Raw genomic sequence first — 72,089 nt, forward strand, 5'->3', positions numbered from 1 at the left:
TAAACTCTGTACTTAATGTCCCCTATCCTGGTATAGATGGTCCTCTCCCCCCCCATCCTGATACACATGGCTCCTTCCTTCCTACCCTGGTATGCATGGCCGCCTCATCCCTATCCTGGCAGGAATGATCGCCCTCATCCCTATACTAGAATGCATGGCCACATCCCTATCCTGGTAAGCACGGCCCCCATCTCATTGTGGTATGCAGGGCCCCATTTCATCCTGGTATGAAGGGCCCCATCCCTATTCTGGTATGATTGGCCCCCATCCTGACCCTGGTATGCATGGCCTAATCCTTATAATTGCCCCCCACCCCCCATCCTGGCATGCATGGCCCCATCTGAAAACATTAAACAAAAAAATATTACACTTACATACCCACCACCCCCTCGCAGCGTCCTGCTCCGGTGGCTTATGCTTGTAAACAGCACATGGCAGGGACGTCACAAGCAGAGCACAGATGGAGGAGTACTCACTGTGACTGTCACAGTTCAGTATATAGGGCAGGGGTGTCAAACTGCATTCCTCGAGGGCTGCAAACAGGTCATGTTTTCAGGATTTCCTTGTACTGCACAGGTGATAATTTAATCACCTACACAAATAATGAGTTGGTGATTAAATTATCACCTGTGCAGTACAAGGAAATCCTGAAAACATGACCTGATTGCATCCCTGGAGGAATGCAGTTTGACACCCCTGATATAGGGTGAGGTGACTTATACACACTCACTCAAACCAGCCACATATCGGCAGACCCCAGACCTGAAACTATATACTTTGTAAGTTTATACGCCACTCCAGTGTCAGGAATAGATAGTATGTGACAATACAGTATATACCGCTCAGGGAACACTTAACTTCCAGAGATAATCTCCATATTAATACTAAATAATGGCACAGATCTTCCAGACATTATGATTGCACACATCCCTAGTCTTTATAACGATATTAGGCCAGCACGATGGCTCAGTGGTTAGAAGTACAGCCTAGCAGCGCCAGGACATCTGAAAGGAGTTTGTATGGGTTTTCTCCCACATTCCAAAGACATACGGATAGGGAATTTAGATTGTGAGCTCCATCAGAGACAGCGATGATAATGTGTGCAAACTGTAAAGCGCTGCGGAATATGTTAGCGCTATATAAAAATAAAGATTATTATTATTCCCTGACAGACTGCAGCATGGCCATTAGTTAGAAGCTGCTATTATTGATCTTTGGAGCAGGTAAGTTTCCCTGAGTGGTACATATTGGGTTGTCTGAAAACGGAGGTTAGTCTAGGACAATTTGTCTGCACTACTAATTAACAGCTGTTACAATACCAAACTAGAGCTGTCCCTATAGGAGGAAAACACAAGAATTATACTGTATTGTCACATACTATCTATTCCTGACACTGGAGTGGCTTATAAACTTACAAAGCATATAGTTTGAGGTCTGGGATCTGCCAATATGTGGCTGGTTTTCTGTTTTGGATAACATGATACATGATTTTAGTTTTGTTTTGTCTAGTCTCACTTGAATACACAGTAGGTCAATATTAAATAGTCTCCTGATGAGTGAGGATGATGAAACCAGTAGACATGAGAGGCTTAGAGAGTGAGTGTGTATACGTCACCTCGCCCTATATACTGAACTGTGGGGTACATATTTTGTCTATTAGTCACCTACTGGCTAACCTTCAGGGGGTAAATTACGGGTACAGTTTTACATTTGGAGTTAATAAAGTTCAGTTTTATCCTTGTGTCAAACATAAGAAATGACAAGAGGCAACAAATTTAAGAACATTCAGTTTTGGTTAACACTATTCCAACATTATGAACATAAAAAAGGCTTCTCTCCTATGTGACGTCTCTGATGTTTATTGGCAGTTGATTTCCAAGTAAAATATTTCCCACATTAAGAAAATGAAAAATGCTTCTCCTCTGTGTGACTGCTCTGATGTCTAACAAGAAGCGCTTTCCGGTTAAAACATTTCCCACATTCTGAACATGAAAAAGGCTTCTCCCCTGTGTGAGTTCTATGGTGCCTAACCAAATCTGATTTCAGAATAAAACATTTCCCACATTCTGAACAGGAAAAAGGCTTCTCCCCTGTGTGAGTTCTCTGGTGAGTAACAAGATGCCATTTGTGATTAAAACATTTCCCACATTCTGAACAGGAAAAAGGCTTCTCCCTTGTGTGAGTTCTATGGTGCCTAACCAAATCTGATTTCTGGATAAAACATTTTCCACATTCTGAACAGGAAAAAGGCTTCTCCACTGTGTGAGTTCTCTGGTGATTAACAAGATACCATTTCTGATTAAAACATTTCCCACATTCTGAGCAGGAAAAAGGCTTCTCTCCTGTGTGGATTCTTTGATGGCTATCAAGATTTATTTTCCATTTAAAACATTTTCCACATTCTGAACATGAATATGGCTTCTCTGCTGCGTGAGTTCTCTCATGTGTAACAAGACATGAATTCTGAGTAAAACATTTCCCACATTCTGAACATGAAAAAGGCTTCTCTCCTGTGTGAATTCTTTGGTGTTCATGAAGATTCCCTTTCTGGTTAAAACATTTCCCACATTCTGAACAAGAAAAAGGCTTCTCCCCTGTGTGAGTTCTTTGGTGTGTAACAAAATGTGGTTTCTGGTTAAAACATTTCCCACATTCTAAACAGGAAAAAGGCCTCTCCCCCGTGTGAATTCTATGGTGATTAACCAAATATGATTTCTTGCTAAAACATTTCCCACATTCTGAACATGAAAATGACTTCTTTGCTTTAGTAACAGTTTGTTTTTTAATGCCTCTTTTGTGACTTGGATTTTCCTTAGTAGTCAGTAATGAATCAGGAGAAGGGACCTGTTCCATAGGATCAGATGATAGATCTTTGCTGTGAATGGATGATGATATATCTGGAGTAATAGCATTCACTTCAGTTGTATCTTGTAGGATCTCAACAAGATCATCAGATTTAAAAATTGAAGATCTCAACTGTCCCTCTGATCTCCTGGTACAGTCATCTGCTAAGATAAACATTTTTTTTTAAAATAAAATATCCTTGTTTTATATTATTGAACATTTCTACTTAGCTTGCCATTTTTATGGACAGTTTATGTAAAAAATCTTTAATTATTTACCAAGACAATGACAGGTCATAGTCTAAGGCTGGGTTCACATTGCGTTCCTGGCGTCCGTTAGACGGACTACGTTACACCGCGCCATAACGCGGTGTAACGTAGTCTGCTAGCTCCACCATTGAATGCAATGTCGGACGCATCGCTAGCGCACGCCCACAATGCGCGTGCGCTAGCCATGTGCTGTCATTGAGTGACGGACCCCGAGACGCGGGCTGCAGATAGAGCTAGCAGATGCTCTATCTGCGCTAGCGTGCTGCCATGACGACACTTGCGTTAACAGCAGCCCGTTAAACATATATGTTAACGGGCTTCTATTAACGCAATGTGAACCCAGCCTAATAGAAAACCTTGTTGGATGAACCAGTAGTGCGTGGTGTTCAACTGTTTGTTCATTCTGCCTCCCAAATATCGAATAAAAAGAAACCAATCAATGTTATGTAGACAAAAATAATGCCAATTCTCATCTCACAAAAGACAAGTCCCCACTCAGGTTCATCATCTGTCAATGGAAAAACAGAGATTCCCACACTATCTGTGGCTCAAAGGCTGTTGAAAAGCAACAGAGTTTCTATAAACCAATCCAGCAAAATCTGCTCTCACTTCTGAGTCTTGCAGTGTGCTCAAACAACATTTAGGATCCCTGTATTTACCAATATTAAAGTGAGAAGAATCCGATGTGTGTCTCCTGGAGAACAATCCAGCACGATGTGCTGGGTAATAAAATGGCAAATGTGTAATTTTCACTCTCCAACATCCACTTTGTGCTAATTTCCAGAAAGTGGCTGTGGAGTCAAAATATTCATTCCACCTACATATGTGGTCTAAATTGTTGGTACCGCTCGTTTAATGACAGAAAAACCCACAATGGTCACAGAAATAACTTGAATCTGACAAAAGTAATAATAAATAAGAGATCTATGAAAATGAACAATTTAAAGTCAGACGTTGCTTTTCAACAATGCTTTCACAGAATAAAAAAAAACTCAGGAAATAGGCCTGTATAGAAATTATGGTACCCTTAATTAACCGTTTAGTGACCGCCAACAGTAGATAAACGTCACCGCTAGCAGGGCTTTGTGCAGCATCGATGCTTGTCTACGGTTTTGTGCTCATCGGGACCTCCACGTACCTTACTTATAACAAGGAAATTCTGGCGCACAACACTTCCTGTGACCCCTGCTTTCATCAAGACCTGATTGGTTCAGGTCCTCATGACGTCAGCATCACACCAGCCAATGAGACAAATTACTAGGAAAGTTTGTTGTAGCAACGAACTTTCCCAGGTGATCTGCCTCATAAAAACGCTGTTTCTCCTCAGATCTCCTGTCAGTGAGAGATTAGAGGAGAAACAGTGTTAGAAGTGCTGCTGGCAACAGCTGTGTCAGTCAGGGATCTTGTTATAAAGTAACAAAAACATAAGGCAGGTTAGGGTTGGTGCTAGAGTTAGAGTTACTGCTAGGCTAAAGATAGGGTTACTGTTAGGCTAAAGTTAGAGTTAGGGTTTATTCTGAAGTTAGGGTTAGGTTAAAGAATTAGGCTTTTCTCAATTGTCTCCCCAATAATTTGGTCACCTCAGTCACGTCACGTCAGTTTTCTATTTCCGGAAAAAAAAATCAGTAAAATGGCCCGTCAGTATTATAGTGCAGAGGAGGCTTATGCACTTTTATGTTCTGACAGTGAAGAAAGTGCAGTGTCAGAAGGCGATGTGGATTTCGAGGGCTTTAGTAGCAGCGACAGTGATAGCTCAGAAATGAGCAGTGATTCTGGTCCATCCTCACACACAAGGACCAGTACAACAAAAAGGACAGATAGCGCTTCTGGACAAATGTCTCCAACTCAGGGAACAATGCCCAGTACTAGTGCTGTCCCTAGTGCTCGTGAATTGGCGCACACCAATGTCCTAGGGGCTTTGCCTCTTGATGTAGCATTTCCCAGATGGGAGACTTTGGATTCGGCTACTCCATTCATCCCTAATTTTAATGCCATTCCTGGTATAAATGTGGAGGTGGAAAATTTTGGACCAGTTAATTTTGTTAATTTGTTTCTGACAGAGAGCTTGCTAGAGCATATTGTCCTACAAACAAATTTATATGCGTCCCAATTCATCAGCCAGAATCCATGATCCTATCATGCTAGGTCAAATTTATGGACACCAACTAATGTCCTAGAAATGAAAACATTTTTAGGGGAAAAAAAGAGCATTCGGTCCTATTGGTCCAAACGCCCTTTTCAAGCCACCCCTATGTTTTTTGCCGCTCTTCCTAGGACCTGTTATAAAATGCTCATGATATTTTGGCATTTTAACGACAATAGTCAATGCCTGCCTAGAAATGCCCCAGAACATGACAGACTATTTAAAATCAGACCCATCATTGAAGACTTGACAGAAAAGTACTCAAAGCTCTACACCCCAACAGAAAACATTTCCATTGATAAATCCCTTGTAAAATTCAAAGGAAGACTGCACCTCAAGCAATTTATTCATCTAAGAGGGCAAGGTTCGGAATAAAGCTCTATAAAATGTGCAACAGTTCAATTTATGAGGGGAAAGATAGCCAAATAAACCCACCAGGATGCTCTTTTACAAATTTTTATAAAAAGGCTACAATCTGTATGTTGACAACTAATACACCAGGCATACCCCCATTTATATGTCTGGTTGAACATAACATGGGGGCTTGTGGGACCATTCGCAAAAACTGTCAGGGGTTTCCACAATCATTGGTCACTTCACCACTAGAAGAATTCTTTCAGGGAAGTATTGTGTAAAATGCAGTCACTTTTGGGGGCTTATGCTGTTCTGGGACCTCAGGGGCTCTGACAATGTGACATGTTACCCACAAACAATTCCAGCAAAATCTGCTCTCCAATAGGGCGCTCCTTCCCTTCCGAGCTCTGCCATGCACCCAAACAGTGGCTTACCACCACATATGGGATGTCAGCATACTCAGGACAAATTGCACAACAACTTTTGGGGTCCAATTTCTCCTGTTACCCTTTTTTAAAAAAAATTTAGGGCGAAAAGTTCATTTGTTATGGAAAAAATATGATTTTTTATTTTCATCGCTCTACGTAATTAACTTCTGTGAAGCACTTGGGGGTTCAATGTGCCCACCACACATCTAGATAAGTTCCTTGGGGGGGGTCTAGTTTCTAAAATGGTGTCACTTGTGGGGGATTTCCACTGTTTAGGCACATCAGGGGCTCTGCAAGCGTGACATGGCAACCCCTAATTATTCCAGCATATTTTACTTTCAAAAAGTCAAATGACGCGCCTTCTGTTCCGAGCTCTGCCATGCACCCAAGCAGTAGATTTTCCCACATATGTGGTATCGACATGCTCAGGAGAAATTGCACAACAAAATGTATTGTTCAGTTTCTCCTGTTACCCTTGCGAAAGTAAAAAAAAATTAGTTCAAAAGGAAAATTTTTGTGAGAGAAAAGTAAATGTTTATTTTTTCCTTCCATATTCCATTCATTCCTGTGAAACACCTGAAGGGTTAATAAACTTCTTGAATGTAGTTTTGAGCACCCAGAGGGGTGCAGTTTTTAGAATGGTGTCACTTTCGGGTATTTTCTGTTATATTGACCCCCCAAACTCACTTCAATTGTGAGGTGGTCCCTAAAAAAATGGTTTTGTAAATTTGGTTGTAAAAATGAGAAATCACTGGTCAACTTTTAACCCTTATAGCTTCCTAACAAAAAAAAATGTTTCCAAAATTGTGCTGATGTAAAGTAGATGTAAAGTAGAAATGTGGGAATTGTTATTTATGAACTATTTTGTGATATGACTCTCTGATTTAGGATCATAAAACTAAAAAATTTGAAAAATGCTACATTTTCGTCAAATTTCCATTTTTTTAACAAATAAACGCAAGTTATATCAGAGAAATTTTACCACTATCACAAAGTACAATATGTCACAAAAAACAATCTCAATCACCAGGATTCATTGAAGCGTTTTAGAGTTATGACCTCATAAAGTGACACTGGTCAGAACTGAAAAAAATTGTCCGGTCACGAGGGCAAAAACAGGTTCTGGCGCAAAAGGGTTAATATTTTGTTGCACAACCTTTTGAGGCAATCACTGCAATCAAACGATTCCTGTGACTGTCAATGAGACTTCTGCACCTCTCAACTGGTAGTTTGGCCACTCCTCAAGAGCAATCTGCTCCAGGTGTCTCGTGTTTGAAGGTTGCCTTTTCCAGACGGCATGTTTCAGCTCTTTCCAAAGATGCTTAATAGATTTCATTGTACCCTACACATATTCTAGACACGCTGTACCAGATGCAGCAAAGCAGCCCCAGAACATAACAGAGCCTCCTCCATGTTTCACAGTAGGGACAGTGTTCTTTTCTTGATATGCTTCATTTTTCCGTCTGTGAACATAGAGCTGATGTGCCTTGCCAAAAAGTTCCATTTTTGTCTCTTCTGTCCATAGGACATTCTCCCTGAAGCTTTGTGGCTTGTCAACATGCAGTTTGGCAAATTCCAATCTGGCTTTTTTAAGATTTTTTTTCAACAATGGTGTCCTCCTTGCTCGTCTCCCATGAAGTCCACTTTGGCTCATACAACGACGGATGGTAAGATCTGACACTGATGTTCCTTCAGCTTGAAGTTCACCTTTAACCCCTTTCTGACCTCGGATGGGATAGTACGTCCGAGGTCAGATCACCTGCTTTGATGCGGGCTCCGGTGGTGATACCACATCAACATGTCAGCCGCCATTATTAACTAGTTAAATGCCACTGTCAAATGCTGACAGCGGCATTTAACCGGCGCTTACGGCCATCGGGCCGGAAATGAGCGCATCTCTGACCCCTGTCACGTGATTGGCGGTCAGCAATGTGTGGGCATGACAACCAGAAGTCTATTGAAGACCTCTATAGTTGATGTCGGCTTGCTGTGAACGCCACCCTGTGGTCGGCGCTCATAGCAAGCTTGTAATTCAGTTCCTTAGGAGCGATCTGAGCATCGCTCCTATGTAGCAGAGCCGATCAAGTTGTGTCAGTTTCTAGCCTCCCATGGAGGCTATTGAAGCATAGCAAAAGTTAAAAAAAAAAAATGTTTTAAAAAATTTGAGAAAAAAAAAAGTTTAAATCACTCCCATCGCCTCATTCAAAATAAAACAATAAAAAAATTCAAACCTACACATATTTGGTATCGTTGCATTCAGAGTCGCCCAATCTATGAATAAAAAAAGGATTAACCTGATAGCTAAGAAGCGTGAACAAAATTAGAAACGCCAGAGTTACGTTTTTTGGTCGCCGCAACATTGCATTAAAGTGCAATAACGGGTGATCAAAAGAATGTGTCTGCAGATAAATGGAAGAATTAAAAATGGCAGCTCGGCACGCAAAAAATAAGTCCTCACCCAACGCGAGATCACGGAAAATGGAGACACTACAGGTATCGGAAATTAGTGCAATTTTTTTTTTTTAGCAAAGTTTGGAATTTCTTTTACCACTTAGATAAAAGATAACCTAGACATGTTTGGTGTCTATGAACTCGTAATGTAAAGAAGCTGCGGAGACACCATCACGTGTTTCTCGATGCAAGCAGTGAATAGCCAGGCCTTTCCCCGGGAAGGAACAACCACGGGAAGGGCAGCATCCTATGAAGGAAAGCCACCTATGCCAAGCATGGTATCCATCCACAGACAGCTGTTTCGGGGTTTTTGCCCCTCATCAGTGTGGAGTAGGAATCTGGCTATTAGGAGCAGTGCCTAGTAAAAAGGCTATAAAGGCAACCATGGGAAGGGCAGCATCCTATGAAGGAAAGCCACCTAAAACCCCGAAACAGCTGTCTGTGGATGGATACCATGCTTGGCATAGGTGGCTTTCCTTCATAGGATGCTGCCCTTCCCGTGGTTGTTCCTTCCCGGGGAAAGGCCTGGCTATTCACTGCTTGCGTCGAGAAACACGTGATGGTGTCTCCGCAGCTTCTTTACATGCATCTGTAAAAAATAGTGAGGAAAGAATGGTTGTAGATGACGAGGAAAAAGCTAACATATTAAACACCTTCTTCTCCACGGTATTCACGGTGGAAAATGAAATGCTAGGTGAAATCCCAAGAAACAATGTAAACCCTATATTAAGGGTCACCAATCTAACCCAAGAAGAGGTGCGAAACCGGCTAAATAAGATTAAAATAGATAAATCTCCGGGTCCGGATGGCATACACCCACGAGTACTAAGAGAACTAAGTAATGTAATAGATAAACCATTATTTCTTATTTTTAGGGACTCTATAGCGACAGGGTCTGTTCCGCAGGATTGGCGCATAGCAAATGTGGTGCCAATATTCAAAAAGGGCTCTAAAAGTGAACCTGGAAATTATAGGCCAGTAAGTCTAACCTCTATTGTTGGTAAAATATTTGAAGGGTTTCTGAGGGATGTTATTCTGGATTATCTCAATGAGAATGACTGTTTAACTCCATATCAGCATGGGTTTATGAAAAATCGCTCCTGTCAAACCAATCTAATCAGTTTTTATGAAGAGCTAAGCTATAGGCTGGACCACGGTGAGTCATTGGACGTGGTATATCTCGATTTTTCCAAAGCGTTTGATACCGTGCCGCACAAGAGGTTGGTACACAAAATGAGAATGCTTGGTCTGGGGGAAAATGTGTGTAAATGGGTTAGTAACTGGCTTAGTGATAGAAAGCAGAGGGTGGTTATAAATGGTATAGTCTCTAACTGGGTCGCTGTGAACAGTGGGGTACCGCAGGGGTCAGTATTGGGACCTGTTCTCTTCAACATATTCATTAATGATCTGGTAGAAGGTTTACACAGTAAAATATCGATATTTGCAGATGATACAAAACTATGTAAAGCAGTTAATACAAGAGAAGATAGTATTCTGCTACAGATGGATCTGGATAAGTTGGAAACTTGGGCTGAAAGGTGGCAGATGAGGTTTAACAATGATAAATGTAAGGTTATACACATGGGAAGAAGGAATCAATATCACCATTACACACTGAATGGGAAACCACTGGGTAAATCTGACAGGGAGAAGGACTTGGGGATCCTAGTTAATGATAAACTTACCTGGAGCAGCCAGTGCCAGGCAGCAGCTGCCAAGGCAAACAGGATCATGGGGTGCATTAAAAGAGGTATGGATACACATGATGAGAGCATTATACTGCCTCTGTACAAATCCCTAGTTAGACCGCACATGGAGTACTGTGTCCAGTTTTGGGCACCGGTGCTCAGGAAGGATATAATGGAACTAGAGAGAGTACAAAGGAGGGCAACAAAATTAATAAAGGGGATGGGAGAACTACAATACCCAGAAAGATTAGCGAAATTAGGATTATTTAGTCTAGAAAAAAGACGACTGAGGGGCGATCTAATAACCATGTATAAGTATATAAGGGGACAATACAAATATCTCACTGAGGATCTGTTTATACCAAGGAAGGTGACGGGCACAAGGGGGCATTCTTTGCGTCTGGAGGAGAGAAGGTTTTTCCACCAACATAGAAGAGGATTCTTTACTGTTAGGGCAGTGAGAATCTGGAATTGTTTGCCTGAGGAGGTGGTGATGGCGAACTCAGTCGAGGGGTTCAAGAGAGGCCTGGATGTCTTCCTGGAGCAGAACAATATTGTATCATACAATTAGGTTCTGTAGAAGGACGTAGATCTGGGGATTTATTATGATGGAATATGGGCTGAACTGGATGGACAAATGTCTTTTTTCGGCCTTACTAACTATGTTACTATGCATATTTCCCATAAGGGATGGGGGCAGTGTTCTGGAATCACTGCGTTGAGAAACACGTGATGGTGTCTCCGCGGTGTTGGATGTTTTGGTCTCCCCGAGGCCAATCATCTGTGCCTTTATAGCCTTTTTACTAGGCACTGCTCCTAATAGCCAGATTCCTACTCCACACTGATGAGGGGCAAACACCCCGAAACAGCTGTCTGTGGATGGATACCATGCTTGGCATAGGTGGCTTTCCTTCATAGGATGCTGCCCTTCCCGTGGTTGTTCCTTCCCGGGGAAAGGCCTGGCTATTCACTGCTTGCATCGAGAAACACGTGATGGTGTCTCCGCAGCTTCTTTACATGCATCTGCATATTTCCCATAAGGGATGGGGGCAGTGTTCTGGAATCACTGCGTTGAGAAACACGTGATGGTGTCTCCGCGGTGTTGGATGTTTTGGTCTCCCCGAGGCCAATCATCTGTGCCTTTATAGCCTTTTTACTAGGCACTGCTCCTAATAGCCAGATTCCTACTCCACACTGATGAGGGGCAAAAACCCCGAAACAGCTGTCTGTGGATGGATACCATGCTTGGCATAGGTGGCTTTCCTTCATAGGATGCTGCCCTTCCCGTGGTTGTTCCTTCCCGGGGAAAGGCCTGGCTATTCACTGCTTGCGTCGAGAAACACGTGATGGTGTCTCCGCAGCTTCTTTACATGCATCTGCATATTTCCCATAAGGGATGGGGACAGTGTTCTGGAATCACTGCGTTGAAAAACACGTGATGGTGTCTCCGCGGTGTTGGATGTTTTGGTCTCCCCGAGGCCAATCATCTGTGCCTTTATAGCCTTTTTACTAGGCACTGCTCCTAATATCCAGATTCCTACTCCACACTGATGAGGGGCAAAAACCCCGAAACAGCTGTCTGTGGATGGATACCATGCTTGGCATAGGTGGCTTTCCTTCATAGGATGCTGCCCTTCCCGTGGTTGTTCCTTCCTGGGGAAAGGCCTGGCTATTCACTGCTTGCGTCGAGAAAAACGTGATGGTGTCTCCGCAGCTTCTTTACATGCATCTGCATATTTCCCATAAGGGATGGGGGAGTGTTCTGGAATCACTGCGTTGAGAAACACGTGATGGTGTCTCCGCGGTGTTGGATGTTTTGGTCTCCCCGAGGCCAATCATCTGTGCCTTTATGAACTCGTAATGACCTGGAGAATCATAATGGCAGGTTAGTTTTAACATTTATTAAATCTAGCAAAAAAGCCAAACAAAAAACAAGTGTGGGATTGCACTGTTTTTTTTTGCAATTTCACTACACTTGGAATTATTTTTTTTTCCGGTTTTTTAGTACATGACATGCTAAAACCAATGATGTAGTTAAAAAGTACAACTTGTCCCGCAAAAAATAAGCCCTCACATGGCCAAATTGATGGAAAAATAAAACAGTTATGGCTCCGGGAAGAAGTGGAGCGAAAACTGAAAATGCAAAACCGAAAAAAGCTGGGGTCATGAAGGGGTTAATCTGTTTTGAAGTTTTTCTGGGCTCTTTTGTTACTATTCGTATTATCGGTCTCTTTGCTTTGCCATCAATTTCCTCCTACGGCCACGTCCAGAGAGGTTGGTTACAGTCCCATGGATCTTACATTTCTGAATAATATGTGCAACAGTAGTCACAGGAACATCAAGCTGCTTGGAGATGGTCTCATAACTATTACCTTTAACATGTTTGTCTATAATTTTCTTTCTAATCTCCTGAGACAACTCTTTCCTTCACTTCCTCTGGTCCATGTTGAGTGTGATACACACCATGTCACCACACAGCACAGTGAGTATCTGTAGCCCTATATACAGGCCACTCACTGATTCCAGGATTGTAGACCTCTGTGATGCTAGTTACTGGACACACCGCGATTTAACATGTCCCCTTTTTCACATTATTTTCAGGGGTACAATCATTTCTGTCCAGCCCTATTTCATGAGTTTTATTTTCCTTTAATTCTGTGGAAGCATGGCTGATAAGCAATGCCTGACTTTCATTTGTTCATTTTCATAGATTTTTGATTTCTTATTACTTTTGTCAGATTCAAGTTATTTCTGGGACCATTGTGGGTTTTTCTGTCATTAAACGAGGGGGACCAACAATTTTGACCACATATGTATAGATCATAACCCTCAGTGAATAAATTTATAAAATGGAATCACTTTATGGGGATTTCGACTATTTTGGTTTTCTGTCATTTAGTTATATTAGGGCTTCTGCACATGGGATCAGCGACCTGTCATAAGCCAATACAGATGAATATGTAATCAGAGCACCACATAAGCGCCGCCCAAAGCCCCGCCCCAGAGCACCACATAAAGCCCCGCCCCAGATCACAAGAATCTCATTAACTGAAAACTACAAATACAGATTAAACAACAGTAAACCAGAGTTGCATTCATTTATGGTGGACCATTGGAGCTACTATGAATCCTGACCAGAAGATTAGAGGAAATAATATTGCTCCCCATTTCAGGAGAGATTGTGCAGTAATCTGAATTTCTTAGGATCAAAAACAATGTAATTTATGAGGTGGAGTGAATCTCTGACCTCTCTGCATTTAGTGGTCACTACTCACCTGGGTAGCCATATGTGGGAATCTCCTCTTTACACCGCTCATCCCCCCTCACATATGTCTCTTTAGTATTAATATGGGTCAGATCTTCACCCTGAAACAAATATTATAAAAGTCACCGACAGATGGAGAAGTCCCATCTATGATCAGCTCTAATCCTTCCATCTCCACCGTTCTCATTACACAAGTATAAAACATATAATACTTGTGGATAAAACAAGACTGAGCACAAGACCTTCACCGGCGTCTACACATCATAGGGGAGATCTCCTGACACCTTCTCTCCATCTACCTGATGATCCTGAGGAGCATTGGGATCTTTTTGGTTACAGTCCTGTGGAAGAAGAGGACGGGGACATCTCTCTGGTGTTGTCCTCTTACTGGATAGATCTGGAGGAAACACATACAGGGAGTGAATTCATTCTTTACATACAGATAATTATAGGCCGTGTGTATTTAGTCCTGTCTATTACCTGGAGATGTGAGGGGCTGGGGAACCTCCATTATGACGTTCTTGTACAGATCTCTGTGTCCTTCTAAATACTCCCACTCCTCCATGGAGAAATAGACAGCGACATCTTGACACCTTATAGGAACCTGACACATACAATGATACCGTCATCCCCCGATCCCTTCATAGTGTTACTGTATAATGTCCCAGCATTCCCAGCAGTATCACCTCTCCAGTCAGCAGCTCAATCATCTTGTAGGTGAGTTCTAGGATCTTCTGGTCATTGATGTCCTCATGGATCAGGGGGTGAGGTGGAGGCCCCGTGATTGGGCTCAGTGGTCTTCCCCATCCCTCAGAAACAGGGTCCTGACAGCGATCACTAGAGGTCTTCTTCACCACTGTGTAATCCTGGCAATGGAGAGACACATTAAAAAATCTCACTACAGACATTTCCAGAGTCCTCACCTCTCCAGTTCTGTCCATCTGTTATTCCCATAGATAAGAATGATGTAATGTGACTGCAGCGCCCCAGAGACCTGGTCGTTGCAGTATGACGCTCTGCCACTAAGGGGAGTGATGGTACGTCTGATGGCACTAAAGGAGTTCTCCTGACCAGGTATCACCAGAACACATTACACTTCACACTCCGGCCACTAGGGGGAGAAAAAGGCTTTATTTATTGGGCCACTCCTCACACTGGTAAAACTAGGGGTTGGGGAGGAAGTTAGTCAGAAGCTGACTGGGTTGGATTCAGGCAACATCCCGTGGCAGGGGGTGTTGCAGGGAGAAGACAGGGGGGTCCTTGTCAAGCGTGGGAACCTGGCAGGTGCCTAGCGAACAGAGCAGAACGTAACGGAACCGCACCTGCACTATCTTGCGGCAGTATCCTAAGAAAGAGACACGAAGGGAAGGATATTGTGGAACAGTGTAAACGACATCAAGCAAAAAGGAATACCAGTAGGAGTCGTGCCGTGAGACCGAGGCAACATCCTACTGAGGCGCCTAGCCGGTGGCCAGAACACCGCGAGAGTAACTGACTCTAGGCCTTACTTCGAACTCCGCAGGACAGTTAATTATAGGTTGGCTGTCTACCTTAAATTTCCTAAGAAGACATAGGGGGCAACAGTGGGAGAGGGGCGTCTCTAGGGTCCCGGAAGACCTCCAGGCCTTCCCGTCATACGGGTGCGTCCTAGCCATAACATATCTGGGGGACGAGAAACTAGTAACATCTGGAACTAAAGAGAGAGAGAGAGCTGTAGAGAACGAACGAACGAGAACAGCAGTTGTGAGAACTATTCCGAATTCTCAGCAGGGTAGGACTACAACACACAGGCGCTATTGGTAGGCAACGATTTCCATCTGCGAGTGAAACTCTGGATGTGCCCATCGGACCAGCCGGTCTCAGATAGCCCTGTTAAACGTGCTCTGGATTGAGGATCCTGAAGTCTTCAGTAAAGAGGTAAAGAGACTGCAACCCTGTGTCCTCGTTATTGACTGCACCTCACACCATCACCATCCACCTTACTGGGAAGCCCTGTGGACATACTTCACCTGTGGGAAAGTATACCATCCAGCTGCCATTCCATCACCCCAGCGGACCCCACAGCAGCGTCGGTCACCCTGACCGAACACCACAGGTGGCGTCACGAACCCCTGACAGACTGCACCACCTTTATTGGACGCCCCTTAGCAGGGTCGCGGACCGGGTCTAGCCACCGTGACAGCCTCAGAACCGAACCAGAGAGGCCCGGTACCGAGAACTCGTGGCCCTGTGTCTGGGGGCGCTCCAACTTGGCGTCACGAACAGGATCGTACTTAAGCCTGAGAAGCAGGTCATGTGTGCCTTGGAACTGTGATTGAAACGTGTTGGACTGTGATTTATTGCAAGGACTGTGAATTGCTATCTGTTGCATGATTCCCGCCAAAACCACCGCCATTGCTGCGCCACGAGGAGTGCAGGAGAAGAAGGAGGGCGTGTCATGGGAGGAGATCGAGAAAACAGCACGAACAGCAACATCCACCCACTCCAACTACGGCTGCAGGACGACAAGCTCAGGAATGGAGGAGCTCAAACCCAAGAAAATGGAGGAGCAGCGTGTGAGTGCCATTGCAGACCCCAGGAGGGGATAACGACCAGCGGGTGCCCGAGCGATGAAGGAGCGACCCAGGCCTGTCCCTGTCCGCCGGATGTAGATGGGAACTCAAATCTGCCGCGGCTGGAGGGCTCGGATTTCTTGGAGCCGCGGGCGGAGGAGCCGAGTCAGCCTATCCCGAGCGTGGAGCCAGCCGATATGAAGCGATGGAGATCGGAGCCGTCACTGAGGGCCGCACCGGGAGAACTGCGGTCCGAACTGCAGCCGACTCCAGCGTCCCCATCAATGGAACCGATCAGCCTCGGTGGAACCACATCAGACGGAGGTATGGAAAACGCCCCTGCCCTCCTGATCGATCCGGCTCCCGTGACCGCTCCCCGTCCTGACAGCGACCGACTCCCTGCTCCTGAGCTGGTGATTATAGCCCCTGGCACCATGGAGAAGTTGGTGCCTCAGCTACCGACGACTATGGGGATACCGCTGGATGTAAGCTCAGAGGGGGTGATCTTCCAATGGGACACCCCAAGGATGGGGCCAGACGGGACTAGACAGGAGGGCCTCAGCATCGCTGCGCTCACTTGGGAACAATATAAACAATGTCTAATTTTACACTGGAAAGACCGAAAAGAGACAGAACAAAGTGACCCAGCGAAAGTACAAGGACCAAAGACAGAACGCAGTAAAGGGAGTCCGGTAAAGCGGGGAACTGTGCTAGCCTTTCACCAAAAGCGGGGTTGGGGCTCTATACAGGAACCGGGGCTACCGACAGAAATCTTCTTTACTAGCTACAATGTGTAGGCCCCGCGCCGCGATAGAGGTGACGGGCAGCGGCTACACAGAGGGGACCAGGTGACGAACACCCGCCATCGGAGTGCGCAAGGGTGGTGCGCTCGAAACGTCTACCGATGCGAGCCGGTAATGGCGCCACCTGCTGTCCTGACTACGACTAACCCTGATTTGACGAACTCCACCCCTGTCACCACAGTGAGCATTATTGCCGCTACTGAACTTGCAACCAAAGCTGACATTCGAATCCAGACACCGGGTGACCTGGCCGCACCTGAGAGACGAACCCACGACACTGACACTGCATCAGGCGAGAACACGGAATCAGGGCTTCCACAGCTGGGAAGTGTTCGTTAGCGATGGATGCCTTGCAACCTATTATAGAACTAATCCTCGAAAACCCAAATATGTAAATAGTTAGCTGTTTCCTGCTTTTGCTGCTGCTTTAAACCCGACCAGGGTTATTTCTTAAAGGGGTCCCTTTGTTTACCCGGGATCCCTATTGTTTATAGTTCTTTTTCTACTTTTGCACAGAGTTATCATTGTTCCAAAGACTGCCGGATCATGGACGGTGAATGATTCAAAACTGTTTTTGTATATAGTTTGCACCTTCTTAAAGGTGCTCCCTACTGGTTTTACAAGCGAAAGAAGACTTTGCGAAGATAATGCTTCTGGACATGACACAGAAGGTCTTGCTTTCAGTGGACTTGCAGACAGAGAGAGAATCTGCACTACCTCCTAGTGACGTGGGTCCCTCTTAAAGGGAATGTTTACATGATTGCTTTAATAAAAGTTGAAACGTTAATAATGTTGAAATTTAGAAAGTTTGATAATGTTGATAGAGACTGAGGACAGGAAAGCTTGAAGTGAACCCGTAGGGGTTAGAGAGAGAGTCCTCCTGAGAACCGTAGAATGATGGTCAGTACAATGACAGTAGGCCCAGCCAAGGAGTTAGGCGGTCCTGCATTTGGAAAGCTAGAACGGAAATACAAGTTATTTATATAGTATTTTATAGTAGGCCTTTAGTGGGTTCAGCTTATACGCCCTTGAAGGAGAAGTTAAATTATTGTTCAGAGTTTGCACTTGGTAGAATACCCGGCTGGGTACTGAGAGTTATTTATAGTTAACCTGTTATTTAAAAATATTTAATTTTGTTTGTAACGTTCAAGTGTCCTTACCTCCCATAAAGGGAAGCATTGTTCCATTTACTTGTTTTAGCATTTCAAAAATTTTGTATGTCTTTTGCTGCAATGTATTGTTGTTCTTCTTACCAGTCCAGGAGTACTGGATTCAACCGGGGGGGAGTGCAGTGCCCCAGAGACCTGGTCGTTGCAGTATGACGCTCTGCCACTAAGGGGAGTGATGGTACGTCTGATGGCACTAAAGGAGTTCTCCTGACCAGGTATCACCAGAACACATTACACTTCACACTCCGGCCACTAGGGGGAGAAAAAGGCTTTATTTATTGGGCCACTCCTCACACTGGTAAAACTAGGGGTTGGGGAGGAAGTTAGTCAGAAGCTGACTGGGTTGGATTCAGGCAACATCCCGTGGCAGGGGGTGTTGCAGGGAAAAGATACAGGGGGGTCCCTGTCAGGCGTGGGAACCTGGCAGGTGCCTAGCGAACAGAGCAGAACGTAACGGAACCGCGCCTGCACTACCTTGTGGCAGTATCCTAAGAAAGAGACACGAAGGGAAGGATATTGTGGAACAGTGTAAACGAGATCAAGCAAAAAGGAGTACCAGTAGGAGTCGTGCCGTGAGACCAAGGCAACATCCTATTGAGGCGCGTAGCCGGTGGCCGGAACACCGCGGGAGTAACTGACTCTAGGCCTTACTTCGAACTCTGCAGGACAGTTAATTCTAGGTTGACTGTCTACCTTAAATTTCCTAAGAAGACATAGGGGGCAACAGTGGGAGAGGGGCGTCTCTAGGGTCCCGGAAGACCTCCAGGCCTTCCCGTCATACGGGTGCGTCCTAGCCATAACATATCTGGGGGACGAGAAACTAGTAACATCTGGAACTAAAGAGAGAGAGAGCTGTAGAGAACGAACGAACGAGAACAGCAGTTGTGAGGACTGTTCCGAATGCTCAGCAGGGTAGGACTACAACACACAGGCACTATTGGTAGGCAACGATTTCCATCTGCGAGGGAAACTCTGGATCTGCCCATCGGACCGGTCGGTCTCAGATAGCCCTGTTAAGCGTACTCTGGATTGAGGATCCTCAAGTCTTCAGTAAAGAGGTAAAGAGACTGCAACCCTGTGTCCTCGTTATTGACTGCACCTCACACCATCACCATCCACCTTACTGGGAAGCCCTGGGGACATACTTCACCTGTGGGAAGGTTTACCATCCAGCTGCCATTCCATCATCCCAGCGGACCCCACAGCAGCGTCGGTCACCCTGACCGAACACCACAGGTGGCGTCACGAACACCTGACAGACTGCACCACCTTTATTGGACGCCCCTTAGCAGGGTCGCGGACCGGGTCTAGCCACCGTGACAGCCTCAGAACCGAACCAGAAAGGCCTGGTACCGAGAACTCGTGGCCCTGTGTCTGGGGGCGCTCCATGACGTCATCAGAATCTCTCACCTCTCCAGTAAGCCGGAAGAGGATCTCTAGGGTGAGGTGTAATATCCTCTCCGCCATCTTGTCTCTGTCCATATCCATCTTTAATGGGTAAATCAGGAAAATGTTCTTTTGTAGAAAATCTTCACTGAGAGGATCCGATAATGTAGAGACCTGAATGAGAAGATGAGCCGATGTAACATCATAAGAATCCTGTAATAATACAATTACTGGAGATAATAAGGGAAACATATGAAGAGATTTATTATTTTACAGTATTTAGTTTCCTTCTTTACATCTACTAATAAATCCTATATATTTAGGCCACAGACAACAAGCAGTTTCCTCCTCGGAGTCGGCAGCTGAATATGTTTCTCATAGACTCATCTTCCATAACGCTAATTCTCATCTCATTTACCGACCCTGGAATCGGCATTAGCAATACTGCAGGAGATATTCATTACACGCGACATGAGAAATAACTACTTCATGATGAGGACGATATCTTCATCTTCTACTACGGCTCTAGAGACAGATTTGGCCAGAGTCGGTCACTGACTCCATCACCATCGGCCTCTATATGAAGGTTTCCCGTCTTCCCCGCATTGTAATCTTCTATCACGTTAGATCTCAGCTCTGATTCACACACAGAAGTTTGAGCACGGTGGCTCAGTGGTTAGCACAGCAGCCTTGCAGCGCTGGAGTCCTGGGTTCAAGTCCCACCCTGGACAACATCTGTAAAAAGTGTGTTTGTTTTCCCTGTGTTAGCGTGGGTTTTCTCCGGCTTCTCCTGTTTCCTCCCACACTGATAGGGAATTTAGATTGTGAGCCCCATTGGGGACAGCGATGATAATGTGTGCAAACTGTAAAGCGCTGCGGAATATGTTAGCGCTATATATAAAAATAAAGATTATTATTATATATATATATATATAAAGCTGAGTGTATGTATGTCTCTGTGTGTGTGTTTATGTATCTATGTTTGTGTGTCAAGCCACGCCCATTCCACATAGCAACCAATCACTAACCATCTATTATTTCACTAGAACTGTTTAAAAGAAGCTAAGCTGTGATTGGTTGCTATGAGCAACAGTTTTCCCACTCCACAACACCTCAGCAGACACTGACCGGGTGGGAGAAATCTAGCATCCCTGGGAACATAAGCTCCAGCCCCCCAGAAAGGAGCAGAGAGCACATGACAGAAATGAATCCCCCTCCTCTATTACTGCCGCGCTCTATTGTTACTGGCGTAGAAAATCGTATCATCAGCGGCCGCACACAGAGCCGCACTGCCAGGTTACATAACAGCACATCTCCAGGAACTCCCTGCTCAGCGCCACCCAGCTCGGGACTATGGGATGGAGGATGTGTGATGGGTATATGGGCACAGGACTATGGGATGGAGGATGTGTGATGGGTATACGGGCACTGGGCTATGGGATGGAGGATGTGTGATGGGTATATGGGCACAGGACTATGGGATGGAGGATATGTATGATGGTATATGGGCACTGGACTATGGGATGGAGAATGTGTGATGGGTATATGGGCACGGGACTATGGGATGGAGCATGTGTGATGGGTATATGGGCACGGGGCTATGTGATGGAGGATGTGTGATGGGTATATGGGCACTGGACTCTGGGATGGAGGATGTGTGATGGGTATATGGGCACGGGGCTATGTGATGGAGGATGTGTGATGGGTATATGGGCACTGGACTATGGGATGGAGGATGTGTCATGGGTATATGGGCACGGGACTATGGGATGGAGAATATGTTTGATGAGTATATGGGCACTGGGCTATGGGATGTAGGATATGTACGATGGGTATATGGGCACTGGACTATGGGATAGAGGATGTGTGATGGGTATATGGGCACTGGACTATGGGATGGAGGATATGTATGATGGGTATATGGGCACTGGGCTATGGGATGTAGGATGTGTGATGATCTTCCCCTTCGACTACTGCAACATCCTTTTTTGCGGCCTCCCTGCTAAAACCCTTGCACCTCTCTAGTCCATCCTTAACTTTGCTGCCCGACTAATTCATCTCTCCCCTTACTACTCCTCTGCTTCCCCCCTCTGCAAATCTCTTCACTGGCTCCCGTTCCCTCAGCATATCCAGTTCAAATTACTAATGCTGACCAACAAGACCATCCATAACCTGTCTCCTCCATACGTCTCTGAACTAATCTCCCGATATCTTCCCTCACGTAATCTCTCTGGTCCTCCCAAGACCTCCTTCTCTCCTCCACACTTATTCGCTCCTCACCCAACCGCCTCCAAGACTTTTTCCGAATATCCCCCATCCTCTGGAATTCTTTTCTTCAACAAATCCGACTATCAACCACATTCGGATCCTTCAGACGGAACCTAAAAACCCACCTCTTCAGTAAAGCCTACAACCTGCACTGACCCCGCTGCCGCCTCACCACTAGCGGAGATATCGCCTCACCAACACCAGAGCTGCTGCAACCCCCAACCTATTGTCTCCTTCCCAACCATCCTGTAGAATGTAAGCCCGCAAGGGCAGGGTCCTCGCCCCTCTGTATCAGTCTGTCATTGTTAGTTTGATATCTTTAATTTGTATGTAACCCCTTCTCATGTACAGCACCATGGAATCAATGGGGCTACATAAATAAATAATAATAGTATATGGGCACAGTACTATGGGATGGAGGATGTGTGATGGGTATATGGGCACGGGACTATGGGATGGAGGATGTGTGATGGCAATATGGGCACTGGACTATGGGATGGAGGATAATCATTACAATTTGTTATAACTAACCACAGTTAGTTACTATGCCCGAGCAATGTCGGGCTCTTCAGCTAGTATACTGTATATATATATATATATATATATATATATTTGGCATATTCACATCTCCCGACTCTGCAGATTACATGCCGTCGTTGTGTCGTTGTAGGCCCAGACCAGATGGTATGGAGATGAATGAGGGAGACGAAAGTTAAAAAATAGACTTTCCTTTACTTAACAAGAACTTGATGAGAAGTATTTACATCAGATAGCAGGCACAACACTTTATGAATGCTTCTTCTGCATTGTGCAGAGTCAGGAACTTTCCGGTTACATGTGGCGGTACATAACTTTTGTTATAATCCACAATAGTGCAGCAAACCTGAGCTAATGACCTCTTCCTGCTCTTTGTCTCCACTATGCTCCCTGCCTGGAATCCGAATTTCTGCAGCCATTATATCTTTGCTTACCTTCAGGACGTACTATCTGATGTCTCCCTCCTGGCACACAACACCCTATCAATTCAGGAGGACTGCAATCATATAGACCAAAGGTCTGTACTTCTCACTTTCTATCCATGTAGCTCAGTATGAGGTCTCCACACAGTATGACTGCCGCACAGCACCTCACATAGTATTATGGCTAGAGATGAGCCAATATTTCAATGTCCGGTTCGGCTCACTATCACCGAATTCTGCAATATTCGCCAATTTAATCGTTGATTAAATCATCGAGTATAGCCGAACATGCACAGCACAAAAGCTGGTGATTCCCAAGATGTGTGACAGTGTGGTAATCACCGGCGTAGCGCTTCTGATCGTGGCAAAATCATCCCAGCTGATCAGAGAGCCGCGGTTCCCACCCTGTCAGAAGACAGCATGACCGCTCATCTCTGATCGGAGCTATAAAGTTTACCAATGGTCACTGGTGTCAGCTAATGGGACTACAGCTCCCATCATCCGACACCTACAGCCGCTAACAACAGTGAGAGCCGGAGCGTCTGATGGGTGAATTCATCAGACGTTACTGCGCTGTAAATAAGTAATAAAAAAAGAAACTGCGTGGGTTCCCCTGTATTTTTGATGACCACCCAGGAAAAACTCACAGCTGGCGGCTGCAACCCTCAGCTGTCAGCTTCAGCAAGGCTGGTTATAAAGAATAGAAGGGTCCCCCCAAAATTCAGCAATTCATGTGCCGCGTTCAGTAAAATCACAGCGTGACAGGTTACAAAAGGATAAATAGAACAGATATATACACATAGAATACACAGATATATAGATTTCAGTGACACACATACATATATATATACAGTTAGGTCCATATATATTTGGACAGAGACAACATTTTTCTAGTTTTGGTTATAGACATTACCACAATGAATTTTAAACAAAACAATTCAGATGCAGTTGAAGTTCAGACTTTCAGCTTTCATTTGAGGGTATCCACATTAAAATTGGATGAAGGGTTTAGGAGTTTCAGCTCCTTAGCATGTGCCACCCTGTTTTTAAAGGGACCAAAAGTAATTGGACAGATTCAATAATTTTAAATAAAATGTTCATTTTTAGTACTTGGTTGAAAACCCTTTGTTGGCAATGACTGCCTGAAGTCTTGAACTCATGGACATCACCAGACGCTGTGTTTCCTCCTTTTTGATGCTATGCTAGGCTTTCACTGTGGTGGTTTTCAATTGCTCTTTGTTTGTGGGCCTTTCTGTCTGAAGTTTAGTCTTTAACAAGTGAAATGCTGCTCAACTGGGTTGAGATCAGATGATTGACTTGGCCATTCAAGAATATTTCACTTCTTTGCTTTAATAAACTCCTGGGTTGCTTTAGCTTTATGTTTTGGGTCATTGTCCATCTGTTGTATGAAACAACGACCAATCAGTTTTGCTGCGTTTGGCTGGATCTGAGCACACAGTATATCTCTGAATACCTCAGAATTGATTCGGCTGCTTCTGTCCTGTGTCACATCATCAATAAACACTAGTGACCCAGTGCCACTGGCAGCCATGCATGCCCAAGCCATCACACTGCCTTCGCCGTGTTGTACAGTTGATGTGGTATGCTTTGGATCATGAGCTGTACCACGCCTTCACCATACTTTTCTCTTTCCATCATTCAGGTAGAGGTTGATCTTGGTTTCATCTGTCCAAAGAATGTTCTTCCAGAACTGTGCCGGCTTTTTTAGATGTTTTTTAGCAATGTCCAGTCTAGCCTTTTTATTCTTGATGCTTATGAGTGGCTTGCACCGTGCAGTGAACCCTCTGTATTTACTTTCATGCAGTCTTCTCTTTATGGTAGATTTGGATATTGATATGCTGACCTCCTGGAGAGTGTTGTTCACTTGGTTGGCTGTTGTGAAGGGGTTTCTCTTCACCATGGAGATTATTCTGCGATCATCCACCACTGTTGTCTTCCGTGGGCGCCCAGGTTTTTTTGCATTGATGAGTTCACCAGTGCTTTCTTTCTTTCTCAGGATGTACCAAACTGTAGATTTTGCCACTCCTAATATTGTAGCAATTTCTCGGATGGGTTTTTTCTGTTTTCGCAGCTTAAGGATGGCTTGTTTCACCTGCATGGAGAGCTCCTTTGATCGCATGTTTACTTCACAGCAAAACCTTCCAAATGCAAATACCACACCTCAAATCAACTCCAGACCTTTTATCTGCTTAATTGAGAATGACATAACAAAGGGATTGCCCACACCTGTCCATGAAATAGCCTTGGAGTCAATTATCCAATTACTTTTGGTCCTTTTAAAAACAGGGTGGCACATGTTAAGGAGCTGAAACTCCTAAACCCTTCATCCAATTTTAATGTGGATACCCTCAAATGAAAGCTGAAAGTCTGAACTTCAACTGCATCTGAATTGTTTTGTTTAAAATTTATTGTGGTAATGTCTATAACCAAAATTAGAAAAATGTGGTCTCTGTCCAAATATATATGGACCTAACTGTATATATATATACACTAGATGGTGGCCCGACTCTAACGCATCGGGTATTCTAGAATATGTATGTATGTATGTATATAGCAGCCACATAGTATATAGCACAGCCCACGTAACGCAGACAGCCACGTAGTATATAGCACAGCCCACGTAATATATAGCACAGCCACGTAGTATATAGCACAGCCACGTAGTATATAACACAGCCCACGTAGTATATAGCACAGCCACGTAGTATATAGCACAGCCACGCAGTATATAGCACAGCCATGTAGTATATAGCAGACACGTAGTATATAGCACAGCCACGTAGTATTCAACACAGCCCACGTTATATATAGCAGCCACGTAGTATATAACACAGCCATGTAGTATATAGGAGCCATGTAGTATATAGCACAGCCACGTAGTATATAACACAGCCACGTAGTATATAAAACAGCCCACGCAATATATAGCACAGCTCACGCAGTATATAACACAGCCCACGTAACACAGACAGCCACATTGTATATAGCACAGCAACGTAGTATATAGCATAGCCACGTAATATATAGCAGCCACTTAGTATATAACACTGCCCACATAGTATATAGCACAGCCGCGTAATATATAACACAGCCCACGTAATATATAGCACAGCCCAAGCAATATATATCACAGCCCACATAATATATAACACAGCCCACGCAGTATATAACACTGCCCATGTAGTATATAACACTGCCCTAGTAGTATATAGCACAGCCCACGCAGTATATAACACTGCCCACGTTATAGCACTGCCAACATAGTATATAACACTACCCACGTAGTATATAGCAGCCACGCAGTATATAACACAGCTCAAGTACTATATAGCAGTGTGGGCACCATATCCCCATTTTTAAAAAATTTTTTAATAAAAAATAGTATACTCACTGCCGGCGGCCCCCAGATCCAGGCGAGGCGTGTACCGATGCTCCTTGCGATGCTCCGGTCCCAAAAATGCATTGCAGTCTCGCGAGATGATGACGTAGTGGTCTCAGGAGAGTGCTACGCCATCATCTCGTGAGACCGCAATGCATGGCCTGGAGCGTCGCGAGGAACGGGAAAGGCGCCAGAAGGTGAGAATAGTTCGTCACACAGGGATAATAGCAGCATTAACAGACTGCTTTACACCGCGTTATGCCGCGGTGTAACGCAGTCGGTTTAACGGACTGCTACAATGTTATGTGGGTGGTGGGCGCTGACTGGGGGGGAGTATGGAGGGGGCACTGAGTGCAGGGGAGTAGGGAGTGGCCAATTCGCGGCCGGATTGTGCCCGTCGCTGATTGGTCGTGGCCAGCTGGCTGGGACCAATCAGCGACTTGGGATTTCCGTGACAGACAGACAGACAGACAGAAAGACGGAAGTGACCCTTAGACAATTATACAGTAGATGTGTATGCATATTACATAGATAGATAGAAGAAAAGCCAGGAATTCACCAGTAGCGGTAGTGTAAAATCACCGCAGGAGCCGACAGGATAGAAGACATGGATTACATACAGTAAATACAAATAGAATAGGTAGATATAAAGAGGTCTGTGGCCAGGGCCGGTTTTAGGCAAAGTGGGGCCCTAGGCAAAGTTTAAAATGGGGCCCCAAATGCTGACATATTGCACATCACACAGAAGCATTTCGGTTGTACTTACATGCACTGATCTCAGGCCGCTAAACGAGTGTGATCGACAACACTGAAGTCGTTGGACGCTTGTTTCCCAGCCTCTTTCCACCGTCTGAGAAAGAATGATGGGGACAGAACCATCACTAATAGATCACTAACAGATCACCATACAGTATCATGTTATCAGCAGTACATCTACTGTTTACACCGGCGATGTGCTGCTGAGAACAAGGATTTTTATTCCGGCATAAACAATCCAATCACCCAATGAATATGCTGCATTTTGCTTGTTTGGTAAAATACACCCCATACTCCTCCATATATTATAATGTGCACCACAGTCCTCCATATTGTAAAATGTATAATACACTCCTCATAATCCTCCATATAGTATTATACACTTCCCATAGTCCTCCATATAGTATAATACACTCCTCATAGTCCTCTATATATTAAAATATACTCCTCAGTCCTCCATATAGCATAATACACTCCTCACAGTGCTCCATAAAGTATAATGCACCGCCATAGTCATCCATGTAGTACAATTCACTTCCCATAGTATAATGCACCCCATAGTTCTTCATATAGTATAACGTATTCCCCATAGTCCCCGATACAGTATAATGCAGCCCACATATAGTATAATGCAGCCACCACCCCACAGAGTATAATGCAGCCACTCCACAGAGTATAATGCAGCCCCCCATAGAGTATAATGTAACCTCCCTATAGAATATAATGCAGCCCCCCCCCACAGTAGTATACAGCAGAGCCCACAGTAGTATACAGCACTGCCCACAGTAGTATATAACACACCCCACAGTAGTATACAGCAGAGCCCACAGTAGTATACAGCAGAGCCCACAGTAGTATACAGCACTGCCCACAGTAGTATACAGCACTGCCCACAATAGTATACAGCAGAGCCCACTGTATTATACAGCAGAGCCCACAGTAGTATACAGCACTGCCCACAGTAGTATACAACACTGCCCACAGTAGTATACAGCAGAGCCCACAGTAGTATACAGCAGAGCCCACAGGAGTATACAGCACAGCTCACATCCCCCCTTCCCACCCCGCCTCTCTCCTCCCGAGAAAGGCCGCACAGTCCAGTAAAAAAAACACAAAAAAAACACAAGCTCCTTACCTCTCCCCGAGCCCGTGCTGCTCCCTGCTCCTGTGTCGGCGGCTGCCGCCGCACTGCCTGTGTCACAGTGAGTGCGCGCGCACCCGCTGTGTCAGAGGCAGAGTGGGGAATGATGGGAGAGGGAGCATCAGGTGACGCTCTCTCCTCCATCATTGCTTTGAACTGTACCGGCAGACGCCGGTAAAGTTCAATGCGGCGGGGGAGTCGGCGCTGCCTCACAGGGGCCCCATAGCGGCTGCATGACTTGCCGCTAGCTGGGGGCCCCTGGGGGAGTGGGAGCCCCAGGCAGCTGCCTGGTCTGCCTGCCCCTAACGCCGGCCCTGTCTGTGGCATATACAATTAGTACAGTGTGTGCAGCGTACTGCACATGAATTTACTTAATAAAAGATTATTTTTCTGAAAAAAATGGTGTGGGCTCCTGTATAATTTTCGTAACTAGAAGAGGGAAGCCGATGGCTGGGGGCCGATGTTTATAGCCTGGGAAGGGGGTAATACCAATGAAGCTTCCCAGGCTATTAATATCAGCTCACAACTGTATACTTAGCCTTTAGTGGTATTTGTTGTTCTTTCTCATTCTTGGGTCCTCTACCAGAGACCTGGGAGCTTGAGGATTCTGCACAGGTTCTTAGTTGTTCCCAGCTGTTGTGAATTCTGTGGTCAGGCTCCCTCCTGTGGTCATGAATGGTACTTCGGCTGGTTCTGTCCATGGACTTCCTCTGGTGGGTGTTTCTGAGTTTCCTTCCACAGGTGACGAGGTTAATTCGTTAGTTGGCTGCTCTATTTAACTCCACTTGGATCTTTGTTCCATGCCACCTGTCAATGTTCCAGTATTGGTCTAGTTCACTCCTGGATCGTTCTTGTGACCTGTCTTCCCAGCAGAAGCTAAGTTTCCTGCTTGTTTTTCTTTGGTTTGCTATTTTTCTGTCCAGCTTGCTATTTTTATTGTTGTCTTGCTTGCTGGAAGCTCTGGGACGCAGAGGGAGCGCCTCCGCACCGTGAGTCGGTGCGGAGGGTCTTTTTGCGCCCTCTGCGTGGTCTTTTTGTAGGTTTTTGTGCTGACCGCAAAGCATCCTTTCCTATCCTCAGTCTGTTCAGTAAGTCGGGCCTCGCTTTGCTAAATCTATTTCATCTCTGTGTTTGTATTTTCATCTTTACTCACAGTCATTATATGTGGGGGGCTGCCTTTTCCTTTGGGGAATTTCTCTGAGGCAAGGTAGGCTTTATTTTTCTATCTTCAGGGCTAGCTAGTTCCTTAGGCTGTGCCGAGTTGCATAGGGAGCGTTAGGAGCAATCCACGGCTATTTCTAGTGTGCGTTATAGGATTAGGGATTGCGGTCAGCAGAGTTCCCACGTCTCAGAGCTCGTCCTTTTTTATCAGTGACTATCAGGTCATTCCGTGTGCTCTTAACCACCAGGTCCATTATTGTCCTGACCACCAGATCATAACAGTACAGGTGGCCAAAAGTACTAATGCATCTCAATAGAGGGATAAGAGAAGTTCTGAGACCATTTTTTTTTCTTTGCAGTGTGTTTTGTCTCTCTTTTCCCCTTTACCTCTGGGTGGTTCAGGACACAGGTGTAAACATGGACATTCAAGGTCTATCCTCTTGGATGCATAATCTCACTACAAGGGTACAAAACATTCAAGATTTTGTGGTTCAGAATCCGATGTCAGAGCCTAGGATTCCAATTCCTGATTTGTTTTTTGGTGATAGATCTAAGTTCTTGAATTTCAAAAATAATTGTGAATTGTTTCTTGCCTTGAAACCTCGCTCCTCAGGTGACCCTGTTCAACAAGTAAAGATCATTATTTCTTTGTTACGTGATGACCCTCAAGACTGGGCATTTTCCCTTGCGCCAGGAGATCCGGCATTACGTGATGTTGATGCGTTTTTCCTGGCGCTTGGATTGCTTTATGACGAACCTAATTCAGTGGATCAGGCAGAGAAAATCTTGCTGGCTCTGTGTCAGGGTCAGGATGAAGCGGAGATATATTGTCAGAAGTTTAGAAAGTGGTCTGTGCTCACTCAGTGGAATGAATGTGCCCTGGCAGCAATCTTCAGAAAGGGTCTCTCTGAAGCCCTTAAGGATGTCATGGTGGGATTTCCCATGCCTGCTGGTTTGAATGAGTCTATGTCTTTGGCCATTCAGATCGATCGACGCTTGCGTGAGCGTAAAGCTGTGCATCATTTGGCGGTACTATCTGAGCATGGGCCTGAGCCTATGCAATATGATAGGACTTTGACCAGAGCTGAACGGCAAGAACACAGACGTCGGAATGGGCTATGTTTTTACTGTGGTGATTCCACTCATGCTATCTCCGATTGTCCTAAGCGCACTAAGCGGTTCGCTAGGTCTGCCACCATTGGTACGGTACAGTCTAAATTTCTATTGTCCGATACTCTGATTTGCTCTTTGTCATCCTATTCTGTTATGGCATTTGTGGATTCAGGCGCTGCCCTGAATTTGATGGACTTGGAGTATGCTATGCGCTGTGGTTTTTTCCTAGAGCCCTTGCAGTATCCTATTCCATTGAGAGGAATTGATGCTATGCCTTTGGCCAAGAATAAGCCTCAGTACTGGACCCAATTGACCATGTGCATGGCTCCTGCACATTAGGAGGATATCCGCTTTCTGGTGTTGCATAATCTGCATGATGTGGTCGTTTTGGGGTTGCCATGGCTACAGGTTCATAATCCAGTATTGGACTGGAAATCTATGTCTGTGTCCAGCTGGGGTTGCCAGGGGGTACATGGTGATGTTCCATTTTTGTCTATTTCGTCTTCCACTCCTTCTGAAGTTCCAGAGTTTTTGTCGGATTATCGGGATGTATTTGATGAGCCCAAAGCCAGTGCCCTACCTACTCATAGATTATGCAATTAATTTGATTCCTGGTAGTAAGTTTCCTAAGGGCCGTCTGTTTAATTTATCTGTGCCAGAACACTCCGCTATGCGGAGTTATATAAAGGCATCCTTGGAGAAAGGCCATATTCGCCCGTCGTCATCACCGTTAGGAGCAGGGTTCTTTTTTGTGGCCAAGAAAGATGGTTCTTTGAGACCTTGTATTGATTACCGCCTTCTTAATAAAATTACAGTCAAATTTCAGTATCCTTTGCCATTGCTGTCTGATTTGTTTGCTCGTATTAAAGGGGCTAGTTGGTTCACCAAGATAGATCTTCGAGGGGCGCATAATCTTGTGCGTATTAAACAAGGCGATGAATGGAAAACAGCATTTAATACGCCCGAGGGCCATTTTGAGTACCTGGTTATGCCATTCGGGCTTTCTAATGCTCCATCAGTATTTCAGTCCTTTATGCATGACATCTTCCGAGAGTACCTGGATAAATTCCTGATTGTGTATTTGGATGATATTTTGGTCTTTTCGGATGATTGGGAGTCTCATGTGAAGCAGGTCAGAATGGTGTTCCAGGTCCTTCGTGCGAATTCCTTGATTGTGAAGGGGTCAAAGTGTCTCTTTGGAGTTCAGAAGGTTTCATTTTTGGGGTTCATTTTTCCCCCTTCTACTATCGAGATGGACCCTGTTAAAGTCCAGGCCATTTACGATTGGACTCAGCCGACATCTGTGAAGAGCCTGCAAAAGTTCCTGGGCTTTGCTAATTTTTATCAGCGCTTCATCGCTAATTTTTCTAGTGTTGCTAAACCGTTGACTGATTTGACCAAGAAGGGTGCTGATGTGGTCAATTGGTCTTCTGCAGCTGTATAGGCTTTTCAGGAGTTGAAGCGTCGTTTTTCTTCTGCCCCTGTGTTGTGCCAGCCAGATGTTTCGCTCCCGTTTCAGGTTGAGGTTGATGCTTCTGAGATTGGAGCAGGGGCTGTTTTGTCGCAAAGAAGTTCTGATGGCTCGGTGATGAAGCCATGTGCTTTCTTTTCTTGAAAGTTTTCGCCTGCTGAGCGTAATTATGATGTTGGTAATCGAGAGTTGTTGGCCATGAAGTGGGCGTTCGAGGAGTGGCGTCATTGGCTTGAAGGAGCCAAGCATCGCGTGGTGGTCTTGACAGATCACAAGAATTTGACTTATCTTGAGTCTACCAAACGGTTGAATCCGAGACAGGCTCGATGGTCGTTATTTTTCTCCCGTTTTGATTTTGTGGTTTCGTACCTTCCGGGCTCTAAGGATGTGAAGGCTGTACCCTGTCAAGGAGTTTTGTGCCTGACTCTCCGGGTGTTCCTGAGCCGGCGGGTATTCTCAAAGAGGGGGTAATTTTGTCTGCCATCTCCCCTGATTTGCGGCGGGTGCTGCAAAAATTTCAGGCTGATAGACCTGACCGTTGCCCAGCGGAGAAACTGTCCCTGATAGATGGACTAGTAGAGTTATCTCTGAGATTCATTGTTCAGTGTTGGTTGGGCATCCTGGAATCTTTGGTACCAGAGATTTGGTGGCTAGATCCTTTTGGTGGCCGTCTTTGTCACGGGATGTGCGTTCTTTTGTGCAGTCCTGTGGGACTTGTGCTCGGGCTAAGCCCTGCTGTTCTCGTGCCAGTGGGTTGCTTTTGCCCTTGCCGGTCCCGAAGAGGCCCTGGACGCATATTTCTATGGATTTTATTTCGGATCTCCCCGTCTCTCAAAAGATGTCGGTCATTTGGGTGGTTTGTGATCGCTTTTCTAAGATGGTCCATTTGGTACCTTTGTCTAAATTGCCTTCCTCCTCTGATTTGGTGCCATTATTTTTCCAGCATGTGGTTCGTTTACATGGTATTCCGGAGAACATCGTTTCTGACAGAGGTTCCCAATTTGTTTCGAGGTTTTGGCGATCCTTTTGTGCTAGGATGGGCATTGATTTGTCTTTTTCCTCGGCTTTCCATCCTCAGACAAATGGCCAAACCGAATGAACTAATAAAACTTTGGAAACATATCTGAGATGCTTTGTTTCTGCTGATCAGGATGATTGGGTGTCCTTTTTGCCGTTGGCTGAGTTCGCCCTTAATAATCGGGCCAGCTCGGCTACTTTGGTTTCGCCGTTTTTCTGCAATACTGGTTTCCATCCTCGTTTCTCTTCAGGGCAGGTTGAGTCTTCGGACTGTCCTGGTGTAGATACTGTGGTGGATAGGTTGCAGCAGATTTGGACTCATGTGGTGGACAATTTGACATTGTCCCAGGAGAAGGCTCAACGTTTCGCTAACCGCCGGCGCTGTGTGGGTCCCCGACTTCGTGTTGGGGATTTGGTTTGGTTGTCATCTCGTTATGTTCCTATGAAGGTTTCCTCTCCTAAGTTTAAGCCTCATTTCATTGGTCCGTATAAGATTTCTGAGGTTATCAATCCTGTGTCATTTCGTTTGGCCCTTCCTGCTTCTTTTGCCATCCATAATGTGTTCCATAGGTCGTTATTGCGGAGATACGTGGCGCCTGTGGTTCCATCCGTTGATCCTCCTGCCCCGGTGTTGGTTGAGGGGGAGTTGGAGTATGTGGTGGAGAAGATTTTGGATTCTCGTATTTCGAGACGGAAACTCCAGTACCTGGTCAAGTGGAAGGGTGTTATGAACAGGTAATTCAGAACCACAATGGACATTGAAGTTCAGAGCACACAAAGTGACCTGACAAATACCAAAAACAAAGGACGAGCTCTGAGACGTGGGAGCTCTGCTGACCGCAATCCCTAATCCTAACACACCACACTAGAGGTAGCCGTGGATTGCGCCTAACGCTCCCTATGCAACTCGGCACAGCCTGAGAAACTAACTAGCCCTGAAGATAGAAAAATAAGCCTACCTTGCCTCAGAGAAATTCCCCAAAGGAAAAGGCAGCCCCCCACATATAATGACTGTGAGTAAGATGAAAATACAAACACAGAGATGAAATAGATTTAGCAAAGTGAGGTCCGACTTACTGAATAGACCGAGGATAGGAAAGATAGCTTTGCGGTCAACACAAAAACCTACAAACAACCACGCAGAGGGGCAAAAAGACCCTCCGCACCGACTAACGGTACGGAGGTGCTCCCTCTGCGTCTCAGAGCTTCCAGCAAGCAAGAAAAACCAATAAAGCAAGCTGGACAGAAAAAATAGCAAGCAAAAATAACACAAGCAAAACTTAGCTTATGCAGGAAGACAGGCCACAGGAACGATCCAGGAGGAAGCAAGACCAATACTAGAACACTGACTGGAGGCCAGGATCAAAGCACCAGGTGGAGTTAAATAGAGCAGCACCTAAAGACTTAACCTCATCACCTGAGGAAGGAAACTCAGAAGCCGCAGTACCACTCTCATCCAACAAAGGAAGCTCATAGACAGAACCAGCCGAAGTACCACTCTCGACCACAGGAGGGAGCTTGGCCACAGAATTCACAACAGAAGTGTTATGGTCAGGAAGATAATTCCTGGGTTTTTGCCTCTGATGTTCATGCTGCCGATCTGGTTCGTGCCTTTCATTTGGCTCATCCTGGTCGGCCTGGGGGCTCAGGTGAGGGTTCGGTCTCAAGGGGGGGGGGTACTGTTGTGAATTCTGTGGTCAGGCTCCCTCCTGTGGTCATAAATGGTACTTCGGCTGGTTCTGTCCATGGACTTCCTCTGGTGGGTGTTTCTGAGTTTCCTTCCACAGGTGACGAGGTTAATTCGATAGTTGGCTGCTCTATTTAACTCCACTTGGATCTTTGTTCCATGCCACCTGTCAATGTTCCAGTATTGGTCTAGTTCACTCCTGGATCGTTCTTGTGACCTGTCTTCCCAGCAGAAGCTAAGTTTCCTGCTTGTTTTTCTTTGGTTTGCTATTTTTCTGTCCAGCTTGCTATTTTTATTGTTGTCTTGCTTGCTGGAAGCTCTGGGACGCAGAGGGAGCGCCTCCGAACCGTGAGTCGGTGCGGAGGGTCTTTTTGCGCCCTCTGCGTGGTCTTTTTGTAGGTTTTTGTGCTGACCGCAAAACATCCTTTCCTATCCTCAGTCTGTTCAGTAAGTCGGGCCTCGCTTTGCTAAATCTATTTCATCTCTGTGTTTGTATTTTCATCTTTACTCACAGTCATTATATGTGGGGGGCTGCCTTTTCCTTTGGGGAATTTCTCTGAGGCAAGGTAGGCTTTATTTTTCTATCTTCAGGGCTAGCTAGTTCCTTAGGCTGTGCCGAGTTGCATAGGGAGCGTAAGGAGCAATCCACGGCTTTTTCTAGTGTGCGTTATAGGATTAGGGATTGCGGTCAGCAGAGTTCCCATGTCTCAGAGCTCGTCCTTTTTTATCAGTGACTATCAGGTCATTCCGTGTGCTCTTAACCACCAGGTCCATTATTGTCCTGACCACCAGATCATAACACCCAGCATTGCGCTTTTCTGGACAGAGAGCTCAGATGTTGCTCATGGGATCTGTTATAGACATTCTTCCCACTAAGGGTCACTGCTTCAAGTGCCCCTATCACCACTGGAATTGAATCACAGTTGCCTTCACCTTCCACATCTTCTCCAGTTCTCCTTTGAGGCCCTGGTATTTCTCCAGCTTCTCATATTCCTTCTTTCTGATGTTGCTGTCACTTGGCACTGCCACATGTATTATCATTGCTGTCTTCTGATCCTTGTCTACTATCACAATGTCTGGTTCGTTAGCTAACACCTGCTTATCCATCTTGATCTTGAAGTCCCACAGGATTTTAGCTCTTTCCTTCTCCACCAGAACGTAGGGGGAATTAGCCCATATGCTGTGCAGATGTTCCTGTATACAATTCCCGCTACTTGGTTGTGGCGTTCATTATACGCTGTTCCTGCTTGCATTTTGCATCCTGGATAGTTTCTAAGGTTTCTTTGCATAGCCTGCATCTTCGGTCTTGTCTTGTGTGGTAGATTCCTGCTTCTATGGATCTGGTACTTAGTGCTTGCTCTTGTGCCGCTAGGATTAGTGCCTCTGTGCTGTCTCGGAGTCCAGCTTTCTCCAGCCATTGCTAGGATTTCTCCATGTCGGCCACCTCCATTATCAGTCGATGGTACAGCCCATGCAGCGGCATGTCTTCCCATGGCGGTTCATGTTCCTGTTCTTCCTTCCAGATCTGTTGTTGTTGCTGCCTTAGGCTTTCTCTCAGCATCTCATATTTTGGTGCCATTTTTCTGATGTTTTCCTGGATACTCCTTGTTTCATCCATGATGGTGGATTGGATGCTTATCAAGCCTCGACCACCCTTCTTTCTGTTGGTATACAATCTTTGTGTGTTAGACTTAGGGTGGAGACTTCCATGCATTGTGAGGAGCTTTTGTGTTTTCACATCTGCAGCTTTCATCTCCTCTTTTGGCCAGCTGGGGGCCCAGCAGGGTATCTGATAACTGGCAGGGCATATATATTGATGGCGTGGATTTTATTCTTCCCATTGAGCTGGCTCTTCAGGACCTGTCTTACCCTTTGATGGTATTTGGATGTTGCTGCTTTCCTTGCCTCCTCATCATGGTTACCGTATCCATGTGGGATGACGATGTACTTGTAGCATGTCTATACATCTGCTATGTGCCCTGCTGGTAATTCCACCCCATCAGTCTTGACTACCTTGCCTCTCTTTATTACCAACCGGCCGCACTTCTCCAGTCTGAATCACAGCCCGATGTCTTCACTGTAGATCCTTGTCAGGTGGATCAGTGAATTGATGTTTCGTTAATTTTTCGCATACAGCTTGATGTCATCCATACAGAGGAGGTGGCTGATGGTGCTTCCACTTTTGAACTTGTATCCATAGCCAGACTCTGTAATTATCTGACTGAGGGGGTTTAAGCCTATGCAGAACAGCAATGGAGACAGTGCACCACCTTGGTATATGCCGCATTTGATGGTCTCTTGGGCTAGTTGTCTTGAGTTGACTTCCAATGTTGTTCTCCATAGCCCCATTGAGTTTCTGAGGAAGGTTCTTAATTTTCTGTTGACATTGTACAGAGCCAAGCATTCACAGATCTATGTGTTTGGCATTGAGTCATAGGCTTTCCTGTAGTCAATCCAGGCTGTATGGAGATTGGAAAAAAAAAGAACATGTTCCAGCTCCATATCTGTAAAATTCAGGCTTGAAACTTTATTTTGACAATTTAAAAGCAGTGGAAATATGCTCTCCAGAAGCACAGCGGGACAAGAGCGACGCGTTTCGATCACTAAAGATCTTTATCAAAGCTTTTAAATTGGCAAAATAAAGTTTCAAGCCTGAATTTTACAGCTATGGAGCTGGAACAAGTTCTTTTTTTTCCTTTCTCCTGTGACTACGTTGATCAGCGTGGAGTTCCTTGCACCTGCAGTGGTTACTCAGTGAGCTGGCTTTACTTACTATAGTTGTATGGAGATTAGTCTGTCTGGATCTTGAGTCTTGAGCGACTGCTCTATCTACTAGGAGCTGGTGCTTAGAGCCTCTGGTGTCAGTCCCAATGCCTTTCTGAGCTGGATTCATGTACTGGTTCATATGGTTCTGTAGCTTGGTGGCTATGACGCCTGACAGAAGTTTCCATGTTGTTGTAAGGCAGGTTAATTGGCGGTATTTGGATGGACCTAGTCCTTTGTGAGGATCCTTCATGATCAGCACTGTTCTTCCTTGTCTTAGCCAAGCTGGGTGGTGGCCTGCTTCTAGCAGTTAGTTCATCTGCTTTGCCATGCATTCATGTACCGCTGTGAATTTCTATAGCCAGTAGGTGAGGATCATGTCTGGGCCTGGTGCTGTCCAGCTATTCATGTTCTTGACCCACTGTTGGATGTCTGTTCTTGGTCTAAGTGGTTGCTGTGTTTCATTCTCAGATATTGCAGCCATATTTCTCTGGTGTTGGGGTTTTTTACACTCTGGATCGTTATTTGGAAAACAGGGTATTTATCTTCTTGGCCTCAGCTTCTCTAATGAATCTCCCGAGTCTTGCAGCAAGTGCTGTGAGCCTTTGTTTAGCATTCTCTTCAGTTGGGGTCAGGCCTTTGTACTTGTCCAGCTTGGTCTTATTCTTGGTCTTTAAACACTTCTGTATTTCTGACAGTTGGCTGACTGCTCTTCGTGGCACCTTGATCTTTGTCTACAGTCTTCTTTTCCAAGGGGGGCACGTACTTCTGTTGTTCTTGCTGGTTTTATAACCAAGCATTTCCATGATTGCTGAGGCAGTAGCATAGATCAGGTTATTAGTTTGCGTTATGGTGGTGGTAGGTATTGATGCAAGAGCTGCTCTATTGGCATCCTCTAGCATACTGTCTGGTGGTGTTTCTTTGCTGAGCCTTGGCAGTCGATTTCTGGTATTGATGGTATTTAGTTTATCTAAAATCTTCTGTTTCAGACCAGCTGCAGTGCTCTCTAGTTGCAGGGTTGGGTGAGGATCTTCAGGGGGTTGCACATGTTGTTCTTCCAGGTCTTCATGTGTGGTGGATCTGCAGTGCAGTTCATCCATTTCAAGTTGTGATAATAGCTTTCTCTTTATGATACTGAAACGTTGGGTGAATCGTTGTTTCTCAGTTAGTGGACATGCAAGTCTTGTATCCATCCAGAGTTTCCTCATACGCTTCATATACCCTCTCCCATTTGGTCTGCTGTTATAATAGCATTTCATCAGATCCAGGTTCTCTTGCCTTGTCCATGTATGGTTTGGTCCAGTAGCCCATTTATCATCAGATTGTCCTGGTTCCTCGACATCTGATGCAGACCTTGTTAATCCAGGTGACGTATGAGCCGGCATGACTCTCTTTGCTCGTGACACTCTCATGTTTATTGAGGTAGGCACCATAGTGTTATGGGCCACTACTGGTACATTATGTCCAACAGCGCAGAGCCAGGATTTGAACCCCAGTCTCCCATATTGGTGGCTGTGATTTTACTAAACGCGCCACATGTATTGCCGGCTTCTATTATATCTTTTACCGAATATTACTGACTTTTTCCGATCTTAAGAAAAATGCTTGTGTTACCGATCATGAATCCGAGTGTACCATATTCGTGTCGAATTTATGTTTGGCGATCGTTTTCAGAACATATTCGTTCATCTCTAATTATGGTCACCACAACCTGCTACACAAAATAAAAAAAACCCACTCAGTATGGAGGCATTTACAGTCCACCACAACCCCAGTATCATGGCCCCTACCAGCTACACATTCAGTATGAAAGTCCCAACAGGTCTTCTGTAAATATGAATCCCCCACAATTCCTGATATTCGGAAAAAAAAACCCACTCTCTACTCACGGAGTCTCAGACTCAGAAGTGAAGGCTGAATGGTGGATCAGAAGCTTTCCACTCCGTGATTCACTAATCTATTCAGCGGTATCACCGTCATGGGAATGTGGATATCGCTGACATTGTGATGATGGGAAGGAGAGGGTGACCAATACCACACCCCACCGGGCCCTGTCAATTCATAGGCATCATAGCAACCGAGTGGGCTACCTTTATGGATGATACACTCCTGCCTATCCAACTATCGTATGGTAAATATCTCATAGATCCGGGGTTCATTAGTATTTGCACCAAGAATGAGGCTAAGTGAGTATTTATTAATTGTCGGTGGTCGGAGGTAGTCAGTGAGGTGGATGGTACCATATTGTGCATGTAGGGGGCAGTACTGTGGGGACATTAAAAAGGTACGAGATTATACTGTGTGTGGTGGGATGGCGGTATTATGAGAACATTATACTGTGTGGGGGTATGGCGGTACTGTGAAAATACCTTTTTTACGAGAGATGCCAGTACTGTGGAAACATTATACTGTGTGAGCGCCATCATATATATTACATAAGGGGTGTAAAAAGGAGAGTCATAAAAGAGACTCCTCGGGGCTGTGCTGCATTTGTACAAAAAGACTGCTATCTGCCATCCAGACGGGACCATGTGACATCACTGGGAAGAGGGAGGGTTTCCGGAGGGAAGAGTCTAGAGGGTGCACCTGGTCAGGAGACCTTGATGACGCAGTTACTGATATTATAAAGGCCAGAGCCCCAAAGGCAGAACAGATTTGGCGCCAACAAAGGAAAGGGGTGCGGGGAAGAATCTAAGGTACCAGCTCATGGTAAAGTGCCCGAGGCAGCTGGGTGTGGGGCAGAACCCTGCTTACAAGGGCATAATGGGGGGCATTACACTGTGTGGGGCCAAGAAAGGGGCCCTGTACTAGGAGAACAATCCGCTCCCTCACTTCCTGTCCTCCATAGTTGGCTCGTATGTATCTATTACAGGAAACAGAACAACAACGTTATGATTCTTATAAAGTGGCAACAACAACATCAAAAGAGTCTCAGTGCAGAAGGGGTTAATGTCCCCGCGCTCAATAATGGGGAATCTCCACATACCTCCACCTGCAGAGCCGCACTCCACATATATGGCTGCTCTGTGCGCACAGGACCTGTGATGAGGTCACAGGAGGGAGGAGTCAGGGGTCACGTGATCCGCAGTGAAGACGCTACATGGAGACGTCTCCTCAATCAGTGACATTTCCGCCATTATTCGCCCTCACTACTGGCACAATTACCTTGCGCCGCCTTTTCTACACAATGTTATGTGTGGAATGTAACGTGTGATTTCTCTGGAGACAAATAGACCCCACACATGAGGGAATTATTACCGGTTACCGGACGTCTAGTATATGGCGGCATATGATTGTGCTATTGCCTCCACACCGGGAGCTAAAATGCCGAAAGGCATTAATTAAAGGCTTGGAAGGTGCAAAGGTGTGATCCATTAGTGATGATGCTTTAAAACAGTTCCTAAAAAGTTTTGGACAATGACATATCATCTTAGGGGTGTGTGTTAGGTCTCCTTAGGGGTCATAAATATGTCTACTGACAATGAGGCGTTGTTGTGGTTGGCATGGCTTGTATTACGTCGCTTTGGGGTTCGCCACCATATGCTTAATGAGGAACCACAGCTGCAAAAGAGGCTATGGGTTCACCCTCTACTGTTGCTACGTGGGGCATATGGTTTTTTCAAAACTGTATAATGAACTTCGCAGATACCCGGTGAAGTTTGTTGCTTTTTGTCGTCTTTCCATTCCCGGCTTTGACAACCTAGTTCATGTTTTGCGGCCTTACCTTTTCAGACAAGAGACCTGCATGCAACTCAGCGTTTCTCCGGAGGAGCATTTGCTCGTAACCTTGAGGTAAGATTTTTGCCCAAACATGATATTGTGACCAATAACTTGCAAACCATCGCAGTGGGTTAAGTGTTTCAACCTCTAGTGAGTAATGTTCCAGTTCACTAGGTTATACAGTTACCATAATCATAACTGCAAAACATGTCTTGGTTAACCATTGACATAGAAATCAAGCCAAACAGACAGTTTGGATATGTATTCTTACTAGCAAAAAAATAGTAGGGCCAACAACCAAACTCATAACATGGACACTTTGTGAAATGTTCATTCCAAGTGACACCTGTGTGGTGCATTAATGGGTGTGGGTTATATTTGAGCAAACATTTTTTATGTTTATCTGTGCTGCATTACCTTCACTATGTTAACCTTTTTTTCATTTAACAGCATAATCAACAATTGATGGCGATTGTTTGACATCCAAACTATGGTTTTTTTTAACAGATTCCTGGCTACTGGCCACTCATATTCTTCACTTCATTTTGAGTTCCTCCTTGGCACGTCAACCATATCCGGGATTGTGCGCTCAACCTGTGATGTGATTTGGGACAAGCTAAAGAGCCGCCTCATGCCTCAGCCAAACACACAAGACTGGCTGCGGATTGCCCAGGGTTTCATGGAAGCCACTGAGTTCCCAAACTGCATTGGTGCCCTGGATGGTAAACAAATTCGTGTCAAGAAGCCGCCAAACTCTGGTTCTCATTATTTTTATTACAAAAAATATTTTTCCGTTGTGCTCCTGGCTGTAGCTGACAGCAGCTACAGTTTTGTTGTTGCTGACATTGGGGCATATGGGAGTGCCTCCGATGTTCGCATCTTTAGACCTTCCAGATTAGCTCGGCAACTTGCTGACACTAATTTAAATCTGCCACAACCATGTGTGCTTCCTGGTGCGTCAGGCCCACCTGCACCATTTATCATGGTTGCTGATGAGGGTTTTGCGCTCTCAAGGAATGTCCTGAGACCATTTTCACGTCGAGGTTTGGATAACCGGAGAAGAATTTTTAACACTCAACTGATGAAAGCCCTGCGATTGGTTGAGTGTGCTTTTGGAATCTTTACTTCAAGATGGCGTATTTTTGAAACACAAATCCAAATGCATCCCCAAAATGTCCAGGCAGTCATAAAGGCCACCGTTCTTTTGCATAATTTCTGCCAACAACAAGAACCATCCTTGGATGATGATGATGGGAGATGTGGCATTAGCAAAGGATAGAGAGCATGCTCCCCGAGTAGCTTACTCTGCCCTGATAGTGAAGAATATTTTGCTGATTTTTTTCTAACACCTAGTGTGCAATGGCAAATGGAAGAGCACAATATGTATTCTGTCCAAGAGTGTCTTTTTTATTTGTAAAATTTTTAGGTTCCTTTAATTACAAATTGTTTAGGGACTCGCAAGGCAATGTGGACCCTTGACGTGGGTTGCGAGCTTACATTTGATGTGGGTAACTGATACATGGCCATTGCTACCCCTAACAAATAACTAATACCTCATTATAATGTGTTTACTGTGGGTGTCCTAAATATGCCATGTATTAAAGTATGTATTTGGTCAGATAATTGTGGACTAACAACAAATACCTAAGACCCTCACTCATTGACTGTGTTCTGGAAGGAGAGTGGGTGACCTTTCGATCATGTTGTTCAGACATACTGAACTTGAAGAGTACAATTTCACTGCCATTTGGCCATGGTCAATAGCTCACCGCAGTTGAGGCTGTGGGAAGGCGCAGCTTCAGTGACCTCACTGATAGTCAATGAAGCTGCGTGCACCACCACCATCTCCTCCTTTACCATTATTTTTAATCCGTGACGGATTAATATTACCACCATCCTGTTTGGAATTTGAGTATGGGCAAGATATGGCTGACTTAGTGGGACATAACGGTGGTCAGGTATTTTTTTTTGAGAATTATGATTACGCTCATATCAATTAATTAGTATTGTTAAAATTACAAATGCATTGACAAATAAACAAGACATATTACCACTTTAACAATGTGTTTTATTTTTCTTACAACACATGTATTCATCTGAGAGAGTAGCCAAAATAAAGAAAAGTTTGAAATAACTAAATGAAGGTAACATGCTTAGTTAAGGTTACTCATAAATCAACAAAGTCACCATGTCTGGAGAATGATTCATCCGTGGTATTTTCTGCGCTTACACGTTCGGGGCTGGAGGACGGTGTGGGCATTTGTCCTGTAGGCATTGTGGTCTGGTGTGTGGTTGTTGGAGGAGGTTCATTGTGCAAAACTGATGCTGGTACAGATGTAGATGGGGATAAGGTTGTGTATTGTAAGACATCCCAAAATCTTTGAGAAACAGTTTGTGGCTGAGGTAAAGTAGGTTGTGAATCAACAATTTGGCTCGGATATGATTGGGAACTACTATAGGTAGCACCTCTTGGCATACGGTTGGGCGGACCAAATTGGGTGACCATAGGTGTCTTGTGCCTTGATGGCAGATTGTATGGCCGTGGCATAGCAAAATGAGCACCAATACTATCACCCCCAGACATGCTGGAGGACATTGTTTCAGAATGTCGGCTATAGGTGGTGCTTGGATCAGACCTTTGCCAATATTGCTGAGTACTGGCACGGGCATGAGGCACTGAGTCTGGATCAGACATTTGCCCATACTGCTGAGTACTGGCACAGGCATGAGGCACTGAGTCTGGATCAGACATGTGACCATAATCATGGGTGTAGCAACGGGCAGAAGGAAACCAAACAGGAGCAGACATTTGTGGATAACGATGTCTGAAGGCAGGAGGTGGAAGCATGGATGAGGGTGCAGGCATGTGCTGTGATTGTTGTGTACCTACATTTTGTGCATGTGGTATGTTGGTAGCAGATGACATCTGTATTTGATGTTGGGCAGCTCGCCATTGTTCAATGGGCCCTAGCACATGGTTTGGTTCCTGCTCTCCTTGGAATTTCGTATGGATAAAACTCGAGCATCAATGAGCGCGGGCAGCATACGTTGCTGTTCATGTCGCCTGGTTCGCCTATCTTGGAGCGTGTGTGATAGATACTGAGGTACTCTAATAGATTAAGGGGATCTGTTGTGAATTCTGTGGCCAAGCTCCCTCCTGTGGTCGTGAGTGGTACTTCGGCTGGTTCTGTCTATGAGCTTCCTTTGGTGGATGAGAGTGGTACTGTGGCTTCTGAGTTTCCTTCCTCAGGTGCTGAGGTTAAGTCTTTAGGTGCTGCTCTATTTAACTCCACCTGGTGCTTTGATCCTGGCCTCCAGTCAATGTTCTAGTATTGGTCTTGCTTCCTCCTGGATCGTTCCTGTGGCCTGTCTATCCTGCATAAGCTAAGTTCTGCTTGTGTTACTTTTGTTTGCTATAATTTCTGTCCAGCTTGCTATATTGGTTTTTCTTGCTTGCTGGAAGCTCTGAGACGCAGAGGGAGCACCTCTGTACCGTTAGTCGGTGCGGAGGGTCTTTTTGCCCCTCTGCGTGGTTGTTTGTAGGTTTTTGTGTTGACCGCAAAGCTATCTTTCCTATCCTCGGTCTGTTCAGTAAGTCGGGCCTCACTTTGCTAAATCTATTTCATCTCTGTGTTTGTATTTTCATCTTTACTCACAGTCATTATATGTGGGGGGCTGCCTTTTCCTTTGGGGAATTTCTCTGAGGCAAGGTAGGCTTATTTTTCTATCTTCAGGGCTAGTTAGTTTCTCAGGCTGTGCCGAGTTGCATAGGGAGCGTTAGGCGCAATCCACGGCTACCTCTAGTGTGGTGTGATAGGATTAGGGATTGCGGTCAACAGAGTTTCCACGTCTCAGAGCTCGTCCTATGTTTTTGGTAATTGTCAGGTCACTTTGTGTGCTCTGAACTTCATGGTCCATTGTGGTTCTGAATTACCTGTTCATAACAGTACTGGAGGCCTAAAGTACTAATGCTTCTCAATAGAGGGAAAAGAGAAGTTCTGAGACCATTTTTTTTTCTTTGCACTGTGTTCTGTCTTTCTTTTCCCCTTTACATCAGGGTGGTTCAGAACACAGGTGTGGACATGGACATTCAGGGTCTGTCCTCTTTGATGGATAATCTCACTATAAGGCCGGCTTCACACTCAGCGTATGAAAATACGGTCCGTATATTACGGCCATAATACGCTGAAAAGTCCCAAAAATAGTGGTCCGTAGCTCCTCCGTAGGCAGGGTGTGTCAGCGTTTTTTGCGCATGGCATCCTCCGTATGTAATCCGTATGGCATCCGTACTGCGTGGTTTTCTCGCAGGCTTGCAAAACCAACATACCGCTATAGAAGTGATCCATGTGTCCCAAAAAGAAAAAAATATATATATATACTGTCTATATATATATATATATGTCAGTAGACACATGTATGTATATATATTAATATTTTTTCCAGCGCTATGCAGCTTGAAAGCCGGAAATTCAATTACCGGCTTTTTCTTTCTCCTTCCTAAAACCCGACATGATTTGAGACATGGTTTACATACAGAAAACCATGTCTTCTCTCCATTTTTTTTGCAGATTCCACACTACTAATGTCAGTAGTGTGTATCTGCAAAATTTGGCCGTTCTAGCTCTTAAAATAAAGGGTTAAATGGCGGAAAAAATTGGCGTGGGTTCCCGCGCAATTTTCTCCGCCAGAGTAGTAAAGCCAGTGACTGAGGGCAGATATTAATAGCCTGGAGAGGGTCCACGGTTATTGGCCCCCCCTGGCTAAAAATATCTGCCCCCAGCCACCTCAGAAAAGGCACATCTGTAAGATGCGCCTATTCTGGCACTTGGCCACTCTCTTCCCATTCCCGTGTAGCGGTGGGATATGGGGTAATGAAGGGTTAATGCCACCTTGCTATTGTAAGGTGACATTAAGCCTAATTAATAATGGAGAGGCGTCAATTATGACACCTATCCATTATTAATCCAATTGTAGTAAAGGGTTAAATAAAACACAAACACATTATTTAAAATTATTTTAATGAAATAAAAACAATGGTTGTTGGAGTATTTTATTCTACGCCCAATCCAGTCACTGAAGACCCTCGTTCTGTAAGTAAAAAAACATAATAAACCAACAATATCCTTACCCTCCGCAGATCTGTAACGTCCAACGATGTAAATCCTTCTGAAGGGGTTAAAACATTTTGCAGCAAGGAGTTCCGCTAATGCAGGCTGCTCCTTGCTGCAAAACCCCGGGGAATGACGCTAAATATAGATCAATGATCTATATTTAGCTTCATTTGCGGTGAGGCGCCCTCTGCTGGATGTTCATAGATCGTGGGAACTTACCTAGAAAGCTCCCAGGCCAACATCCCTGAAGAGTCTGCAGAAGTTCCTGGGCTTTGCTAATTTTTATCGTCGCTTCATCAATAATTTTTCTAGTATTGCTAAACCGTTGACTGATTTAACCAAGAAGGGTGCTGATGTGGTCAATTGGTCTTCTGCTGCTGTGGAAGCTTTTCAGGAGTTGAAGCGTCATTTTTCTTCTGCCCCTGTGTTGTGCCAACCAGATGTTTCGCTTCCGTTCCAGGTCGAGGTTGATGCTTCTGAAATTGGAGCAGGGGCTGTTTTGTCGCAGAGAAGTTCTGATTGCTTGGTGATGAAACCATGCGCCTTCTTTTCCAGGAAATTTTCGCCTGCTGAGCGAAATTATGATGTTGGCAATCGAGAGTTGCTAGCCATGAAGTGGGCATTCGAGGAGTGGCGTCATTGGCTTGAAGGAGCTAAGCATCGCGTGGTGGTCTTGACTGATCACAAAAACTTGACTTATGTCGAGTCTGCCAAACGGTTGAATCCTAGACAGGCTCGTTGTTCGCTGTTTTTCTCCCGTTTTGACTTTGTGGTTTCGTACCTTCCGGGCTCTAAAAATGTGAAGGCGGATGCCCTGTCTAGGAGTTTTGTGCCCGATTCTCCGGGTTTGCCTGAGCCGGCGGGTATTCTCAAAGAGGGGGTAATTTTGTCTGCCATCTCCCCTGATTTGCAGCGGGTGCTGCAAAAATTTCAGGCTAATAGACCTGACCGTTGCCCAGCAGAGAAACTGTTTGCCCCTGATAGGTGGACGAATAAAGTTATCTCTGAGGTTCATTGTTCGGTGTTGGCTGGTCATCCTGGAATCTTTGGTACCAGAGATTTGGTGGCTAGATCCTTTTGGTGGCCGTCTCTGTCGCGGGATGTGCGTTCTTTTGTGCAGTCCTGTGGGATTTGTGCTCGGGCTAAGCCCTGCTGTTCTCGTGCCAGTGGGTTGCTTTTGCCCTTGCCGGTCCCGAAGAGGCCTTGGACACATATCTCTATGGATTTTATTTCGGATCTCCCCGTCTCTCAAAGAATGTTGGTCATTTGGGTGGTTTGTGATCGCTTCTCTAAGATGGTCCATTTGGTGCCCTTGTCTAACTTGCCTTCCTCCTCTGATTTGGTGCCATTGTTTTTCCAGCATGTGGTTCGTTTACATGGCATTCCTCTGACAGAGGTTCCCAGTTTGTTTCGAGGTTTTGGCAAGCCTTTTGTGCTAGGATGGGCATTGATTTGTCTTTTTCCTCGGCTTTCCATCCTCAGACAAATGGCCAGACTGAACGAACCAATCAGACCTTGGAAACATATCTGAGATGTTTTGTTTCTGCTGATCAGGATGATTGGGTGTCCTTTTTGCCTTTGGCTGAGTTCGCCCTTAATAATCAGGCCAGCTCGGCTACTTTGGTTTCGCCGTTTTTCTGCAATTCTGGGTTCCACCCTCGTTTCTCTACAGGGCAGGTTGAGTCTTCGGACTGTCCTGGTGTGGATACTGTGGTGGATAGGTTGCAGCAGATTTGGACTCATGTAGTGGACAATTTGACTTTGTTCCAGGAGAAGGCTCAACGTTTCGCTAACCGCAGGCGCTGTGTGGGTCCCCGACTTCGTGTTGGGGATTTGGTTTGGTTGTCATCTCGTTATATTCCTATGAAGGTTTCCTCTCCTAAATTTAAGCCTCGTTTCATTGGTCCATATAGGATTTCTGAGGTTCTTAATCCTGTGTCTTTTCGTTTGACTCTTCCAGCTTCTTTTTCCATCCATAACGTGTTCCATAGGTCATTGTTGCGGAGATACGTGGCACCTGTGGTTCCATCTATTGATCCTCCTGCTCCGGTTTTGGTTGAAGGGGAATTGGAGTATATTGTGGAGAAGATTTTGGATTCTCGTGTTTCGAGACGGAAACTCCAGTATCTGGTTAAGTGGAAAGGTTATGGTCAGGAAGATAATTCCTGGGTCTTTGCCTCTGATGTCCATGCTGCCGATCTGGTTCGTGCCTTTCATGTGGCTCATCCTGGTCGGCCTGGGGGCTCTGGTGAGGGTTCTGTGACCCCTCCTCAAGGGGGGGGTACTGTTGTGAATTCTGTGGCCAAGCTCCCTCCTGTGGTTGTGAGTGGTACTTCGGCTGGTTCTGTCTATGAGCTTCCTTTGGTGGATGAGAGTGGTACTGCGGCTTCTGAGTTTCCTTCCTCAGGTGATGAGGTTAAGTCGTTAGGTGCTGCTCTATTTAACTTCACCTGGTGCTTTGATCCTGGCCTCCAGTCAATGTTCTAGTATTGGTCTTGCTTCCTCCTGGATCGTTCCTGTGGCCTGTCTATCCTGCATAAGCTAAGTTCTGCTTGTGTTACTTTTGTTTGCTATATTTTCTGTCCAGCTTGCTATATTGGTTTTTCTTGCTTGCTGGAAGCTCTGAGACGCAGAGGGAGCACCTCCGTACCGTTAGTCGGTGCGGAGGGTCTTTTTGCCCCTCTGCGTGGTTGTTTGTAGGTTTTTGTGTTGACCACAAAGCTATCTTTCCTATCCTTGGTCTGTTCAGTAAGTCGGGCCTCACTTTGCTAAATCTATTTCATCTCTGTGTTTGTATTTTCATCTTTACTCACAGTCATTATATGTGGGGGGCTGCCTTTTCCTTTGGGGAATTTCTCTGAGGCAAGGTAGGCTTATTTTTCTATCTTGAGGGCTAGTTAGTTTCTCAGGCCGTGCCGAGTTGCATAGGGAGCGTTAGGCGCAATCCACGGCTACCTCTAGTGTGGTGTGATAGGATTAGGGATTGCGGTCAACAGAGTTTCCACGTCTCAGAGCTCGTCCTATGTTTTTGGTAATTGTCAGGTCACTTTGTGTGCTCTGAACTTCATGGTCCATTGTGGTTCTGAATTACCTGTTCATAACAGGGATCACAGTCTATAAATAGAAAAAGGTCCTCAGAAAAAAAGTTAAATATGCTGATAGATTAATCTGAGGACTGAAAGAATCAAATGCCAAAAATGTTTATTTAAAGATCAACCAGTCATACAAAGTGCCAACGTTTTGGCCCAAAAGGCCTTTATCAAGGCAGTTATCTAAAAAATGATACAACATAATTAATCAGAGATATTATTTGAACATATCAATGCATATGCTGGTCAAATGTGAATCAGAAGAGAATACATAATTAAAAATGTGTAAATCATAATGCATATACTAGAAGGCATATAAGTGCATATATATCATAGACAGTGTACATAGGAAAAACGAATCAGGTACAAATAATACGGAGTAGGGAATATATCAAGTACAATGCTAGCAGCAGTCATATAGACTGTCCCTATAACAAAATCACTATAAAATAGTGAACAAGGATCCCAAAACTGTATGCTATGTAATAAAGATTATATAAATCAAAACATGGTAAAAGGAAAAGGAGCTGATGGTCCAGGGTCCAAAACAAGTGAAGACAATCAAACAGCCATAGTGAAAATGGAAATAGCCATAAAGATAGGAGTCACTTCAATCTGAAAGGAATGAAAGAACTGCTTACCTGTATGATGGTATTAGGGTAAAGCTATAGGAAATACAATAAAAAAGTGCTAAAGTAAATATCACAAAGAGAAAGAAAAAATGAGAAGTAGTCCAATAAAAGAATCCTATTACCTGGTAGGTGAGGCATGTAGGACAACGGATACAGCCGCTATGGGAACATGGTGCAATATGCGACCGAAAGGCGCCTTATTTATGGCGTCCGTAAATGCGCTAGCCAGTAGAAGGTAAAATGGCAGCAGAACTACCGCGCAGGCGCTGGGTGATAAAGACGCGCACGCGTCCACCAAACAGGTTGACGGAAGTGGGGCAACTCTAAAAGAGTAAAGCAGCAAGAGGACTAATGTGCAGGCGCTAAGTTTTAGGAACCGCGCATGTGCTGAACCACAAAACCGACAGAAGTGGGACAACTACAGGACCACTAATATAATATAGTAGGAAAACCAAATATAAAAGAAGTAGGGACATGGGGTATAGAATGTCAACAGTGTAATAGTAAATGAGATTAAGGAAATATATGTCCATAAAAATCAGGACCACAGTACGTTATAAAAAGGGAAGGAGATGTGTGAGAAAGAAAATATGAAATTACATAGCCATAGTACCAGATATAGATAATAAATAAAATAAAGGAGAGGAAAATAAAAACCTGGAAGAGGGAAAGTCCCACAAACCTTTTGAGAGATAAACTATACACCACACGAGTGAAGGGCCACTGGGCTAAGTCGGAAAAAAAAAAAAAAAAAAAGAAGAAAAGAAATATTGGATTACATAACATCTTATAATGTACCTCATGATACCAAAGAGTATAAGCACTAAATATCGTAATGCACCTGAATCATAGAAAAAACGGAATATGCAAAAAAGTACCAGATGATGAAATATTTAGAGGAGAACCTACCCTATCTCGCTCATAACTACAGGTAAGAAAATCTCAATGTTGTGATTTCAATAAAATGTCTCATATTGCCTATTAAGGCCATGTGGTTCTAAAGTTTGGAACATGTGAATCCAATAGGCCTCCTTCTGTTTGAGCTTCAAAATTCTATTGCCACCTCTTCTTGCTAACGGTATACTGTCAATAATTTGATATCTCAGCTGTGAGATACTATGGTTGTGGGATATAAAATGCGCTGGTATTGGTAATAACATCCTTTTGCATTGAATCATCGATTTGTGTTGTGATATACCTTTCCGTGCTGTAGTTAAAAAGGTTTGTCTCATTTCCAATTTATAGCTGCCAATATCTACTGAGACTAAGAGATTGCGTAGGCTAGGCGGTTTTTTATGACACATGAGTGGGGCGACCTGAAACTCTGGGATATTAGGATATGATGAACCCAAGAGTGGCCAGTGTTTCCATATCACATTATGAAATTATTGCATAAAAGGATGGTAGGTATTAACAAAGGCCATTCTCTTCATTTTAGGTTGTAATGTGATTGAAGAGGAAAAATCTGAGGGGAAATCGAGATATGTATCCGGGTACCCCCGATTGCGAATTTTGGAAGCCATCTCATTTAATCTCACAAAGCGTTGAGAAGGATCGGATACAATCCGACTAATTCTCTTGTATTGTGATTTCGGAAGAGATCGCTTAATATGGCGAGGATGGCAACTAGTGAAAAATAACAAGTTATTTTTATCTGTCGGTTTGACATAAAGATCAGTAGATAATGTTCTGTCATCATTAATGATGACTAGATTATCGAGAAAAGAGATGGACCTCTGATCATGCTGAATTGTAAAAGTCAATTTTTCAACGCACAAGTTAATAGTCTGATGGAAGGACAACAGAGAATCAATGTCACCACTAGGGTTGAGCGAAACGGGTCGTTCATTTTCAAAAGTCGCCGACTTTTGGCAAAGTCGGGTTTCATGAAACCCGATCCGACCCCTGTGCGGGGTCGGCCATGCGGTACGTGACTTTCGCGCCAAAGTCGCGTTTCAATGACGCGAAAAGCGCCATTTCTCAGCCAATGAAGGTAAACGCAGAGTGTGGGCAGCGTGATGACATAGGTCCTGGTCCCCACCATCTTAGAGAAGGGCATTGCAGTGATTGGCTTGCTGTCTGTGGCGTCACAGGGGCTATAAAGGGGCGTTCCCGCCGACCGCCATGTTACTGCTGCTGATCTGAGCTTAGGGAGAGGTTGCTGCCACTTCGTCAGAAGCAGGGATAGCGTTAGGCAGGGTCCATTAACCACCAAACCGCTTGTGCTGTAGCGATTTCCACTGCCCAACACCACCTTCGGTGTGCAGGGACAGTGGAAGCTACATTTTTTTTTTCCCCCTCAGCGCTGTAGCTCATTGGGCTGCCCTAGAAGGCTCCATGATAGCTGCATTGCTGTGTGTACGCCGCTGTGCAAACCAACTGCTTTTTTCAAAGCACAAATCCTCTTGTTCCTTCCTTTCTGCACAGCTATCTTTTTTGTTTGTCCACACTTTTTATTTAATTTGTGCATCAGTCCACTCCTTATTGCTGCCTGCCATACCTGGCTGAGATTACTGCAGGGAGATAGTAATTGTTGGACACTCCCTGTTTTTTTTTTTTTTTTTGTGGGAGATTAAGATTGACATTTCTGCTAGAGTGCCATCCCTGTATGTGCCATCTCTCAATCAGTGGGCCATAGAAAGCCTCTTTATTTTTTTGCTTGATTTGGGTTATAAAATCTACCTGAAAAAATCACTACATCAATCAGTGGGAGAAAAATATTGGCCTCAGGGCTTGTGTGCCACTCTTGACTCCTGTGTGTGCCATCTCTCAGTCAGTGGGCCATAGAAAGCCTATTTATTTTTTTGCTTGATTTGGGTTCTAAAATCTACCTGAAAAAATCACTACATCAATCAGTGGGAGAAAAATATTGGCCTCAGGGCTTGTGTGCCACTCCTGACTCCTGTGTGCATCATCACTCACTCAGTGGGCCATAGAAAGCCCATTTTTTTTTTTGCTTTATTTGGGTTCTAAATTCTACCTGAAAAAATCAATAAATCAATCAGTGGGAGATTAATATTGGCCTTTGGGCTTGTGTGCCAGTCCTAAGCGTGCCATCTCTCTCTCTCAGATAGTGGGCCATAGAAAGCCTATTTATTATTTTTTTTATTGGGTTTATAAATTTTCCCTGGAACAAAAAAAAAAAAAGTGGGAGATTAATATTGGCCTCTGGGCTTGTGTGCCAGTCCTGAGCGTGCCATCTCTCTCAAAAATAGTGGGCCATAGAAAGCCTATTTATTTTTTTGCTTGATTTGGGTTCTAAAATCTACCTGAAAAAATCACTACATCAATCAGTGGGAGAAAAATATTGGCCTCAGGGCTTGTGTGCCACTCCTGACTCCTGTGTGCATCATCACTCACTCAGTGGGCCATAGAAAGCCCATTTTTTATTTTTTTTGCTTTATTTGGGTTCTAAATTCTACCTGAAAAAAATCAATAAATCAATCAGTGGGAGATTAATATTGGCCTTTGGGCTTGTGTGCCAGTCCTAAGCGTGCCATCTCTCTCTCTCAGATAGTGGGCCATAGAAAGCCTATTTATTATTTTTTTTATTGGGTTTATAAATTTTCCCTGGAACAAAAAAAAAAAAAGTGGGAGATTAATATTGGCCTCTGGGCTTGTGTGCCAGTCCTGAGCGTGCCATCTCTCTCACAAATAGTGGGCCATAGAAAGCCTATTTATTTATTTTTTTTTGGTTTTATAAATTCTCCCTGAAAAAAAAAAGGGAGATTAATATTGGCCTTTGGGCTTGTGTGCCAGTCCTAAGCGTGCCATCTCTCTCTCTCAGATAGTGGGCCATAGAAAGCCTATTTATTATTTTTTTTATTGGGTTTATAAATTTTCCCTGGAACAAAAAAAAAAAAAGTGGGAGATTAATATTGGCCTCTGGGCTTGTGTGCCAGTCCTGAGCGTGCCATCTCTCTCACAAATAGTGGGCCATAGAAAGCCTATTTATTTATTTTTTTTTGGTTTTATAAATTCTCCCTGAAAAAAAAAGGGAGATTAATATTGGCCTTTGGGCTTGTGTGCCAGTCCTAAGCGTGCCATCTCTCTCTCTCAGATAGTGGGCCATAGAAAGCCTATTTATTTATTTTTTTATTGGGTTTATAAATTTTCCCTGAAAAAAAAATAAAAAGTGGGAGATTAATATTGGCCTCTGGGCTTGTGTGCCAGTCCTGAGCGTGCCATCTCTCTCACAAATAGTGGGCCATAGAAAGCCTATTTATGTTTTTGGTTGATTTGGGTTCTAAATTCTACCTGAAAAAATCAATAAATTAATCAGTGGGAGATAAATATTGGCCTCTGGGCTTGTGTGCCACTCCTGACTCCTGTGTGCGTCATCTCTCACTCAGTGGGCCATAGAAAGCCTTTTTTTGTTTTATTTGTTTTCTAAATTCTCCCTGAAAAAATCATTTTATTTTATTTGGTTTCTAAATTCTTCCTGAAAAAATCATTTTATTCTATTATATTTTTTTCCTAAAGTCTCCCTGAAAAAAAACAAAACAAATCAGTGGGAGATTAATATTGCCCTTTCTGCTTGTGTGCCAGTCTTGACTCCTGGGTGTGCCATCTCTCTCTCTCTCTCCAATTGTGGGCCATAGAAAGCCTATTATTTTTTTAGCTTGATTTGCGTTCCAAAATCTACCTGAAAAAATCACTACATCAATCAGTGGGAGATAAATATTGGCCTCTGGGCTTGTGTGCCACTCCTGACTCCTGTGTGCGTCATCTCTCACTCAGTGGGCCATAGAAAGCCTTTTTTTGTTTTATTTGTTTTCTAAATTCTCCCTGAAAAAATCATTTTATTTTATTTGGTTTCTAAATTCTTCCTGAAAAAATCATTTTATTCTATTATTTTTTTTTCCTAAAGTCTCCCTGAAAAAAAAACAAAAACAAATCAGTGGGAGATTAATATTGCCCTTTCTGCTTGTGTGCCAGTCTTGACTCCTGGGTGTGCCATCTCTCTCTCTCTCTCCAATTGTGGGCCATAGAAAGCCTATTATTTTTTTAGCTTGATTTGGGTTCCAAAATCTACCTGAAAAAATCACTACATCAATCAGTGGGAGATAAATATTGGCCTCTGGGCTTGTGTGCCACTCCTGACTCCTGTGTGCGTCATCTCTCACTCAGTGGGCCATAGAAAGCCTTTTTTTGTTTTATTTGTTTTCTAAATTCTCCCAGAAAAAATCATTTTATTTTATTTGGTTTCTAAATTCTTCCTGAAAAAATCATTTTATTCTATTATATTTTTTTCCTAAAGTCTCCCTGAAAAAAAAAAAAAAATCAAATCAGTGGGAGATTAATATTTACATTTGTGCTTCAGTGACAGTCCTGCGTGTGTGGCATCTCTCTCATTTGTTGCCACCAACAACAGAGTGTGTAACATTGTGCCTGATTTTCGTTGTGGTCTCACTCACCTGTAAAGGGGTAGCTAAATCATACTGAAGTTATAGCTCACCGTGTAAGTTGTGTGACAGCAACAAATACCGTTAGTTTGTTTACGTTTTTAAAACAATGAGGAAGTCTGGTGGAAGAGGTCGTGGCCGGGGGCGTTCATTGTCAGCTGGTAATGAGGGTAGTGGTAGTGGTGGAGCATCAGCTGGTCGTGGGAAAAAAAATATTGCACCTAAGTCTGGAGCTGTGGAGCCAGGTTCGTCGTCTGGCTACACAAGGCCTTGAACGCTCCCTTTTCTGGGAGTAGGAAAACCGCTTTTAAAGCCGGAGCAGCAAGAGCAAGTTTTGGCTTATCTTGCTGACTCAGCCTCTAGCTCTTTTGCCTCCTCTCGTGAAACTGGTAAATGTCAAAGCAGCGCGTCGTTAGTGGATGTTCACGGTCAGGGACAAGTCGCTTCCTTGTCCTCTTCAGCAAAAACAACAACAGAGAAGAATGCAGCAGGCGACACAACGGGTTACTCCATGGAGCTCTTTACACATACCGTCCCTGGCTTAGAAAGTGAAGCAGTTAACAGTCCATGCCCATTACAAGTTGAATCTGACATGGAGTGCACTAATGCACAGCCACAGCCAGACTACTATGCTGGTCCTTTGACTCAGACCACAACATTGCCCTCGCAGGGTAATGATCAAGAATCAGACCCTGATGACACTATGTTGCCCCATCACGAACGCTATACCACCGACCGACACGGTGACACAGACGAAGTTGCACACGAGCTACAAGAAGAGGTAGTAGATGACCCAGTTCTTGACCCCGATTGGCAGCCATTGGGGGAACAGGGTGTAGGCGGCAGCAGTTCTGAAGCGGAGGAGGAGGGGCCGCAGCAGGCATCAACATCGCAACAGGTTCCATCTGCCGGGCCCGTATCTTGCCCAAAACGCGTGGCAAAGCCAAAACCTGTTGGAGGACAGCGTGGCCATCCGGTTAAAGCTCAGTCTGCAATGCCTGAAAAGGTATCCGATGCTAGAAAGAGTGCAGTCTGGCATTTTTTTAAACAACATCCAATTGATCAGCGCAAAGTCATCTGTCACAAATGTTCAACTACCTTAAGCAGAGGACAGAATCTGAAAAGTCTCAATACAAGTTGCATGCATAGACATTTAACCACCATGCATTTGCAAGCCTGGACTAACTACCAAACGTCCCTTAAGGTTGTAGCACCCTCGGCCAATGAAGCTAGTCAGCAACGCAACATCCCTTCCGGCAGTGTAGGGCCACCATTTTCCGCACCACCTGCAGTATCTGTGCAGGTTTCTTTGCCAGGCCAAAGCAGTCAGGGTCAGGGAATCACCAGTTTCGTAGTAGGAAACACTGCATCTAGGGCACCGGCGGCAACAATACCATCTCCCACCGTCTCTCAGTCTGCCATGTCCACCGGCACCCCCGCTAGTTCCACGATCTCCAGCTCTCCAGTCCAGCTCACCCTACATGAGACTATGGTTAGAAAAAGGAAGTACTTAGCCTCGCATCCGCGTACACAGGGTTTGAACACCCACATAGCTAGACTAATCTCGTTAGAGATGATGCCCTACCGGTTAGTTGAAAGCGAAGCTTTCAAAGCCCTGATGGACTACGCTGTACCACGCTACGAGCTACCCAGTCGACACTTTTTTTCCAGAAAAGCCATCCCAGCCCTCCACCAGCATGTTAAAGAGCGCATCGTCCATGCACTCAGGCAATCTGTGAGCACAAAGGTGCACCTGACAACAGATGCATGGACCAGTAGGCATGGCCAGGGACGTTACGTGTCCATCACGGCACACTGGGTGAATGTTGTGGATGCAGGGTCCACAGGGGACAGCAAGTTTGGGACAGTTCTGCCTAGCCCACGGTCTAGGAAACAGTTGGCTGTAGCCGTTCGCACCCCCTCCTCCTCCTCTTCTTCGTCCTCCTGCAGAAGCGAGAGCTCGTCCACAGACCGCAGTCGCACAACCACTCCATCCGCAGCTGCCACTGTTGCACACCAGGTCTCCCATTATGGGGCAGCTACTGGCAAACGTCAGCAGGCTGTATTGGCTATGAAGTGTTTGGGCGACAACAGACACACCGCGGAAGTTCTGTCCGAGTTCTTGCAGAAAGAAACGCAGTCGTGGCTGGGCACTGTAGATCTTGAGGCAGGCAAGGTAGTGAGTGATAACGGAAGGAATTTCATGGCTGCCATCTCCCTTTCCCAACTGAAACACATTCCTTGCCTGGCTCACACCTTAAACCTGGTGGTGCAGTGCTTCCTGAAAAGTTATCCGGGGTTATCCGACCTGCTCCTCAAAGTGCGTGGACTTTGCTCACATATCCGCCGTTCGCCCGTACACTCCAGCCGTATGCAGACCTATCAGCGTTCTTTGAACCTTCCCCAGCATCACCTAATCATCGACGTTGCAACAAGGTGGAACTCAACACTGCACATGCTTCAGAGACTGTGCGTACAGAGGCGGGCTGTTATGTTTTTGTGGGAGGATACACATACACGGGCAGGCAGTAGGATGGCAGACATGGAGTTGTCAGGTGTGCAGTGGTCGAAGATTCAAGACATGTGTCAAGTCCTTCAGTGTTTTGAGGAATGCACACGGCTGGTTAGTGCAGACAATGCCATAATAAGCATGAGCATCCCCCTAATGCGTCTGCTGATGCAAAGTTTGACGCACATAAAGGATCAGGCGTCTGCAGCTGAGGAAGAGGAAAGCCTTGATGACAGTCAGCCATTGTCTGGCCAGGGCAGTGTACAGGACGAGTTAGCGGGCGAAGAGGAGGAGGAGGACGAGGAGGATGATGGGGATGATTATATTTTTAATGAGGAAGCTTTTCCGGGGCCACTGGAAATTGGTGGCGCGGCAAGGCCGGGTTCTGGTTTTTGGAGGGACACAAGTGACGTGGATTTGCCTGAAACTGCCCCTCAACCAAGCACAACCGCAGATTTGAGAACTGGAACTTTGGCCCACATGGCGGATTATGCCTTACGTATCCTCAAAAGGGACACACGCATAACTAAAATGATGAACGATGACGATTACTGGTTGGCCTGCCTCCTTGATCCTCGCTATAAAGGCAAATTGCAAAATATAATGCCACATGAGAACTTGGAACTAATATTAGCAACCAAACAATCAACTCTTGTTGACCGTTTGCTTCTGGCATTCCCTGCACACAGCGCCCGTGATCGTTCTCACACGAGCTGCAGGGGCCAGCAGACCAGAGGAGTTAGAGGGGCAGAAATCAGAAGTGGCGTTGGCCAGAGGGGTTTTCTGACCAGGTTGTGGAGTGATTTTGCTATGACCACAGATAGGACAGGTACTGCAGCATCAATTCAAAGTGACAGGAGACAACATTTGTCCAGTATGGTTACAAACTATTTTTCATCCCTTATCGATGTTCTCCCTCAACCGTCATTCCCATTTGATTACTGGGCATCAAAATTAGACACCTGGCCAGAATTGGCAGAATATGCATTGCAGGAGCTTGCTTGCCCGGCAGCTAGTGTCCTATCAGAAAGAGTATTCAGTGCTGCAGGTTCAATACTAACAGAAAAAAGGACTCGTCTGGCTACCCAAAATGTAGATGATCTAACCTTCATTAAAATGAACCACAACTGGATTTCGAAATCTTTTGCCCCACCTTGCCCGGCTGACACCTAGCTTTCCTATGAAAAGGTCTTGCCTGTGGACTATTCTGAATGCCTTTTCCAATCTCGTAATTTTCTGCACCTGATTGTCCAGCATACTACATGTTTACACCTCACTAAATGGCCAAACTCCCCACACGGGGCCGTGGTATCGACACTTGGCGACAGCACCCGTGAGAGTGCTGTTTGTCTGAAGAGGTGGGTGTGCCCGCTTTTGGTCGACGGCACTGCCACTGGGTCCCTCCTAGTACAATAAAGTGTCTCTGGCGGTGGTGGTGCGCACCCAACGTCAGACACACCGTTGTAATATGAGGGGCCCTGGGCCTGTACCGCCGGCCACAAGACAGTTCCCCCCCCAGCTCAAACAGTGCTCTACCACTTGCAAAATTATCTCACAGCTCCACCAATGTTTAGTCTATGCGCTGACATCCTTCAATGCCTGCCACTGACAATACCATTGTATTGACATTTTTGTTATGTTAGGCCTTCGAAGCCTGTCTGCGGTCACTCCTTCCACTAGGCCTCCACTGACCACACCACTGCTGCCCGTGTACCCCTGGAACCAATTTAAAATTGCCTACAGCCATGTGTTATTATTTTAGGCCTTCGATGCCTGTCTGCGGTCACTCCTTACAATATGCCTCCACTGACCACACCACTGCTGCCCGTGTACCCCTGGAACCAATTTAAAATTGCCTACAGCCTGCCCAATTTTTTTATTTTAGGCCTTCGATGCCTGTCTGCGGTCACTCCTTCCACTAGGCCTCCACTGACCACACCACTGCTGCCCGTGTACCCCTGGAACCAATTTAAAATTGCCTACAGCCATGTGTTATTATTTTAGGCCTTCGATGCCTGTCTGCGGTCACTCCTTCCACTAGGCCTCCACTGACCACACCACTGCTGCCCGTGTACCCCTGGAACCAATTTAAAATTGCCTACAGCCATGTGTTATTATTTTAGGCCTTCGATGCCTGTCTGCGGTCACTCCTTACAATATGCCTCCACTGACCACACCACTGCTGCCCGTGTACCCCTGGAACCAATTTAAAATTGCCTACAGCCTGCCCAATTTTTTTATTTTAGGCCTTCGATGCCTGTCTGCGGTCACTCCTTCCACTAGGCCTCCACTGACCACACCACTGCTGCCCGTGTACCCCTGGAACCAATTTAAAATTGCCTACAGCCATGTGTTATTATTTTAGGCCTTCGATGCCTGTCTGCGGTCACTCCTTCCACTAGGCCTCCACTGACCACACCACTGCTGCCCGTGTACCCCTGGAACCAATTTAAAATTGCCTACAGCCAGCCCAATTTTTTTATTTTAGGCCTTCGATGCCTGTCTGCGGTCCGTTCTTTCTACTACTACTACACTGACCAGGCCACTGCTGCCCGTGTACCCCTGGAACCAATTTAAAATTGCCTACAGCCATGTGTTATTATTTTAGGCCTTCGATGCCTGTCTGCGGTCACTCCTTCCACTAGGCCTCCACTGACCACACCACTGCTGCCCGTGTACCCCTGGAACCAATTTAAAATTGCCTACAGCCAGCCCAATTTTTTTATTTTAGGCCTTCGATGCCTGTCTGCGGTCCGTTCTTTCTACTACTACTACACTGACCAGGCCACTGCTGCCCGTGTTCCCCTGGAACCAATTTAAAATTGCCAACAGCAATGTGTTATTATGTTAGGCCTTCGATGCCTGTTTGCGGTCACTCCTTCCAATAGTTCTCCACTGACCAGACCAATGCTGGCCGTGTACCCCTGGAACCCAGCTGAAAGTGCATGAAGCCTCCTTTTTTTCTTTGTTTTATATTTAGAAAGCCCAGATGAACTACGCTGTGCAACGGTTCAAGCTACCCAGTCGACATTTCTTTTGCGAGAAAAGCCATCCCAGCCCTCCACCGGCATGAAAAAGTCTGCATTGTCATAGCACTCAGGCAATCAAACAGTAGAAAGGTGCACCTGACAAGAGACGCATGGACCAGTAGGCATGTCCACAAAAAGTTACGTGTCCATTACGGCGCACTGGGTTAATGTGTTGGATGCATGGTCCACAGGGGACAGCCTACAAAGTCTGTCTGTAGTCCCTAATTCCAATTTTCCTCCGCTGACCACACCACTGCTGCCCGTGTACCCCTGGAACCAATTTTACAGTGTCTACAGCCTAATTTTGTTATGTTAGGCCTACTACGCCTGTCTGCGGTCCCTCCTTCCAATACTCGTCCACTGACCACACCACTGCTGCCCGTGGACCCCTGGAACCTATTTTTAATTGCATAGAGCATCCTTTTTTTAATAGTAGGCGTACAAAGTCTGTCTGCGGTCCACTATTGAAATTGTCCTCCACTGCCCAGAGCACTGCTGCTTGTGTACCCCTGTAACTTTTTTAAGCTGCAGTGAGCCACATTTTTGGGTTAAGTCCTACTACCTGTGTCTGTCTGCGCCACTCAATTCAGCTGTGTTCCTTTGAAAAAAGCTGAGCGTCAATAGTCTTGTTTTCAGCCTCTAGGAATTTTAAAACTGCATTGGGGGTACAACTTTGGTAGGGCCTACTAACGGTGTCTGCCTCCCCAAGGTGTGCCCCAGGTTTCCTCGCCATTGCTTCGATCTTAATGCTCTCGTTTAGTAGTTGTTGGAAACTACACTGCATTAGGCCTACAAATTGGGTATGGGGTGTAGAGAGATGGTGTGTTCCACTCCAAGGTGTTCTCCAGGTTGCCTTTCCTGAGCTTCGATCTTCCGGCTCTCGTTTAGTAGTTCTTGGAAACTACACTGCATTAGGCCTACAAATTGGGTATGGGGTGTAGAGAGATGGTGTGTTCCACTCCAAGGTGTTCTCCAGGTTGCCTTTCCTGAGCTTCGATTTTCCGTCTCTCGTTTAGTAGTTGTTGGAAACTACGCTGCATTAGGCCTACAAATTGGGTATGGGGTGTAGAGAGATGGTGTGTTCCACTCCAAGGTGTTCCCCAGGTTTCCTCGCCAATGCTTCGATCTTCATGCTCTCGTTTAGTAGTTGTTGGAAACTACACTGCATTAGGCCTACAAATTGGGTATGGGGTGTAGAGAGATGGTGTGTTCCACTCCAAGGTGTTCTCCAGGTTGCCTTTCCTGAGCTTCGATCTTCCGGCTCTCGTTTAGTAGTTGTTGGAAACTACGCTGCATTACGCCTACAAATTGGGTATGGGGTGTAGAGAGATGGTGTGTTCCACTCCAAGGTGTTCTCCAGGTTGCCTTTCCTGAGCTTCGATCTTCCGGCTCTCGTTTAGTAGTTGTTGGAAACTACGCTGCATTAGGCCTACAAATTGGGTATGGGGTGTAGAGAGATGGTGTGTTCCACTCCAAGGTGTTCTCCAGGTTGCCTTTCCTGAGCTTCGATCTTCCGGCTCTCGTTTAGTAGTTGTTGGAAACTACGCTGCATTAGGCCTACAAATTGGGTATGGGGTGTAGAGAGATGGTGTGTTCCACTCCAAGGTGTTCCCCAGGTTTCCTCGCCAATGCTTCGATCTTCATGCTCTCGTTTAGTAGTTGTTGGAAACTACACTGCATTAGGCCTACAAATTGGGTATGGGGTGTAGAGAGATGGTGTATTCCACTCCAAGGTGTTCTCCAGGTTGCCTTTCCTGAGCTTCGATCTTCCAGCTCTCGTTTAGTAGTTCTTGGAAACTACACTGCATTAGGCCTACAAATTGGGTATGGGGTGTAGAGAGATGGTGTGTTCCACTCCAAGGTGTTCTCCAGGTTGCCTTTCCTGAGCTTCGATCTTCCGGCTCTCGTTTAGTAGTTCTTGGAAACTACACTGCATTAGGCCTACAAATTGGGTATGGGGTGTAGAGAGATGGTGTGTTCCACTCCAAGGTGTTCTCCAGGTTGCCTTTCCTGAGCTTCGATCTTCCGGCTCTCGTTTAGTAGTTGTTGGAAACTACGCTGCATTAGGCCTACAAATTGGGTATGGGGTGTAGAGAGATGGTGTGTTCCACCCCAAGGTGTTCCCCAGGTTTCCTCGCCAATGCTTCGATCTTCATGCTCTCGTTTAGTAGTTGTTGGAAACTACACTGCATCAGGCCTACAAATTGGGTATGGGGTGTAGAGAGATGGTGTGTTCCACTCCAAGGTGTTCTCCAGGTTGCCTTTCCTGAGCTTCGATCTTCCGGCTCTCGTTTAGTAGTTCTTGGAAACTACACTGCATTAGGCCTACAAATTGGGTATGGGGTGTAGAGAGATGGTGTGTTCCACTCCAAGGTGTTCTCCAGGTTGCCTTTCCTGAACTTCGATCTTCCGGCTCTCGTTTAGTAGTTGTTGGAAACTACGCTGCATTAGGCCTACAAATTGGGTATGGGGTGTAGAGAGATGGTGTGTTCCACTCCAAGGTGTTCCCCAGGTTTCCTCGCCAATGCTTCGATCTTCATGCTCTCGTTTAGTAGTTGTTGGAAACTACACTGCATTAGGCCTACAAATTGGGTATGGGGTGTAGAGAGATGGTGTGTTCCACTCCAAGGTTTTCTCCAGGTTGCCTTTCCTGAGCTTCGATCTTCATGCTCTCGTTTAGTAGTTGTTGTAAAATACACTGCATTAGGCCTACAAATTGGGTATGGGGTGTAGAGAGATGGTGTGTTCCACTCCAAGGTGTTCCCCAGGTTTCCTCGCCAATGCTTCGATCTTCATGCTCTCGTTTAGTAGTTGTTGGAAACTACACTGCATTAGGCCTACAAATTGGGTATGGGGTGTAGAGAGATGGTGTGTTCCACTCCAAGGTGTTCTCCAGGTTGCCTTTCCTGAGCTTCGATCTTCCGGCTCTCGTTTAGTAGTTGTTGGAAACTACGCTGCATTAGGCCTACAAATTGGGTATGGGGTGTAGTGAGATGGTGTGTTCCACTCCAAGGTGTTCTCCAGGTTGCCTTTCCTGAACTTCTATCTTCAGGCTCTCATTAAATTGTGGTTAAACGGAACAACTGCATTTGCCGTACTAGTTGGTTTGGGGCCTACTATCGGTGTCTGCCACTCCTTGCTGTTCTCCTGGTTTCCTGTCCTGACATTCCATTTTCAGGCTCTCGTTAAGTAGTTGTTAATGTTAGACTGCATTTGGCCTACTAGTTGGGTTGGGGCCTACTATCGGTGTCTGCCACTCCTTGCTGTTCTCCTCCACTGAACAAAGCTGTGCCGCCTGTTTACTACGGTTGCCAATTTTGAACTGCATTTCGACTACTTACTGATTTGGGCCTACTCTCTGTGTCAGCCTCTCATTCCAGTTGTCCTCCACTGCAATGCCCCCTGGTTAGTCCTGTGTTACCAATTTTGAACTGCATTTAGCCCACTTTATTCTTTGGGCCTATATCTGTGTTTCCTCCTCATCCTGCCCATTGCCCAGCCAGTGATAGATGAGTCTGCTGGTACATTGACCCATAACGCAAAATTCCCCGTGCACGCTACACAGCAAGATTGTGACCCTGCTGAAAATCAGGTTCCTCTTCCCGCATACCATACCACCTTACACGGGGACAAAGAGGAAGGTGCAGATGAAAGTGCAGGTTCCTTCATCAGGTGGGGGGAGGAATACAAGTTGGCGACGTCACTGGCACAGGGCCTCTCATAGTACGCAAAAGTGTTGATGCCGGTGGGAGGCGCCCCCGCCATGCAAACACACCGCTGTACTTTGAGGGGCCCTGTGCCAGTGCCAATGCCAACGAGTGGGCCCCCCCTGCTTGCTCAGGATCACAGCACTTGCAAAGTTGAAATACTTACCTCTCCCTGCTCCACTGCCGTGACGTGGTCCAGAATTACTGGGCCCACTAATTACTTGAACCAGCCCTACCCCCCACAACTTTAGCCAAATGACCCCCAATTTCAAATGCCTTCCAATTATTATAAGGTAAATTACGATTGACAAGCTTCTTTAACAAGAATGGATGTTTTTGCCATTAAAATGGGCAGTGTAGGTGTTTTCCTGGCCTCCACTCACTGCCGACTATGCTCCCCCATTGACTTGCATTGGGTTTCGTGTTTCGGGCGATACCCGACTTTTCGCGATAATCGGACGATTCCACTCGACTTGACTTCTAAGATAGTCGGGTTTCGCAAAACACGGCTCGACTCTAAAAAGGTCAAGGTTGCTCAACCCTAGTCACCACACCATATGAGAAAAATATCATCTATATACCTCTTCCAGAGTAGGCAATACTGCTAGAAGAGTGGATGTGTGTAGATGAATCTCGACTCGAAATCAGCCATAAAAATATTGGCATCGGGAGGCGCTACGTTACTGCTCATTGCAGTGCCATTTAATTGGATAAAAAACTCATCTTCAAAAAGGAAAAAGTATTTAGTCAAGATAAGTGTCAGTAGTGAACTACAAAAACATTTCAAATCAGGATGAAACTGAGTTGTATTATCAAGAAAATTCTCTACAGCCTGGATACCATTCTGGTTATTTATATTAGTGTACAGACTATCAACATCTAGAGTAACTAGATGACAGCCAGTAGGTACTGTGTTGAGGTCACGAATGGATGACAGGAAGTGAGATGTATCCCGAAGAAAAGAGGGAATATGGCATAACAAAGGAGATAAGATTTTTTCCAATACCATTGCTAAAGGAGAGAGTAACAAGCCCATGGAGGCCACTATAGGTCTCCCAGGGGGGCTCGTGAGATTTTTGTGGATTTTAGGCAACGTTTATAGTATGGGACAGATAGGATGAGGGTTGATAAGAAATTCCCCTAATTTGTGGTCAATAACACCTAAAGAACAAAAGTGGTGAGATAAGGTACGGATTTCTTTAGTTATACTCAATGTGGGCTCATGCATAATTTGACGATAAATGTCAGAATCACTCAATTGTGAGCGGATCTCATTAATGTAATAGCGTTTGTCCATAACCACTACTGCTCCGCCTTTATCAGCAGGTTTAATCACTAGTTGTTTATTAGATCTCAAACTATTGATAGCCAACTTTTCGGTTCTAGACATATTGCTCATCACATGAAAACGGCTATGTTGAATGTCAACTAACCGTTGATGTACATCCTTATTAACAACAGAAATAAATGTTTCTACTGGATGGTATGTCCTAGGAGGGGAAAATACACTACGCTGGAACAAATTCAATTTTTTTAACCCCTTCATGACCCAGCCTATTTTGACCTTAATGACCTGGCCGTTTTTTGCAATTCTGACCAGTGTCCCTTTATGAGGTAATAACTCAGGAATGCTTCAACGGATCCTAGCGGTTCTGAGATTGTTTTTTCATGACATATTGGGCTTCATGATAGTGGTAAATTTAGGTCAATAAATTCTGCGTTTATTTGTGATAAAAATGGAAATTTGGCGAAAATGTTTAAAATTTCACAATTTTCACATTTTGAATTTTTATTCTGTTAAACCAGAGAGTTATGTGACACAAAATAGTTAACAAATAACATTTCCCACATGTCTACTGTACATCAGCACAATTTTGGAAACAAATTTTTTTTTTGCTAGGAAGTTATAAGGGTTAAAATTTGACCAGCGATTTCTCATTTTTACAACGAAATTTACAAAACCATTTTTTTAGGGACCACCTCAAAAAATGCACCCCTCAAGGTACACAAAACCACATTCAAGAAGTTTATTAACCCTTTAGGTGCTTCACAGCAACAGAAGCAACATGGAAGGAAAAAATGAACATTTAACTTTTTAGTCACAAAAATGATCTTTTAGCAACATTTTTTTTATTTTCCCAATGGTAAAAGGAGAAACTGAACCACGAAAGTTGTTGTCCAATTTGTCCTGAGTACGCTGATACCTCACATGTGGGGGTAAACCACTGTTTGGGCATACGGCAGGGCTTGGAAGGGAAGGAGCGCCATTTGACTTTTTGAATGAAAAATTGGCTGCACTCTTTAGCGGACACCATGTTGTGTTTGGAGAGCCCCCGTGTGCCTAAAAATTGGAGCTCCCCCACAAGTGACACCATTTTGGAAACTAGATGCCCCAAGGAACTTATCTAGATGCATAGTGAGATGCATTGATCCGTAAAAATGAAAAAGTACTTTTTTTCACAAAAAAATTCTTTTAGCCTCAATTTTTTCCTTTTCACATGGGCAACAGGATAAAATGGATCGTAAAATTTGTTGGGCAATTTCTCCTGAGTACACCGATACCTCACATGTGGGGGTAAACCACTGTTTGGGCACATGGTAAGGTTCGGAAGGGAAGGAGCGCCATTTGACTTTTTGAATGAAAAATTATCTCCATTGTTATAGCTGTTTTCGTTCTGACCAACGTCAGCTGACAGATCACCAGTGAGACCAAATTGTGGAGTTACGCCCGTCATTTTACAAGCGCGCTTGGAGACAAAAAGACACCTCACACATATCCTGTGAGCAAGTCACTTTTATCTGAAGTAATAGAGCAAGAGGCAATATTTTATACCATTTACAACAAATGTAACTCTTAATGCAATTCATGTAGCCTGTTGTGAATTCTGTGGCTGAATTCACTCCTGTGGTCACAAGTGGTACTGCAGCTTCTGGGCTTCCTCCCTCAGGTGTTCTGGTGAGCTCGTTGGCTGCCTTGTTATTTAACTCCACCTGATTCTGTCTTCCTTGCTCCTTGTCAATGTTCCAGTGTTGGATCTGAGCTTCTGGATCTTTCCTGTGGCCTGCTGCTCTGCTTAGATAAGTGCTTCTTTGCTTTTGTTGCTGTTTTTTCTGTCCAGCTTGTCTTTTCATTTTTGCTGGAAGCTCTGAGACGCAAAGGGTGTACCGCCGTGCCGTTAGTTCGGCACGGTGGGTCTTTTTGCCCCCTTTGCGTGGTTTTTTGCTTTAGGGATTTTTGTAGACTGCAAAGTTCTCTTTGCTATCCTCGCTCTATCTAGAATATCGGGCCTCACTTTGCTGAATCTATTTCATCCCTACGTTTTGTCTTTTCATCTTGCTAACAGTCATTATATGTGGGGGGCTGCCTTTTCCTTTGGGGTATTTCTCTGAGGCAAGTCAGGCTTGTATTTCTATCTTCAGGCTAGTCAGTTCCTCAGGCTGTGCCGAGTTGCATAGGTAGTGTCAGGCGCAATCCACAGCTGCCTTTAGTTGTGTTTAGGATAGGTTCAGGTATTGCGGTCTACAGAGATTCCACGTCTCAGAGCTCGTTCTATTGTTTTTGGGTTATTGTCAGATCACTGTATGTGCTCTGATTACTGCACACTGTGTTACTGGATTGCCTTCATAACAGTAGCCCCCACCATCACCCAGGGTCATACTGACCTTTAATCTCTCACGTACCAAATAACATGTTGTGACTGTATATTGAGAACATACATGATAAGAAGTGTAGTCTCCTTGAAGTGGAGACACTAAGACTACTGCATCAACAGATTCTAGCAATTGTAGCAATTAAAGGCAATAGGCACTTAAAGGCAAACTATTAACCCTTCTATCAATTTCACCCTTTTGTAAATGGTATAACCTCTGTCGCGGGGTCAGCTGATATCCACAAAGGAGCTCCTGTCTCATGGGTCTAATACCCACAAGGGGACTTCCTACCTGCTTCACCCATCCACCCTCAGTGTGGACACTCACCTTCCCCGTCAACAGTGGCCATACGGGGCCTATGATATACTACAGAAGGTTCAGCCTTAGGGTTTTTTTCTACACATACATTATTCCATAGCTTAGGTAATACATATATTAGCGCTTTTACGGCTACATAAAAGAATAAGCAAAGCAACAAAATTTGCATACAAGTCTGTAAAACACCAAAAATAATCCATCCCGCTAGGCCGCTAAGCCAATTGGCTGGATTTATAAAGGAGTCTCTATATTGTATTAGTCTCATTAAGAGCCTTAAGGAACCATGAAAATCTGAGTCCAAGTCTCACTTGTGCATGCAGTGTGGTGTTAATACCTTCCTTGGGTCCAGGGGTAAGGCTAAGTACAGCATAGTCCTTGCAGATACTGGGCTGTGTGCATAGATCCAGCAGTCCAGCAGTTTTTGTCCTTCCGCGTCTTTTATAAGAAAAGCAAGATGTTGAATAAGTTTGTTTATCCAGTGTCTCTGTAAGGTGCAAACATCCTACCACTGCCAGCAAGGTGATTAGGAGAACCGTCATTCTGCTGGTGAAAAGATCTTTTTGCAGTGACTGGCATGGATCCAGGTGGGCTTTCCCTCAAGTTTCCCTGAGGTGAATGTGGTCAGCTTCTGACTAACTTCCTATCCAACCCCTAGTTTTACCAGTGTGAGGAGTGGCCTAATAAATAAAACCTTTTGCTCCCCCTAGTGGCCGGAGTGTGAAGTGTAATGTGTGCTGGTGATACCTGGTCAGATGAACTCCTTTAGTGCCATCAGATGTACCATCACTCCCCTTAGTGGCAGAGCGACGTTACTGCAACGACCAGATCTCTGGCGCGCTGCATATACATATCTACTATATATTTGTCTAAGGGTCACTTCCATCTGTCCTTCTGTCTGTCTGTCACGGTTATTCATTCGCTGATTGGTCTCGCCTGCTGCCTGTCATGGCTGCCGCGACCAATCAGCGACGGGCACAGTCCAGAAGAAAATGGCCGCTCATTACTCCCCGCCGTCAGTGCCTGTCGCCCACATACTCCCTTCCGTTCACCGCTAACACAGGGTCAATGCCGGCGGTAACGGACCGCGTTATCCCGTGGGTAACGCACTCCGTTACCGCCGCTATTAACCCTGTGTGTCCCCAACTTTTTACTATTGGCGCTGCCTATTCGGCATCAATAGTAAAAAATGTAATGTTAAAAATAATAAAAAATAAAAAAACCTACTCTACTCACCCTCCGTAGTCGCTCGCACCGGCCGCCATCTCCTGCTGCAGGTTCCGGTGGCAAAGATGGTATGGGAGAAGGACCTGCCATGACGTCACGGTCATGTGACCGCGACGTCATCACAGGCCCTGCGTGCCTGCGCTAGAAAGACCTGCCATGACGTCACGGTCATGTGACTGCAACATCATCACAGGCCTTGCGCTCATACCAACCCTGGGACCGGAAGCTGCCGTGGACTACAAGGGGCCCTCGGAAAGGTGAATATATGTTTATTTTTTATTTTTTAAACTGTGACAAACCTGGCTGGGCAATATACTACGTAGCTGGGCAATATACTACGTGACTGGCTAATATACTACGTGGCTCTGTGCTGTATACTACTTCGCTGTGCAATATACTACGTGGCTCTGTGCTGTATACTACGTGGCTGGGCAATATACTATGTGGCTCTGTGCTGTATACTACTTTGCTGTGCAATATACTACGTGGCTCTATGCTGTATACTACTTCGCTGTGCAATATACTATGTGGCTCTGTGCTGTATACTACGTGACTGGGCAATATACTACATGGCTGGACAATATACTACGTGGCTCTGTGCTGTATACTACTTTGCTGTGCAATATACTACGTGGCTCTGTGCTGTATACTACATGGCTGGGCAATATACTACATGGCTGGGCAATATACTACGTCACTGGGCAATATACTACATGGCTCTGTGCTGTATGCTACGTCGCTGTGCAATATACTACATAAAGTACAAAGAAAGAAAAAAGCCAGCTCAACGATATGTGCAAGGAGCACGGAACTTCGTCCTGACTCGACGTAGTGCAGATCCAAGTAAAAGAGAAAAATGTTCCAGCTTTTTGATAAAATGTAAAACTTTAATCCATCATATAAAATAGTATAAGACACACTCCTGGGACAATGCCATGTCACAAGTGAAGAAAGCTACGCGTTTCGACCATACGGTCTTTGTCACAGCTGATCTACTCAGCAGTCCATCCAGTATAAGAAGGACTGACCTACCAATGGAAAGGTAAAACAAAAAAAAAAAAAAAAAAAAGGGGGGGGGCTCACCTGACCAAGAGTACTTATAATCACAAAAACATATAAACCATTGCCAGATATTCCAAAAAATATAAACAATATACATATATATACAATGGTAAGATACAATAAATCCCATATATATGAAAATACAAAAAAGAGACAGAAAAAAACACAAAAAAAAAAAAAAGGCTAAAAAACATGCAATATATAAATACATGAGTCTGTGCCTGCACTGCAATTTACCATATCTAATAGTGAAACATAAGTTCACTCTTTTTATTCAAACCATGCGGAAATCTAGTACCCAAATTAAACATCCAAAAGGCTTCCCGTGTGAGTAAAGACCTATGCATGTCTCCTCCCCGCGGAGGTTTTTTTATTTTTTCAATGCCCGTTACTCTTAAAGAATCAGTGCTGCGTGAATGCATTTCAATGAAATGTCTCGCTGCTGAGGAAACGGTACGATTGCTGTTAGTTGTACATTTGATATCGTACAAATGTTCAGAGATGCGGTTTTTTAATTTTCTAATTGTGCAACCGATGTATGATTTGTCGCAGGAAATGCAATCTATTTTGTATACTACAAATCGTGTGTTACAATTAATAAAAGTTTTAATTTTATATTTATTTTCCATACCCCTGGTACCAAAAAATTTTGTAACTATTAAATGCTTACAGGTAGTACAATTAGTGATATTGCATTTATAGCAACCCGTACAACTAAGCCAGGTGCTATTAGGTTGTTTGGACATAAAGCAATTAGGGGATAATATGTTGCCTAGCGTAGGTGCCCTTCTTGCTACAACGTTGCAACCATTATTCAACAATACAGCAAGAGTGGGATCTTCAAAAAGAATTGGAATAGCCCGATTAATAATTGTTTTGATCTCATTAAATTGTGGTCTGAATTGTAGACAGACATATGGCTTGGTTGCCACATTTTTATGATTGTCATTTTTGTTTTTATTTTTCTTATGACCAGATTCCACATCTAAAAGATCTGACTGATTCTTCTGTTTGGCAACATTTAATGCTCTATTGAGCATCCAGTTAGGGTACCCCCGCTTTCTAAATTTATTTCCTGCTTGAAGTAAATCATTATTAAAATTGCTATTGTTGTTGCAATTCCGCTTCAATCTGGTAAATTCCCCCACGGGGATGGCTTTGATTGTATGCCTAGGATGGCTACTTTTGGCATGGAGCACCGTATTCCCTGCCATTGGCTTTGTAAATGTACGTGTAGATACCAACTCATCTGGAATCCCTGTCAATTCCAAATCAAGAAATGAAATTCTGGAAACCGCATGCACAAACGTAAATTTTATGTTGAAATCATTATTATTAATGTACTCCACAAATTTTTGTATGGCAGATACATCGCCCTTCCAGATAATCAACGTATCATCGATATATCTGCCATACCAGTGGATAAAAGAAGAAAAAGGATTTACTGCTGAAAATAAATATAAATATTCCCAATGAGCCATCACCAGATTTGCCAGAGATGGAGAAAATTTAGCGCCCATAGAAACGCCTGTGCGCTGCAAATA

General features: G+C 44.9%; 2 protein-coding genes across 2 annotated transcripts; one reads left to right on the forward strand and one right to left on the reverse strand.

Moving 5' to 3' along the window:
* Positions 1-1,843: 1,843 nt before the first annotated feature.
* Positions 1,844-40,113, reverse strand: LOC138667333 (zinc finger protein 79-like). The gene is made up of 8 exons (XM_069755567.1): positions 40,075-40,113; positions 26,746-26,829; positions 19,377-19,526; positions 14,129-14,308; positions 13,923-14,046; positions 13,742-13,839; positions 13,453-13,543; positions 1,844-3,005 (listed from the first exon to the last, which is right to left on the reverse strand). Exons 1-8 carry the CDS (start codon positions 40,099-40,101, stop codon positions 1,897-1,899), a joined length of 1,863 nt encoding a protein of 620 aa, XP_069611668.1. The 5' UTR covers positions 40,102-40,113; the 3' UTR covers positions 1,844-1,896.
* Positions 40,114-40,179: 66 nt separating this feature from the next.
* Positions 40,180-42,865, forward strand: LOC138667334 (uncharacterized). Its single transcript, XM_069755568.1, has 2 exons — positions 40,180-40,880; positions 41,316-42,865. The coding sequence occupies exons 1-2, from the start codon at positions 40,570-40,572 to the stop codon at positions 42,085-42,087; spliced, it is 1,083 nt and encodes a 360-aa protein (XP_069611669.1). The 5' UTR covers positions 40,180-40,569; the 3' UTR covers positions 42,088-42,865.
* Positions 42,866-72,089: the final 29,224 nt, after the last annotated feature.

The sequence above is a fragment of the Ranitomeya imitator genome, chromosome 2 (assembly GCF_032444005.1).
Source record: "Ranitomeya imitator isolate aRanImi1 chromosome 2, aRanImi1.pri, whole genome shotgun sequence".
In the NCBI taxonomy this organism is placed as follows: Eukaryota; Metazoa; Chordata; class Amphibia; order Anura; family Dendrobatidae; genus Ranitomeya; species Ranitomeya imitator.

Bases quoted from the DNA above. Each gene is read 5' to 3' on its own strand.
- LOC138667334 (XM_069755568.1), top strand. From the start codon at position 40,570: ATGAGGCGTTGTTGTGGTTGGCATGGCTTGTATTACGTCGCTTTGGGG. The intron at 40,881-41,315 runs GTAAGATTTTTG...TTTTTTTAACAG, and splicing joins CATTTGCTCGTAACCTTGAG to ATTCCTGGCTACTGGCCACT.
- LOC138667333 (XM_069755567.1), bottom strand. From the start codon at position 40,101: ATGTGGAGTGCGGCTCTGCAGGTGGAG. The intron at 26,830-40,074 runs GTATGTGGAGAT...ATTCTTTCTCAG, and splicing joins GTGCGGCTCTGCAGGTGGAG to ACGGTGGAAAGAGGCTGGGA. The intron at 13,544-13,741 runs GTAGATGGAGAG...TATTTGTTTCAG, and splicing joins ATGCTCCTCAGGATCATCAG to GGTGAAGATCTGACCCATAT.